This window comes from Pinus tabuliformis, chromosome 6 (assembly GCF_031772625.1).
Source record: "Pinus tabuliformis cultivar Carrire ecotype Pingquan chromosome 6, CPIR1, whole genome shotgun sequence".
Taxonomy (NCBI): Eukaryota; Viridiplantae; Streptophyta; class Pinopsida; order Pinales; family Pinaceae; genus Pinus; species Pinus tabuliformis.
This window is the reverse complement of record NC_142292.1, coordinates 1,364,374,438-1,364,446,526: the sequence shown is the minus strand read 5'-3', so window position 1 is coordinate 1,364,446,526 and position 72,089 is coordinate 1,364,374,438.

Here is a 72,089-nt window from a genome sequence, read left to right as displayed (position 1 = left end):
TAAGGAATGGGAAATCCCCACATCCATAAAGAATTTGCGATGATTTCTCGGGTTGATAGGTTATTATCGCAAGTTTGTTAAGAATTATGGGAAAATAGTAGCACCTATAACAACATTGTTGAATAAAGATGCATTTTCATGGACTCCAGAAGAAACAAGGCCTTCGAATATCTTAAAGAGGCAATGTGCCAAGCACCGGTCTTAGCTACACCAGAGTTCACAAAAACCTTTATTGTGGAATGTGATGCTTCCAGAAATGGAATTGGTGCTGTTTTAATGCAAGATAAAAGACCCATTAGTATCAAAAGTCGTCCAATCAAAGGAAAGTATTTACACAAAGGTATTTATGAGAAGGAAATTTTGGCAATACTACATGTACTTAAGAAATGGAAACCCTACCTAATGGGAAGACACTTCAAGGTAAAAACGGATCATGATATCCTTAAATACTTTTTAGAACAAATATTATCCCATGAAGAACAACAAAAATGGGTCACAAAGATGTCAGGTTATGACATTGAAATCATATACAAAAAAGGGAAGCAAAATGTTGTGGTAGATGCACTCTCAAGAAAGGATGAAGATGTGGAAGCATTGTTGTACGCCATTTCTACTATCCAACCAAATTGGATAAATGAAGCAAGGGAGGAATGGAAGAATGACGAAGAAGTGTGGGAACTTATTCGAAAGTTAGAAAAAGATTCCAGTACATCTGATACATTTAGCTAGAAAAATGATTCATTATGGTACAAAGATCGCTTATACCTCTGTAAGAATTCCCAACTCAAACAAAAGACTCTTTTGGAATTGCACACTTCTCCCTTAGGAGGGAACTCAGGATTTTTAAAAAATTAGCACAGGGTTAAGAAGGAAACTTTTTGGGATGGCCTTAAATTAGATATTGAAAAGTTTGTGGCAGAATTTTTGGTATGCCAACAAAATAAAGCTGAAACAATTAAGACACCGGGTCTATTACAACCTTTATCCATTCTAAGCCAACGTTGGGAGGAGGTTTCAATGGATTTTATCATAGGTTTACCCAAGTCCGAGGGAATGAGTGTCATCATGGTGGCAGTTGATAGACTTACCAAGTATGCACACTTTTGTGCATTATCACATCCATTTAAAGCTAGTACAGTTTCTACAGCATTTATGGAAACAATTCAGAAGCTACATGGAAACCCAAAGATTATTGTAAGTGACAGAGATCCCATTCTTACAGGAAATTTTTGGACAGAATTATTTTCTTGTCTTGGTACTCAGTTAGCTCATAGCTCATCTTATCATCCGCAATCTGATGGGAAAACGGAGATAGTAAACAAATGTTTGGAAGGATATCTTCGTTGCTTTGTATCTGATAAATAAACACAATGGGTGAAATGGTTGCCTCTGGCTGAATGGTGGTATAACACTTCCTTCCATACTGCAACAAAAATGACCCCATTTATGGCACTTTATGGATATCAGCCACCATCCATCACATCATATTTAAGAGAAAATTCTAAGGTTCAAGCAGTGGAACATCCCATCGAGCATCAACAACAAGTTCTCCAACTCTTAAAGGATAACCTTGTGTTGGCGCAGAATAGAATGAAACAACAGGCAGATCAACATTGTAGTGAAAGAAGTTTTGATGTAGGTAATTGGGTATTCCTATGGCTACAACCATATAAACAAATGTCCCTCAAGCAATCTAAGAAGGATAACAAATTTTCACCAAAGTATTATGGTCCGTACAAGGTGTTGCAAAAGATTGGTACTGTTGCATACAATTGTATCTTCCTTCAACCTCTCGAGTGCAACCATTTTTCCATGTGTCATGTTTAAAGAAGGTTATAGGTGACAAGCTCCTAGTTCAAACAATATTGCCAGAACTTGAAGAGGAAGGAAAAATTATATTAGAACTGGAAGCGGTCATAGAAACAAGAGCTCGACAACTACGAAATCGATCCATTTCAGAGTATCTCATCAAGTGGAAGAACTTATCCGCTAAAGATTCCACATGGGAGGATGAGAATTTTATACAAAAGCATCCAGAACTACTCAAGCATTGAGGACAACACTTTTTTGAAGGAGAGGGGCATGTTAGGTCCCAATAATACTAGTGATGCCCCCATTAATATTGTACTTGTATCCCTTATTAATGTTTTTGTGCCCATATCGTTATTACTGTGCCCCATATAATCTCTCTATTATTATTTTTGTGCCTTTATATTATTATTGTTAGGTCGACTTGGTTATATTGTGACCCCTTAGACTCATATATATAGAAAGGAGGTTTTGTCATTTGAATCATCCAAGAATTATTCATTTGTGTAACGTAAAGGAGGTTGCCCCCTCGAAGAGGTTGAATTATAAGGCATTCAACTGTCTTTTCTATCTTTTTGTCAGCTGGTTTCATAACAAGAAACATGTGAAGCAAGAAGGATGAAGGAAAACATAGAGATCAGTCTAGCAAAGGAGAATAAATAAATCTTCAGGATGAAATTAGATATCATATCCCTTAAAGTAAAAGCTAATGAATCAACATGAGTAAAGGAAGAAATTGAGAAACAACTACCTAGGAAAAATGATGACTATGGAAAAATGGAAGAAGAGCTTGTTTCACTAAGGAAAGAAGTTGAATTGCTAAAAGCAATCTTGAAAATTTCTCAAGCCTTGGATGGCATGCTCAGCCGTTAGAGATCTTCATTTGATAAAATATGGCTCGATTATATAGGTGAATACTCAAACAAAATTTAAGCAACTCTTATTGCTTGAAACAACAGAGTTGTGGAGAAACCTGGAAGAAATATTGTTGTCCTTAGTTCTAGCAAAGGAAAAGAAACACATCAAGATGACATTGGAAAAAACCCTGCTCCAAGAAGATGTGAAGATAGTTTCAAGACTGCAAGAGGTAATAAATATGATCAAAGGCTTCCAAGACAAAATAACTTTAGATAGTATCAAGGATGCAAGAAAAAATTGATATCATCAAAGAATTATGAGGAAGAATGATTTTAGAAGTGCATCAAGGCAATGATCATTTCCCAGGTACCAAAATTTATTTCATGGTTATTTCTATTCTTGTTAAAATTTTGGGCACACGGAAAAGGACTGTAGGGCATACCACAAGCGAAAATATAATCATCCCCGTCAGTGTCTTGGAAGTAATTTTGTACGAGGAAATTATTCTTCCTCATTTATGTACAAAACTTAATGCTACAAATGTCATAATATTGGCCATATGGCTCATATTGTAATTTTAATTGGGTCCCTAACTAAGCTCAAAGAATAACTACCAAGTGAGAAAATAAAGTAACACAAGTCTAGAGAAAGAAGAATACTGGATGAGAAATCCTCTTGAACACTCAAGCCAACAAAACATGTTTTAGATAAGATCAATATATCTTTGATGGATTTTGATGATGAGATTCTGCTAAGAAGAGACCATTCATACTATTAGGGGGAGCTTGTGTTGTTCTGCAAAATATATCTATGAAGAGTCATATGAGACAATTGATGAGTCCCATATGGATAATCATGCTATGAGGGATATCTCCTGAAAGCAACTCCATTGAATAAAATCATCCATTGATTGAAGATATCTTCCACTTGCAGAAATCTTTCTTGTCTGAAGAAAACAAAAGAGCTAGAGGAGTTTATGCAGGCAAGGGGAGTTGATTTATCATATACAACTAAATTCTAGACAGTCACTAGCATTGGAAAAATACGAGATATTAAGATTAGACTGATAGCAAAAGGTAGTAAATTCTTGATAAAAACGGAAAAATGAATTTGATCTCAAAATATTTTGAACAAAGCTGAAAATGGCATTTGTGGAAGCAGACAACAGTTGAATCATAAGGATATGAAAACGACTACAATTTATTCGAACAGGGATTTGAGTCTCTGCAAAGAATAATATACAACAAAATATTATAATACTTAACGGATGGAGTAAAACAAACCAAAATCAGTATAGCATCATTGCAGAACTGTAGAACAGAATGATAGAGGTGATAGTGTAGCATGATGATGATAGAAAAGGGAGAACAAGTTTGGGGGGTTGTACAAGAAACTGTTTAAGCAACGGTGGAAGAAGCAACATGATAAGAAAGAGCAGCAGGTCAAGGGAACACAAATATTGTTGAGATGTACTTCAAATAGATAGTAAAATTCATTAGTAAACTGTTGAGCTCCCCATTTTCCATTGATTCTAAAAGGGGAGAGAATACATAAAGGAGAGGATTTAGGAAACAGAGTATATTTCCATCAATGGTAAAGGGGAATATTGTTAGGATATCAATTTTGTCATTGATGACCATATCGATTTAATATAGCATAAGAGGTATATATATATATATATATATATATATATATATATATATATATATATATATATATATATATATATATATATATATATATAGATAGATAGATAGACAAAATCCAAAGAAGTGTTGGACCCAAGGAGCACTCCCAAGGAGTAAGATGAGCAGTACCAAACACAAAAGTGAGAAGTAGTTCAAAGAGAAGCCATCAGGAGACAAAGGAAAGCCATCGAAAGCCAAAAGCAGGAGCCAAGACAAGCTAAGGAGGAGTAGATCTAAGAGAAGACCGAATATGCCTAAGAGAAAGAGCCAAAAGGAAAAAAATAGTGTTATTCAAGTAATAGACATTGGAATACTTAATAATCCACTATCAGAATATATCACAATGCAAATAATAAAACTGTTATGAAACCAGCTCACAAAAAGATAGAAAAGATAGATCAATGCCTTAGAAATAAGCCTCTTCGAGGGGGCAACCTCCTTTACATTACACAAATGAACAATTCTTAGATGATACAAATGGCAAGACCTCCTTTCTATATACAGGAGTATAAGCACTCATAACATAATCAGAGCCGACATAACAATAATAATGTAAGGGCACAATAATAACAATAGTGGGCTTCTATGGGGCACAATAATAACAATATGGGGACTACATGGTCACAACAATATAATAAGGGGGGTGTACTAATAACAATAAGGGGTTACACTAGTAGTATAGGGACCTAACATGCTCCTCTCCTTAAAAAAGTGTTGTCCTCAACACTTGAGTAGTTCTTGATGCTTCTGTATAAAATTCTTGTCCTCCCATGTGGAATGTTCAACAGGTAAGTTCTTCCACTTGATGAGATACTCTGAAATTGATCGATTTCGTAGCTGTCAAGTTCTTGTTTTTGTGACTGTTGCAGGTTCTAATATGATTTTTCCTTCCTCGTCAAGTTTTGGTAATATTGTTTGAACTGGGATCGTCCACTTATTCGCCACACTTATTCGTCCTTCTTCCATTCATTTGTTGCTTCATTTATCCAATCTGGTTGGATAATATAAATAGCACAAAACAATGCTTCTACACCTTCATCCTTGAGAGTGCATATGCAACAACATTTTTCTTCCCTTTTTGTAGATGATTTCAAAGTCATAGCCCAACATATTTGTGACCCATTTTTTTTGTTCTTCTAAAGATAATATTTGTTATAGAAAGTATTTAAGACTATCATGATCCATTTTTACCTTGAAGTGTCTTCCCATTAGGTAAGGTCACCATTTCTTAACTGCATGTAGTATTGCCAACATTTCCTTCTCATAAATAGCTTGCTTTAGATGTAGACGTAAAAGTACCCAATCGCCTACATCAAAACTTCCTTCACTACACTGTTGATCTGCCTGTTGTCTCATTCGATTCTACACCAAAGTGGCATTATCCTTTAAAAGTTGGAGAACTTGTTGTTGATGCTTGATGTGATCTTTCAATTCTTGAATCTTTTTCTTCTTGATATGTCCTTCTATCTTGAAAGTTTGAGGAGTGGTAATTTCTTCCAATGCATTACAAGATATGGTCAGATTCATTTCTGGATGCTCAATGTGATCTTTCACTTCTTGAACATTTTTCTTCTTGATATGTCCTTCTATCTTGATAGTTTGAGGAGTGGTAATTTCGATCAACGCATTACAGGATATGGTCGAATTCATTTCTTCTTTCTTGATGTAGTATTTCAATTCTTGAATATTTTTCTTCTTGATATGTCCTTCTATCTTAAGAGACTGAGTAGCAATTCTTTCCAATGCTTTACAAGACATGGTCGGATTCATTTTTTCTTTCTCTAGAGTTGGTTCCTAGTGTATATACTCTTCTTTTGATGTTTTCTGATCCTTTTCTTCCTCCTCTCCACAATGAATGTAAAATAATTTCTTCTCGGCACACTTATGAACTTTAATGTATTTGTTATCACAATTGTAACAAAGCCCTTTTTCTCTTTGTTCTTCCAATTGTTGTGGTGTAACCCTTGTAGGTTGTGGAAGGCTAGGAGAAACAACACTTCCATATTTATAGTTGTGAGGGTAGACTTCTTTGTTGCCATAGTTTTTCTTTCCACTTTGTAACAAAGCCCTTTTGCTCTTTTTTCTTCAAATCGTTATGGTTTTTCTCTAGAGAAGGTGTTTCTCTTTATATCCTCATAATGTGCTATCATTTCCTCTGTGAAAATTGACCATGCAACAAGTTGTTTACGAGAATAAATCCCTTTATACCATAAAAATTGACCTGGTTCTAAATATGAAGATGCAATACATACCTTTTGTAATAGTGGTACACAATGTAGATCAAAATATTGCTCAATCTGTAGTATCCAATTTACTAGATCCTTGCCATCAAACTTCCTCATATTGCCTTTTCTTGATTTTAGGCGCTTGATCTTGAAACAAATGTAACTCTGTAATTTCATATCTCCAAGTTCTGAAATTTCTTCCTGTGGTATCTCTCTACGTTCTCTTTCTAATGCTGCAAGTCTGATCAAGGTTTGATTATCCAAGAAAGAGTTATGCCAAATCTTCCACGGTGATGAACTTGTATGATGTGCCACGTCTCACTATTTTGACCTTAGTACATGAAACTGATATATAAAAAACTACATGAATTCCTCTTTCTACAACTTCTTACGAAAATTCAATATGATGCTCAGAGATAAAGTTATGAAGATTTTCCCAAGGTGACCTATTTGGAATGTAATTCAGGAGTCTACAAAATAGCTAACCTCCTTAGATCATATTTCCAAAAATATAGCGAGAACATATCTAAAATTTAGACCCACGTCTCAGCGGGATTTAATCTCAAATGAGTTTTTTTTTGCTTCTGAAACATCGCAGAAATAAAGTTATAGTGAAAATTCCATGATGACCTGTATGGAGCAGCGGAGCCCTAGAATCCAAAGCTCTGATACCAAATTTTATGAAACCAGCTCACAAAAATATAGAAAAGATAGATCAAGACATTAGAAATAAGCCTCTTTGAGGGGGGAACCTCCTTTACATTACACAAATGAAAAATTCTAAGATGATACAAATGACAATACCTCCTTTCTATATATAGGAGTCTAATGGGTCATAATATAATCAGAGCCGACATAACAATAATAATGTAAGGGCACAATAATAACAATAGTGGGCTTCTATGGGGCACAATAATAAAAATATGGAGACTACATGGGCACAACAACATAATAAGGGGGTTGTACTAACAACAATAAGGGGTTACACTAGTAGTATAGGGACCTAACAAAAACTAAAATAGAGAAACATCGTATCAACATTTTTTTTATTATGTCACTACTCAAAACTCTGATCCCCGATCTTTGATAAGGCCCAAGATCCCATCTCTGATATCTAATCTCCGACTCTAATATCTGATATTCGATATACAATATGGACCTTCTGTTAGCACCTCAATCTGCCTTAGGCTGAAGGAAGGAAAAATTCAGGGTAACCACAAACCACGCTCAGTCTAGTAGCTAGCCCTACCAGAACAGGAGAGGGCTCTCTCCAAGTCATGCTCAGTGAATGGATAAACGAAATGGTCTGGGATGACTTACAGTGAAAAATTTATCTTAGGCTAGTAAGTGAATATGGATACAAGAACCAATTTTCATGAATGACCGAGCTTCTTGGATGGTATGGGACCAACGGTCAGCAAAGAACAAATAATTTAATACAAAGGCACGAATTACTTCGTGAGGCAAGGTGGGCGGAAAGTGTAGTAATTTAGTTTGAAATAACGCGGAATGGAGAGATTGTTTAGGAGAGTGAAAAGGGCATAGGAACATGAATCCTTTTCAACAGAAGAAGAACAGTGAAACATGAAATTTTCCCACAGGCAGAGCAATAAAATTGAATTCTACCTTATCTAACTCAGAAAATTTCACTGGAAATGAACATGAATTGAATTATGAAACATAACGAAATACATATGAAAACATAAGAGACACATTTGCTACACTCACAACCACATGAATCTCATGAAACAGAGCCGCTGCCTTTCATTAATTCTCTATCAAAAATATACAGTGAAGAAGCATAGTTTCTTTCCCACAGTCTCCCAGAAGTTACAAGCCAACCAACCCTTTGCAAATAACTTGCATACAATATATAGAATGTGCCATGAAGAGATAGAACATCCAAGGGTTGGGGAGTTACTCGAATCATTACAAAATGGAGATGAGGAGCCAACCATCAGCTACAGGTGCAGCGTTACAAACATGACAAATGGCTTGGGTGATTGTTTGCCTTCCATGGCCACTTGGATAGAAGCCAATCTGGGGAAAAAATACTTTAAATGCCACCTTAGGTGCCAAAAAAATGAAGTGTAGATGAGCAGGTCCACTTGGAGAAGTCGCGAATCGAAATTTCGCGAAACGGAAGCAAATTTGGCAATTTTTCCTCTGTGTGCCGCACCATTTTCTCTGTGCACCGCGCTACTTTGCGGCCTATTTTGGGGCACTTTCAGGAGTCCAAAATGTACCCAAGTGTACTTTTTCGAAATCGTATCCTGTCTACTTTCTAACCCAACTGGAATTTCTGAATTTGGTGCTCATTTGCCTCTCCAAATCTTCATTCTCCCAAGACTACTTCCTGTGAGTCAAAAAAGGGGCAGAGAGGCCATTTTTTGGGTGTTTTTTACCTCCTGGAGACTCAGATCTTGCCCAAATTTCTCTCCCAAGCACCAGTAGTCGTTATTTTTCATGATGAATCCAAAAATGCAAACCATTCTTAATTTGGAGCTCCCAATTTTTAGCGTCGCGCCACTGGGAGAAAAAACCTGTGTTTTGTTCAAAAATTTGTCCTGTGACCAAAATTTCCCCAAATTCCTTGAAATTTGGGTTGGAGGTTCTCGATGGGGTGCTATACTATGCCAAAGAATCCTCAACCAAGATTCAAAGATTATCTTGCTCTTTTTCCTCTTCTGCCTCTTTTGCCTCTTTTGTTGCTTTGCTCAATTTTGCTTTCAAGCTCCTTGTCCAAGCCCTTGCACTCATATTTCGTGTCCTGTAATGATAAGCCATGTGTCTCAGCAAAGCATGGTCCTGGTCGGCCTTGTCTAGCAACCTCTCCAAATGCATGTTCACTCTCTTGAGATGGGCCTCTCGGTCCTCATTGATCTCTTGCTCCAATGATGTGAGCTCAACTCTTCTTCTTTGTGCAGCTTGGCGATGCTCTCGAATGTTTTGTAGCTCCATGATCGTCTGTTGATCCTCTAGCTATTTGTTTCTCTGCTCCAGGTACTTCATGTTCCACTTAGCCCTCTCCAAGTCAAGGGATAAGGCCTCAATCACCGATTGCTGCTCCTGGATGATCTCTCTAAGCTATGCATTTGTCGGTTCTGTATCTGTCTCATCATCATGAAGGAGAATGAATTCGGTTTCTCTTTCACCTGATGGCCCTTCCTCCTACACTAGCTCCTTACCTTTTCCCTGCTCCTGTGATGCTGATGTCGGAAACGAGGCCCCTTCCACCCCGGGTGGAGATAACACTTGCTTTGCCGCTGCAAATAAATGTCTACTGCCTCTCTGATAGGTGATGAATACTGGCATAGTAGCAGTCTCATGGCACTCATACTGATGTGAAGGACCACCTATCTCATGCTCTGCCTCTGATACTATCTGTGGAGCGCTGAAGAAGTCATGAGAGATGAAGTCCTCGCAAGAAATGCCCTGCAATCCCAACTGATGATCCACCAAAATCCGGATAAGAACAAAGTGATAAACACTGTTGAGCTGCTACTGAGGGGTCTTATGCTGCATGTAATTTTTCATCCTCTCTATGTTCTCGCAAATGAAAAATGGGAGGTTCATCATCCACACCCTGGTAAAGTGCATGAGAAACCTGATGTGATAGGCATATAGGCGAGAAAATCTCCCCTCACAACTTAAGTACTTCATGATCAATTTCATGAGCGGAGCATACTCATCTTTCAAAAACATGAATGGGAAGACTCTTGTGATATGCCTCAAACAACTGGCTTTAATGTAAGGCTCATAATGATGCCTATACACCTTCTTCTTCTTACGCCACTGTTCTCCAACATTTGGTATGCCTCTTGCCACTGAGATAGTTTCGGGTGTCAATGTGAAGGTGACCCCAGCCAAGATAGACTGACCTCCATGCAGGTGAAGCACAAACAGACGGGCCAACTCATGATGAACTCTCACATTTGCCACCCTTTGACAAAATTCAAAACATGTTAGGTGCTGGAAACATGACATAGCAAGAGGGCATGCCTGTAATTCGGTGAGGGTGTTTGGCTCATCCCTAACATGTTTTCCACTCATGTGATGTCTCTGGGGAGCCTATTCTCCTGAAGTTGTATCACTGTGAGTTCTCCCCTCATATTCTAATGAACCCTCAGATGCCATGACTATTGTTTATAAACTGTATCTAGGCTGCCCCTTTGATGATGGTGAAGCTTGGTGTTGTTTGTGATATCTGCCACCAAGGGGACAATGAAACAAATGGGGGTTATAGGGAGAATTTTGTTTAGGGATTTCTAGGGATTTTGGGTATTTTGATAGGTTAGGGTTTGGGGTTTTAATAAGGTAGGGTTTGGGGTTTTTATTGAGAAATAGGAGGAGGGGAAAGGGAATATGAGTTTGGTAGTGTTACGGTAGTGATAATAGGAAAAATGACATAGGGGAATAAGGAACAGGGGTAGGGTAGGAAAAATAAAGCCTTGGTAGTAATAACACTGATACACAACCCTAGAAAAATGGTTTTTCTTTGGTGTCTTGTTGAGGTTAACTTTATGAAATTTTTTGCATTTAAACACAGGCACTAAACCACCATATCACTCATAAAAATTGATGAACAAGTGATGTTTCGAGCCTACCTTGCAATTAGAGGGGCCTCACAAAAATTTGAGGGAGTTTGGTGAATTTCTGGGCACTTTGTCTCTGTGTGCCACGTGCAAAGCCCAGTGCGCTGCGCTCTGGGTGTGCACCACGATGGTTAAAAATTTACGCTGCGGGTGGGCTCTATGTGCACCGCGCCCTGTGTGTGCGCTGCACCCCTGCCTGTGTGCGCTGCGCCCTGTGTGTGCGCCGCACCCCTGCCTGTGTGCACCGCGCCCCTCAAACTTCCTCCAACCTGCTCCAAACCACGCGTTTGCACACCCACGACTTTGCAACATTTCCTCTATGCCTTTGATTGCACAATGAGTTTGATTTTGGATGAAAACTTGTGTATAAAGACTTGGTGGTCATGATTTAAATTTTATTTTTCAAAAAACCCACTTTTCTAATGTCATGTTTGGCACTTTTTCACTGACTTTAAAACAACCCTGATTTTCACTTTTCCTCCGAAATTTTGGCTCAAACGATGAAATTTTCGACACTCTTTGCAGGGATTGCTGGACAAGACATTTGGCCATGGAAACCATGATTGCACCTGAACAAATAAACTGTTAATCTCTTCGAAAAATTTATCACCAATGATGTTGTTTGACTTTTCTTCAAAACATAGTTTTGAAGAACAGTCGAAGTTTATCAATATGACGATGAAGCTTTGTGAATCATTACTTTGCAAGGGCATCACTCTGCGTGCATGGCTTTACTGGAAATATTTAAAGATCAAACTGATAAATCCCTAGACCTAATGATTGAAAATTACCTTTGTCCATCAAAGGACCAGACCTTGACTGTCATGGACTTTTGTGATCATTGACCAAAGACCTAAGCCAGCAGGAGCCATACATGAGGGGAAATGACTAGCATGACCTTCTCCATTAGATCATGGCATGCCCCTAGTGGAATGTAGCTGAGTGAATGGAGCGGGACACCTAAAAATGAAATGCATAAAGAGTTTTGATCTCTGACGGAGGGCTGACCAGACCGACTCTAACATTGGCTCCAATGGGGGATGGTAGCTCCTTCGATGTGCAAAGAACAATAGATCTCTGGAGGAGCTAGACAGTTCCTTTTTCATCCATTGGGCTATGGAGTCATCATTTCAACAAACAACACAGGACTCTGACTCATTTATGAAACTAAAATGATGAAAAAATTGACTCAAACTTGACATTGAAATGAGTCAAAGAATAACTTGACAGACTGAAACCAAACTGAAACAAAAATGGTACTTAAAATGATAGTGGAAGCAAGGTTAATAACTCAGCAGTGGTACCGCTTGAGTATCCGACCATTGATCGGCCCTCCTGGACAATCTTCCCCATTCATTTCCTTTAAAAGAAAGGCATTCTGACCCCTATATGATGCTATCTTGAAAGGAACTTTCCAAAGATTCTCGAACTTTCCATGCTTACCTTTCTCTTCATTCCTTGCATCCCACTTCAGCACCACATCATCTAACTGAAATTTATTTGCCTTTGCTTTTCTGTCATAAATTTTCTTTATTTTCTCCTGCAATTTGGATGTGTTCTTGAAAACTTCTTCTCTTGTCTACTGTAAGTGGATCACTTGATTCAACCTTCTCTGCATGGGATCTTCTTCACTGCTAGCCTCCTGAAGAAGTTTGACTACCGGGGTAGCGAGAGAGGTGGGAAATACTATCTCAACTCCATAAACAAGCTCAAATGGTGACATACCAATGGATTTTTTCTGACTGATCCGATCTGCCCAAAGCGCGTGGACCAACCTCTTATTCCAGCTCTTTTTATTTATTTCCAGCAGCTTCTTGATGATGTTGATCAATGATTTATTCGAAGACTCTGCCAATCCATTGCCTTGCAGATGATAGGAAGTTGAATGACCCAAAATGGTGTGATATTTATGACAAAATTCTACCATCCTTTTTTATTTGAAAGCTGTTGCATTGTCGGTGATTAACTTATTCAGACAACCAAAGTGAGACAAGATGTTATTTTCAAGAAATGAAATGATTACCGCATCTATAGCTTGTCTGGTGGGAGTTGCCTCAATCCATTTTGTGAAATAATTTGTCGCTGTGAGGATCCATCTATACTGACCGGAAGAAGCGGGATGAATTTCACCAATGAAATCCAACCCCCACTGCTGGAAAGGAGCGCTCACCTCAATAGGCATTAAGTGGCAAAGGTTGTAACTTCTGTTTTCCTTCGAAAATCTGACATTTATGATAGTTCTTGACCATCTTATGTACATCAACAAATAATGTTGGCCAATAGTACCGTGCTCTCAGAATTTTAATTGTTGTTCACTTCCAAAAAAGGTGACCACCACACTCTCCTCCGTGGAAATCCTCCATGACTTTCTTTGCCTCTTCTTCCACCAAACAATTTAACAAAATGCCACCAGGATCTTTCCAATACAGTTCAGAATTAAGAATGCAAAACTTGGCAGCCTTCAACTTGAGTGTTCTTGCTTTGTTTCTAGCCATGCCGGGTGGTGGTGACAAATTTTTAAGCACATATATGATATATGAATACCATGGATAAAGAGCAAACATTCCAGATACCTGAATTTATGATGATTCTTCATTCTCATCGGACATAGCACTGATCAGGTTGATATCCAAGGCATGCAAGTTTGATTCAACCATTAGCTTTGCCAATCCCTGTCCTTTGACTAGCTTTGTGGGCTTTATTTCCACATCATATTCCAGCAAGGCTGCAATCCATTTGCCTCTTCTTCCTTCAGGATCGGTTTGCACTAAAACATCTTTTACAGTAGCATTAGGTACATAGGCCAGAATATGAGAATTTAGAATATATACCCGGAAATCTTTCAATGCCTTCACAAGTGCCAGGGCTTGTTTCTCAATGATGTTGTACTTTAAGGCTGCATCCCTTATAGCTCTGCTAAAGAATGCAATGGGTTTTTAATGATCATCTCTTTTTTGCAATAATACTGCTGCCATAGTTTGCTCCAAAGCAAATGAAAACAATATGAATTCCTGAGTGTAGTCCGGGCTGACTAGAACTGGAGCTAAAGAAACAGAAAATTTGACCAAATTGAAAGATTTTATAGCCTCCTCCATCCATTTCACTTGGCTGTCCTTCTTAAGCATGTTGGTAATTTCTCTTAGGTGCTCAGCAAGATTAGGTACAAAGCGACGTAGAAAATTCATCTTACCATTGAACGATTGTATCTCTTTTTTATTCCGGGGCAGATCAATTTGTTGAATTGCTTGCACATGTGCTGGGTCAATACAAATGCCATCCTTTGAGATAATATGCCCGAGTAATTTGCCTTCTTCCATGGCGAACAAGCTCTTCTTCGGATTCATCGATAAACCATATTTTCTGCACTTTTGAAAGACAATTTTTAGATGATGCATGTGCTCTTCATCAGATTTGGAAAACGCCGTCAAATCATCTAAGTACACTACCAAAAGCATATCTTTCTCATTCGAAAAAGCCAAGTCCATTGCACGCTGAAATGTGGCACCTGCAAAGTTTAAATCGAAAGGCATTTTGGCGTAATGAAAGGTTCCCCATGGAGTGGTGAATGTTGTTTTGTCCCGGTCATCTTCATGGATAGAAATTTGGTTATATCCGGAATACCCATCAAGTAGTGACATATGAGATGCCCCCACTACTTGCTGAAGTATATTGTCCATTTTAGGCAGTGGATAGTTGTCCTTCAATGAAACTTTATTGAGATTTCTGAAATCAATGCATAAGCAGATCTCACATGTCTTCTTTCATACGGGCACCAAGTTAGATATCCAATCTGAAAATCTGATGGGCACAATGATACCTGACTTGTACAACATGTTTACCTCCTTTTCAATAGATGGAAGAAAGTTTGGATTTATCCTTCTCAACTTCTATCTAAATGGTTTTTGATTGGGCTTGATGGGTATAGTGTGCTGAATTATAATGGTGCCATATGTCTTTAAATCCGAATAGTCCCAAGCAAACACATCTGCAAATGAAGCCAGCAAACTGATGTATTTGTCTTTGATCTTTGGTGGCAATGCTTTGGACAATTTTACCAACTTAGGATTAGCAGTTGTTCCAATGTTGACCTCTTCTACACCCTTCTCCGTTGGCTGCAATGTTGGCTTGCGGGCTACATCATATTGATCAAAAAGTTCTTCTAAAGGTATCAAGCCTTTAGGAATAACGTTATTCTTCAGCTGTAACACATCCATTTCATTGATCTGCACTTCATCTGTACCATTACCTTTACCATTTTCATTTTCTACGTCTATTGGGGTTTCTTTGAACTTGCCTTCGTTTGCAGAAAATCATTAATCTCCTCATCATCTTGAAACACTTGCCAATATCTATGATTGTCTGGAATGGTTGGACGATGCTTGACATGTATTTCAAATTTATTGCTAGAATTCATTGGTATTTTCAAACTACTTGTTGCCTTGGCAAGAGCGTCAGCAATACTATTTTGTATACGAGGTACACATGTCAAGGTGTATTCTGAAAATAATTTTAGAATGTCTAGAACTGCATTACGGTAGGCCCGCATCCTAGGATTCTTTGCTTGATACTCGCCTCTGACCTGCTTTATTACCAATTTGGAGTCGCCATATATCAAAATCCTCTTAGCATTCAACTTTCTTAGGATCTTCAGGCCAACAATCAGAGCTTCATATTCAACTTCATTGTTTGAACACTCAAAAGCCAACTTGTAAGAGAAAACCCTCATGCTACTAGGCACTTTGTTTGGGGAGGAGAAAGGACTACGTACCCAAATTCCAATTCCAGCGCCATCATTTCCCACTGCTCCATCAAAATCCATGGTCCACAAACCTTCTTCCTCATCTTGTAAGTGTTGGAAATCTATTTGTTGTGCCTTGTCTGCTTGTTGTCCATTACTTTCAGCTGATTGCTCAACATTGTTATGCTGTTCTTGTCCTCCTTTCTTTAAAATTTCTCTGAAATTTTATGTTATTTCCGGAATATCATCTGCTTCTACTACCTGACTATCTATATCATTTAAACTCTCTGAATACAAAACAAAAGACTCTAAATCTGTATGTACATAGTTAATTGGATGATTTATTGGTTTCTGCTTGCTTGTGATCATATATTTCATTTTTTGTTCCCGATACAATTTCCTCATTTGTCCAAACACCGGAATAGTTGCATAGGAGAAATCTAGCTATAGTGTCCCTTTCAATTTCGCTACCCAAGACCTGGAAAGAAGCATGCCAAACCTTGGAGGAATATCTGCTACCACAACATCCATCAAAACATTTTTCATGGGAAGCTGATCCAAACTCACAACCAAGTCTTTGATGAGTCCTATACATCTCACTCTGCTGGAATCAAATGAATAGAGATCATGGTATTGCCGGGTGATGTCCAGACCGAGCTTATCCATGATAGCCTTGGGTATGAGATTGTGAGAAGCTCCGGAATTGAACATGGCATTATGTAACACAAAATCATGCAATCTTAAACTGATGTAAAAGGGTGGCACATCACTATCATGAAACTCACCATTCGATGTTGGCCCAAAAATCATTTCAGGCTGATCGTCTTCAACATTTACCATGTCGGACATTGGGTCCAAATTCAACATCTTAGATATTTGTCCTCTATAACTGCTTTTCCTCATTATTTCAGTCAAGGGGATGGATACTTTTAATTTGGAAATCTCATTCTCTAAATTAAAAGCGGGGATCTTTTCTACCTCTTTGATTGGGATTTCTTTATTTTCCTTTTCTTTTGATGCAGCTTGCTGATGTGATTGTTCTGCTGATGGCAATTTTCTCCTCTCCGGACCAACCGCCTCTTTTCCTTTCCTTTGTGTAGCTGATGAATCATTATTTGGTGCTTCAACCTCCTTCCCTTTCTGAATTGGTTTGGTCAGCACATCTCTGTTTCTAAGTGAATATCGTTGATACTGTGCGAACAGAGCATTCATATATCCCCTTTGATACTCCTCTGATTCTTCTTGTAAAACAGTGTCACTTGCTAGAATGAAATCTTCATCTTTGTGTGCAGCTGAGCTCACCGCACACTCCTCTTTTTCGGTAATGTAAATAGGCAACTCATCTGGAGTAAAGAGGTAGTTTTCTTCACCTATTACATCTCCATCTTCATCTGACTCCGGTCCATGCACAAAATTTTGCTGCAAAGGTGTCTGTACTAGCTGTTGTGCTGTCTGCTCTTAGGCGCGCTGATCTCTTTGACTTATTCTATAATGTGGCTACTGCTGCTGGCCACGGAAGTTAGGATTTCTAACTTATGGTTCAGGTTTTTCGAGCTTCACCCTTTCAAGCATCTGCTCTACCTTTTTGAGTAATTGATCCATTGAAGAAGACTCTCCTTAACAATGACTTTCTTTTATGCTTTCGCTCTAGCTCTTCTGGACAGCAGATTCGCTTCAACGCTGACCGTGATTTTCTGCATGTCTTCCATTGTGGCCGGTTCTCTCTCTCTCAATTGGTAGGCCATATCAGCATCAAAACCATCCAGAAATTTCATCATAGGCAGTCCCATAGGTGGCTTTAGATGATCTGGAATTTCATTATAAACTGAATTGAATCTAACACAATAGTCTTGGACCGACTCACCAGCGTTTTGTTTGATTTGCTCATGTTCAGCCAGAATTTGAAGAGGATTCTTTTTCACTTCCCGTCGATTTAAAAATTATCTTTGTAGTTCAGCCAAGGTAGTGATACTTGCCCCCAGCAAACCTCTGAACCATTTCCTTACATCACCTGCAAACGTCTGTACAAAGAGTCTCATTGCCACATTCTTCACATTGATCTCATGAAGTTCATAGAAGTCTGCCATTTTGTCCACATGTTGTTGGGCAGTAATGCTGTTAGGAGGACCATCAAAAAATGGGATTTTGCTTTGATAATCTATGGGCATGTCATCTAGAACTTGAGGCAGAACCAGGGGTGCAAAACGGGCAGCCATCATTCTTGATGGATTTGGCCTCGGAGGTGTTGTAGGAGTTTTCACAATTTGTAAGGAGCTAGCAATTGGAGTTTGAGGCTGTGTCACAATATAATTATCAATTAGCCGATTAGCTCTTTTGGTTTCTAGATCTACAAGAAATTGTGGATTGGGGACAGTATTGTCAACAGGCCTTTTGGATTTAGACTCAAACAATGATATTTCAAACCGCTCGTCAAACTCAAGCTCTTCAAGATACTCAAAAATGTCAGGACATGAATGGGATTTGAACATGGGAGTTATGGTGCTCTCTTGATGAAGGAGTCTCGGAATCAAATTGGGGTTTCCGTAGATATGAGGAGGATCCAGGTTTGGATTAGCTCTGGTATATCATCTCGAAGCCAGCGTGCTATTGAGAAAAATCACAGGACACAACCAACTTACTCAGCCTATCCAATCCTAAACTCATCACCCGGAAGCTTAGAATTATTAAGAAATAAGAGGATCTGATTTTAGTTGAGTCCCCAGTGGAGTCGCCACTATGTTAGCACCTAAATCTGCCTTAGGCTGAAGGAAGGCAAAATTCAGGGTAACCACAAACCATGCTCAATCTGGTATCTAGCCCTACCAGAACAGGAGAGGGCTCTCTCCGAGGCACGCTTAGTGAATGGATAAACGAAATGGTCTGAGATGACTTACAGTGAAATATTTATCTTACGCTAGTAAGTGAATACGGATACAAGAAACAAGTTTCATGAATGACCGAGCTTCTGGGATGGTATGGGATCAATGGTTAGCAAAGAACGGAGAATTTAATACAAAGGCATAGATTTCTTCGTGAGGCAAGGTAGGCGAAAAGTGTAGAAATTTAGTTTGAAATAATGTAAAATGGAGAGATTGTTTAGGAGAGTGAAAAGGGCATAGGAACATGAATCCTTTTCAATAGAAGAAGAACACTGAAACATGAAATTTTCCCACAGGCAGAGCAATAAAATTAAATTCTACCTTATCTAACTCAGAAAATTTCGCTGGAAATGAACATGAATTGAATTATGAAACATAACGAAATACATATGAAAACATAAGAGACACATTTGCTACAGTCACAACCACATGAATCTCATGAAACAGAGCCGCTACCTTTCATTAATTCTTTGTTAAAAATATACAGTGAAGAACCAGAGTTTCTTTCCTAGAGTCTCCCAGAAGTTACAAGCCAACCAACCCTTTGTAAATAACTTGCATACAATATATAGAATGTGCCATGAAGAGATAGAATGCCCAAGGGTTGGGGAGTTACTCAAATCATTACAAAATGGAGATGAAGAGCCAACCATCAGCTATAGGTGCAGCGTTACAAACATGACAAATGGGTTGGGTGACCGTTTGCCTTCATTCGCCACTTGGATAGAAGCCAATCTGGGGAAAAAATACTTTAAATTCCACCTTAGGTGCCAAAAAACGAAGTGTAGATGAGCGGGTGCACTTGGAGAAGTCGCAAATCGAAATTTCGCGAAACGGAAGCAAATTTGGCAATTTTTCCTCTGTGCACCACACCATTTTCTCTGTGCCCTGCACTACTTTAGGGCCTATTTTGGGGCACGTGCAGGTGTCCAAAATGTGCCCAAGTGTGCTTTTTGGAAATCCCGTCCTGTCTGCTTTCTAACCCAACTAGAATCTCTGAATTTGGTGCTCATTTACCCCTCCAAATCTTCATTCTCCCAAGATTGTTTCCTCTGAGTCAAAAAAGGGGCAGAGAGGCCATTTTTTCGGTGTTTTTGACCTCCTGGAGACGCAGATCTTGCCCAAATTTCTTGTCCAAGCACCAATAGTCATGATTTTTCATGCTGAATTGAAAAATGCAAACGATTCTTCATTTGGAGCTCCCAATTTTTAGCGTCGTGCCAGTGGCACGACGCACAGGCAGAAAAAACCTGTGTTTTGCCCAAAAATTTGTCATGTGACCAAAATTTCCCCAAATTCCTTGAAATTTGGGCTGGAGGTTCTCTATGGCGTTCTATGTTGTGCCAAAGAAGCCTCAGCCAAGATTCGAAGCCGATCTTTCTCTTTTTGCCTCTTTTTCCTCTTTTGTTGCTTTGCTCAATTTTGCCTTCAAGCTCCTTATCCGGGCCCTTGCACTCATATTTCGTGTCCCGTAATGATAAGCCATGTGTCTTAAAAAAGCATGGTCCTGGTCTGCCTTGTCTAGCAGCCTCTCCAAGTCCATGTTCACGCTCTCGAGATGGGCCTCCTGGTCCTCATTGATCTCTTGCTCCAATGATGTGAGCTCAACTCTTCTTCTTTGTGCAGCTTGGCGATGCTCTCGAATGTTTTGTAGCTCCATGATCATCCGCTAATACTCTAGCTATTTGTTTCTATGCTCCAGGTACTTCATGTTCCACTTAGCCCTCTCCAAGTCAAGGGATAAGGCCTCAATCACCGATTGTTGCTCCTGGATGATCTCTCTAAGCTCTGCATTTGTCGGTTCTGTATCTGTCTCATCATCATGAAGGAGAACGAATTCGGTTTCTCGTTCACCTGATTGCCCTTCCTCCTGCACTGGCTCCTTACCTCTACCCTACTCATGTGATTCTGATGTCAGAAACGAGGCCCCTTCCACCCCGGGTGGAGATAACACTCACTTTGCCACTATAAATAAATGTCTATTGCCTCTCTGATAGGTGATGAATACTGGCATAGTAGTAGTCTCATGGCACTCATACTGATGTCAAGGACCACCTATCTCATGCTCTGCCTCTGATACTACCTGTGGAGCACTGAAGAAGTCACAGGAGATGAAGTCCTCCCAGGAAATGCCCTGCAATCCCAACTGATGATCCACCAAAATGCGGATAAGAGCAAAGTCATAAACACTGTTGAGCTGCTGCTGAGGGGTCTTATGCTGCATGAAATTTTTCATCCTCTTTATGTTCTCGCAAATGAAAAATGGGAGGTTCATCATCCGTACCATGGTAAAGTGCATGAGCAATCTGATGTGATAGGCATATAGGCGATAAAACCTCCCCTCACAACTGAAGTACTTCATGATCAATTTCATGAGCAGAGCATACTCATCTTTCAAAAATCTAAATGGGAAGACTCTTGTGAGATGTGTCAAACAACTGGCCTTAATGTAAGGCTCATAATGATGCCTATCCACCTTCTTCTTCTTATGCCACTGTTCTCCAACATTTGGTATGCCTGTTTCCACTGAGATAGTTTTGGGTGTCAATGTGAAGGTGACCCTGGCCAAGATAGACTAACCTCCATGTAGGTGAAGCATAAACAGATGGGCTAACTCATGATGAACTCTCACATTTGCCAACCTTTGACAAAATTCAAAACATGCTAGGTGCTGGAAACATGACATAGCAAGAGGGCATGCCTGCAATTCGGTGAGGGTGTTTTGCTCATCCGTAACATTTTTTCCACTCCTGTGATGTCTCAGGGGATCCTGTTCTCCTGAAGCTGTATCACTGTGAGTTTCCCCCTCATATTCTGATGAACCCTCAAATGCCATGACTGTTGTTTATAAAATGTATCTAGGCTGCCCCTTTGGTGATGGTGAAGCTAGGTGTTGTTTGTGATATCTGCCACCAAGGGGGACAATGAAATAATGGAGTATTAGGAGGGGAGTAATGTAATGGGAATAGGGGTCATAGGGAGAATTTCGTTTAGGGATTTCTATGGATTTTGGGTATTTTGATACGTTAGGGTTTGCGGTTTTAATAAGGTAGGGTTTGGTGTTTTTATTGAGCAATATGAGGAGGGGAAAGGGAATATGAGTTTGGTAGTGTTAGGGTAGTGATAATAGGGAAAATGACATAGGGGAATAAGGAACACAGGTAGGGTAGGAAAAATAAAGCCTTGGCAGTAATAACACTGTTACACAACCCTAGCAAAATGGTTTTTCTTTGGTGTCTTCTTGAGGTTAACTTTATGAAACTTTTTGCATTTAAACACAAGAACTAAACCACCATATCACTCATAAAAATTGATGAACAAGTGATGTTTCAAGCCTACCTTGCAATTAGAGGGGCCTCACAAAAATTTGAGGGAGTTTGGTGAATTTCTGGGCACTTTGTCTCTGTGCGCCGCACGCAAAGCCCAGCGCACCGTGCTCTGGGTGTGCGTCGCGCTAGTTAAAAATTTACACAGGAGGCAGGCTCTATGTCCGCCGCGCCTTGTGTGTGTGCCGCGCCCCTGCCTGTGTGCACCGCGCCCTTGAAACTTCCTCCAACTTGCTCCAAACCACGCGTTTGCACACCCACGACTTTGCAACGTTTCCTCTATGCCTTTGATTGCACAATGAGTTTGATTTTGGATGAAAACTTGTGTATAAAGAATTGGTGGTCATGATTTAAATTTGCTTTTTCAAAAAACCCACTTTTCTAATGTCATGTTTGGCACTTTTTCACTGACTTTTAAACAACCCTGATTTTCGCTTTTCCTCTGAAATTTTGGCTCAAACAATGAAATTTTCGACACTCTTTGCAGGGATTGCTTGACAGGACATTTGGCCATGGAAACCATGATTGCACCTGAAGAAATCAATTGTCGATCTCTTTGAAAAATTTATCACCAATGACGTTGTTTGACTTTTCTTCAAAACAGAATTTTGAAGAACAGTTGAAGTTTATCAATATGACGATGAAACTTTGTGAATCATTACTTTGCAAGGGCATCACTCTGGCCTGCATGGCTTTACTAGACATATTTAAAGACCAAACTGATAAGTCCCTAGACCTAATGATCGAAAATGACCTTTGTCCATCAAAGGACCAGACCTTGACTGTCATGGAGTTTTGTGATCATTGACCAAAGACCTAAGCCAACAGGAGCCATACATGAGGGGAAATGACTAGCATGACCTTCTCCGTTAGATCATGGCATGCCCCTAGCAGAATGAAGCTGAGTGAATGGAGCGTGACACCTAAAATGAAATGCATAAAGAGTTTTGATCTTTGACGCAAGGCTGATCAGACTGAGTCTAACACCTTCGGTCTCTCATGTGCAATATGGACCTTCAATGACATATGGATCTCTGATCTCCAATATGTGATATCGAGCTCTGATCTCTGATGCGATATGGCACCTCCGATAAGACCCTCCAATTATCAATTTTTGGTATGGTTGTGGACCTGATTAGCTTTATCATAACGTGTCTAATATAATATTGTGTCTGCCTCGCTGAAACATTTCTATATCACAAGTCTTAGAGGCCATGTCTTGTTAAAGCTTTCGATACAAACCTCCAATATCCATGTGGTGTTGATGTACGAGAGTAAAGTGATGACATGGCATGTGGGACCTCCTGGCATCCTTTATAATATGGTTTCACATTATTCACTTGAATAAAATCTATGGCCTCTCCTATATTTCTACCATAACATGGTTTCCATAACAATGAAACTAGGTTTTATTTGGCTGATTATTAACAAAGACCCCTTTCGACGAATATTTAATATATTTTCAATCTGCCACCTCATGCACAAGTTGGCTCTCCTCTATTGAACATGTCTTTTCGTTTATTGGAAAAACTCCTATAAATCCATGTTTACATCTTCATTTCAACTTATTGATTTGGTGAATATCTATGACAAAGACACATTATAGTTCACAACTCGTGAACAAGGAACAAAGAGAAGGAATTAAAGAATTAAATTGTTTGGGGATATCTATTCTAGAGCTCGAAAATTGGATTTGTAGAAGACCATTGGCTTGAATTAAGAAACATTTTTGTTTTGGTAAAGTCCATATCTATGGGAAATTTCAGTTTGGTGGAGTGCAGATTTGTGGGTAGTACAGTCCTGGTGGAGCCCAGATCTTAATATAAAATTATTGTAATCTCTTAACACTACCGGAGGAGGCTTAGTGATAGAAAGGGTTAAATAATATTCAGACTATATATGGAGGGATCGGACATGCAAACAATAATCAACTTGGGAAAAATCAGACCTGTGATTTCAGAGTGGTGATATAATCTTCAAACCTGTGTTTATTGGGAGCTCGAACTATACTACAGTGAAAAGAGAGCTCGGACTTGTGGAGACCCTGGACTAGTAAATAATTTGAGAAACTCATATTATAGTAACAACATTTAGAAATATCTTATTGTTGAAGCATTGTGAATACTTCCTTGGAAAGTTTTTCAAGAATCCCTTGAAGATGCTTAGAGAAGTTGCAAAACTTGGGTTGCATATTGAAGATATATTAAAGGTCTTGGAGATATTATTGGAGACTATGATGCTTTGAAGCAATCATGAGCTAACTTTGGAGATATTTGTTTGGGTGATATGAAGTGATTTGGAGGAGGCATAACTAAAGATAGACAGGGCAGATTGCAAATCATATTGGGAGCCATAAAGAATCATCAAACTAATATTCTCAAATTGCAGTTGAGGGTTGGAGCCCTAGAGGTAGAAGCTTCATAGAGGCAAGGGGTCCAGACTTGGTCCAAATATTTTAAAAATAGTGTTTTACTCCCTGTACACTACTTTTCCCTGTGTCAAAATCGTGTACACGTGAGTCAGTCAATACCAAACCCGCTTATATGTGTTAAAACACTTAAAAAAATTAGATCTCCTTAACTATGGGCGGAGTTCACACGTTTTACCTATTGATTACCCCTTAGTGCCCGTGGCCCAACTATTCCCAAATGTTTCCCCAACTAAAATACTAATTGGGTGAAGTATAAAAATACTGCTATAGGAAAGCCTTAAGGAGGGGAGAAGAGATAGAATTACTATACTAAGATTATCCCCTGATCAAGTTTGAAGTATCTCTATGCTTCAAGCACTTCCCCAAGTTTAGGAAACCCTTGTTTCCTTGAGTGTTCATATTCTCCCACTTGCTTGAGATATCATGGTATTGGTTATGGAAGGAGCTTTTTGAAGACTGGGACTGTACGGACCTAGAGGACGGTTCCGCTTGGAGTCGGAAGAGGAAGACTCAAGTGAACTCTTTCCATGTTTATTATAGTTTTCTACAATAAGAAGAAACATTGTCTTGTTCCTAATATCAACTTTTTTTATGCATTGGATGTTATTGTTATGGTTTATATATTAATGACTATTTTGATGTATAACTAACCATTTACTTATATGATATAAATTTTATTTCACTAAAATGCTTTATCTATATGCTAGTATGTGTATTCGAATTGGTTGATGTGTAGATTCGAAGATCATTAGGATTTGCAGAGGGTTTGAACCCTGGCTGGAACTACCCAAACTAAGGATATTTGGGTATGTTCATCCTCGCATAGATTGTTTATTTAAACATGTTTCCTGAGTTAAATTCTTGTTTCTTTCTATAGATTACTCCTGCTTTGTTGGGGTTCTGACCCAAAACCCTAGGGGATTTATTCCCTTCACAATAGAGACAAGGTTGGTGCCTTAGAAAGATAGGTTTGGAGCCCTAGAGGTTAGATCCTCATGAATTCCAAGTCGGTGCATGGTAAAATACAGGTTGAAGTAGTGGGTTGGAGCCCTATAGGATAGGAGTCCTCAAGAAGACCAGGTTGGAGCATATACCAAAGATAGGGTTGGAGCCCTAGAGTTTGGTGCCTCAAAGTGGCAAGGTTAGAGCCTTGGGAAGTCTAAGTCAGTGCTTGGGAAACTACAGGTTGGATCCTGGGGGATTGAGGATTGGTGTCTTCATCAATGGTTAGATCCCTACACATTATTGTATTAGATTTATTGTAAATAGGATTGGAGTCCTCACCATTGATTAATAAAATTATTATTTTATCATTGTTCATTTTGTATTCTAATTATAAGTGATCTTAACTAGTAAAAAATAACAATCGAAAATAAATATAGATTCACCACCCTCTCAGTATATCCAACATCTATTACCAAAAAATTCAATATAAAGCATCAAATTCCCACCCCATACCATCCTCAAAAAAATGGATAGGTGGAATTTACAAATAAGGTTTTGGAAGTTATCCTAACAAAGACAATTCAGTAGCATCATAAAGATTGGGCTGAAAATCGTCTAGATGCCTTGTGGGATTATAGGGTTAATTGTAAATATGCTACCAGATTTACAACTTATGAGTTAGTGTATGGAAGGAAAGTTGTCCTTCCTATTAGATTTGATGTAGAAAATTCCTTGTAAGTTAGAATGGACCTCTCAGAAGTACAAAAGCTCAGTTGGACCAATTAAATGAACTTGACAAAATATGCCAAGAATTTTTCAACAAATAAAAGGAAACAATTCAAAGAAGGTGACTAGGTCCTTTTATTCGAATCAAGACATTAAAGGGAAATTTCACACATGATGGTTAGGGACTTATGACATTAATATTGTATTTGACAATGGGTCAGTGAGATTACATAAATTGATGATACACAAATTTTTTTGATGGCCAATGGAAATTTACTAATACTATACCGGAAACCTAAATCTAAGGAGGAATTTGTTGAAGAATTAAAGCATAAAAATGATATTTAAATAGTAGAAAGATTGGTTATACCACACTTTTCTACAAATCGAGAATTGTTAGTCCAGCAGTGAAAACCTGGTCTCGGGCACCTCCAACACCTAGTTGCATTGGAAAAACAAGTTTTGGTCATGCTACTAGGGAAAGAGAACTTTCCTATTATGAAAAAAAAAAATTGGAGGCATGGTGGGACAATATCTCACTGAAAACTAAGTGATACTAGCGAGTAGAGTCTAAATAAAAAAATGGAAAAATTAGAAAGAAAAAAGATAAGGAAAGAGAGAGAGAGAAAAACATATATAAATAAAGATCTTCTACAAGTATGGATACTTAGTTTTGAGACAAAACCTGATGATATGAAGGTTATTTTTCTTTTAAGAAAGATGGTAGGGTTTCTTTTATCAGTATGAGCATAAGAATTAGCGCAACAACAATTTTATTGCAATTCTGAAAACCATGAGGAGTCTTCTTTTCAATCTCTTGGTTTTTATTTTTAAGCAAGAAGTCTAAGGTTTCTTTTGTAAATATTGAATGTATATCTGAAATCCTAGATGCCCCCCCATGCTTGCTTGAAACTTTAAACCTTACACTTTTATGAAAATTCTCAAGGTTAGCCATTTTATCATTCCTAATTACCCCTTGTGTTTAAAATAAAATCTATTTCCCCTATCTTTAACTATGCACAAAAGGCCTTAATTAAACCCCCTATATGCCATTTTGACCCACCTATATAAATATATCGCCTTTTAACTCAATTGTATACCTAATCCATGACCTACCCTATTGTTCCTGTCATTACACATATTTTTTTGTTGTGAACCCATGAATATTAACCTATACATATATGTGTGTGTGTGTGTGTGTGTGTGTGTGTGTGTGTGTGTGCATGTCACCCATAGACATTTATAAAAAGTGTATTATTGTTTTAAATTAGCTATCAAAGGGTGACACATTATTACTCCACTTAAGCCTATGACATCCATGGTTGGTTGAAGGGACAAATGATATTATGACTCGTTAATTCATAGCATTCCATAGCCAGTGCAGAATCATGGCTTCATAGCTCAAGAAATTCGAAAGGATTCAGCTCAATATAAACTTAATTACAAAATTATTTGAATAAGAGTCAATTGTAAGGGTTGAAATAAGGATAACAGTGAAGTTCTAGATAAGGTTAGTAGTGATGGTTTGAATAGTGATGGTTTTAAAGAACGCCCCCAGAAGCTTGAACAATGATATTTGTAGAGGGTTTGGAGAGTGGCAACTGAGAAAAAAGGGGTTTAAGGAAGAAAATATGTGCACTTTTGTGAATAGGGAAGAGCCCAATAACATTCGTAATATTCAGATCAAGCCCGAAGTCTAGAGTATCTTTTAAAATGCAGGTTGGACTAAATTTTTGATGTAGTTTAAGATTCATGACTGGCTAATTGCACTCGATTTTGCAGATACTTTTAACGGAACCAAGGTCATATTAAAGAAACTTGCCATTGAAGTTAGTGAGAGGATGATTTCATAGGTTACTAGGCTATCCCAAGAGGGAGAGGCTTGGTCTAAAAATTTCAAAATTGATAGTTCCTATTCGGTTTCATTTTTCTGTGGCCCATCCCCACTCCTATATTTAAAGAAATCGAGAAATGAAGAGTCCTTACCTCATCTCTAGAAGGATGTAGTCTTGACTTTTATGAAATTCCTCTCTTGTGAATGGTGGTTCATTATGGTGTACCATTACCTTGTTCAAATTTTAGTGCATTTATCTAGTTATAGGTCACCCAACAAGGCTCGCTTCCTTTTAAATTATCTAGCGAAGATGGCCACCTTAGTGCAAAGTAAGAAGGACCCTGAATGAAGTTTTGACCAATAGGTGTTGATTAAGATGCTCGTAATGCTAAAACTTCATAGGATGAATATTTAATGGGATGATTTCCTCGAAGGGCTTAAGAAGAAACCCCAAGCTATGGTTTCAATTAAGAAATAACCTCCCAAATATGCAACTCATTCAGTTTTTAATCGATGGTCTTCTTCTCAACCTTCACAGAAGAAGAACTAATGCCAGCCCAGTAAATATTCCCAGACTTCTTAGAAATACGTTTAGCACAGAATCAAAGGAACACACAACCCAAAGGCTAGAAACCTAGTTGTGCCATCAAAATTAATAACTGAAGTTAACAAAATGGTTAAGTAACCAATGAACTAGGGCCAAGTTGCAGATTAAACTCTACAAGTCTCAAGGCTAACCTTCAAAAACATCTTGCCAAAATTAGAATCTAGAAGTTAACGAAAAACCCAATGTGGTTGTAAGGTCAAATATAACATGAGGACAAACCCTTACATGGAGTAGATAGACTGTACTTGTGAATTTCAATAGAATCAAGGTTAGGAAACTCTAAAGGAGAAACCCTTAATCTCAACCAATGCAAGATAGAAATAATTGTAGAGTAAGACCTTACCTGAACTGATGAGCGCAGTGAATGGGATCATGTCACGATTTTATGGGTGGAAAATTAGTAAGATGTCATGTAAATGCAATAAAGAGAGAGATAGAGAAAACTTATACATAAGGAATTTTTAATAGAAATTACCTCAGGCGCCCAGGTTCTAGAAGATGCACTCATTAATCATAACATGTCGTAAGAAAATAAAAGACCCTGGACATGAAGTCAAGTAATGAAAATTATTATATATAGGATACAACACAGAAATGGCACACAAGGGATGTTTCCAAAGAAATACATGTAAAGTTACACCACCACATAAATATGGAGGTAGGTTCGTGGGGTTGCAGAGCTTGTCTTCGTAGCTACGCCATTGCAAATGACCAGACTCATGTTGAGTGTAACACACTCCTCAAACATTTTTCCAAGCTAACTGGTCCATAAGGATAAACATGTGATGAAGAGTTACTATGATATGATTCAACTCCCTAATTGCATTTAAGGGAGTAGAACCAACTAACCAACACTTCGCAGACCTCCCTCAAGTGCTACAGAACCCCCAGGAGTTGTCCACCACTCAAGGAGCCCAACCCCTGGGTTAATCTAGCCTTTTCACTGAAAAACCCCCATTTGCTTCCATGACATGGCCATGCATATGAGTGGGACCCTCTGGTCACTCCCACAATGCTTGCAAGGGAGATACTATAGTCTTTTTCAACCATTTCTATGTTAGAGACTAGATGATTTAAGGCACCTTTTCAGAGTTATTCTCCGAAACACTAACCGAAACTTGATGAGTCTTTCCAAGAAAATACATGACACCAATACAAAGCCTCTAACATAAAACTTAATCAAGGACTTGATCTAACAAAGCACAACCATGATATGCATTTCATCAAACATGTCACAAATATGCATTCTATAGGTCATAACAATATATCTAAGCATAGGGGTCTCATAATTATATGAGAATCACTAAGAAGGATTTATGCCTTCTCACATTAATTGCATTATCATTATTAGATCACATATTCATTATTCATTCATTTACAAATCAAACATGATGAGATCCATACATCATAACTATCATAAAACATGCTCATAACCAACATATAACAAACATAAATAATAAGGATATAAGATCCATAAAAACCACATATAAATGAGTACATTTACCCATCAGATACAAAAGGAAAAAAATTCTTATTAACATATGAAAAATTCAACCAGGTCTGGGACTTGCACCTACCACCTGACCATAGACTAGTCTGAATGAAATCTCGCTTTCAGACAGTCAACCCCATGCCATATTCCAAACATGAATGTGGGATCTCATAAAACAAATCAATCAAAACCATCCAGGGCTTCTAGAGGCCAAACCACCTCAACCCTTAACCAGTGATTCCACCTCACAGTCAAAAATCACTAACCATCACTAGATTCGTCTCTGCCGAAGTTGTCCAAATCTTGAGAGAATTTTTTCCGGCCAAGGCTTCCAGGACTAGTAACTCAACCCACAATGGTCACCGAGCTTCTAAAGCATTTTTCCAATGAGGGCCTCCAGGACTAGTAACTCAACCTAATTTGTTACAGTGCTTCTAGAGCGTTTTTCCACCCAAGGCTTCTAGGACTAGTAACTCAATCCAAGTTGTTATATGGATTCCAGAGAATTCATCCAACCAAGGTTTCTAGGAACTAATAACTCAACCCGCAACGTAAGGCACAAGAAAACCAACCATAAAACAAAAGTAAAACCCACAACACCATGGTTATCCAGGAAATGGAAAGGCTAGGAAAACCAATATAAATACAAGTAATCCTATATGCCAATGATAGATCATGGCCAATAAAGCACATCCATGTACCATGTATGGCAAATGTATTAACGAAATCATACATGCAACTTGGTACCTGCGAGGAAACCAACTTGTATTTGATGATCCCATTGCCCCCTTATGCTTTCCTTATCTTCCTTTTCCTTCTTTATCCTATCCAATGTATACCACACTCCTCCAAGAGTGCTCCAAGAAAAATATAAGTGTCCAAGAGTATGAGAGAGAGATATTAGAGAGAGACCTCTAAGCTAAAACTGAAAAAAGTCCCTAAAGTGATCCTCAATAGCCTTTTATCAATGAGGCCTCTTTTTTTTTCCATTTCCATTATTTTCCTTCATTTTCCTCCTCACATGAAACATGTGACCTTTCACCTTCCTTTTCTCCTAATTTCCATTATTTTCATAAATAAATTCCAAATAATATCTCATGCCTTTCCAAATCCTTTTTTATTTTCTTTGTCAATTTCCATAGCCATTAGTAAACTGAAGTGACGCCCCATTAGGATGTTTTACCTGCCATTTAACTTGGAATATGTGTCCCATGACCTTGGTCTTATATATTTTTACATGGATTTTAACCATGGTTGTTACAAAACCCTCCCCCTCGGCGGAACACCATCCTTAGTTTTTAATGACACCTACAACCAACAAGAATACTAAAAACCAAAATATATTGCCCATGGATCTTTATAACACAACTCGTTGTAGTATCTACAATGACATCCTACTAAAAACATGACAACCGTAACTGGAGCTTTATAGCACAACTCATTATGGTATTTACAATAAAAACCATATATATTGTTTTACACATTTTATTCAACCATAAAATAATCATAATATCTATAGAGATTTATAAATACAACTCGATATAATATATAGAATAATATACAAATTTACTCATATGCACATTTACTCAAGCAACAAATAAAGGATACAATATGCATATCGGCAATAAGGGAATCTAGATGATCACACCTCCATCCTCAAAGTAATACGAGAATTCACCTCCTTCCCAGGAAGTTCAGAATCCACTATCAAATTCAAATATACATCCAATTTCTTGCACTACAATCATGTTCCACTTCCCCTCTAAGCGAATAGTTATTAGCTCATTATTCTAGGGTGCACCCCCAATCTACATCTAATTCCATCTGGCAATGATAATGACAAAAAAAATTACATCACTGACCTTCTCTTTTCTTCTACAAAGTCCCTGTGAAAATTTAATCAACCCATTTCGTTCAGTCACACACCTTTCAAGTTCCGTTGGCACCCCCATCCCGGATAGTCCATCCATTGACAAGGTTTCCTCGCATTGAAAGGTCCAAAACCAAGCCATATCCCTACCTTAAAACTATCATACTAGTCATAGCATGCTCATGGAAATCAATGGAGACTATTGGGTAACAGTGTCCCATAATGGCCCTGCTCCTGAAGTGCTTTACTGTCATACTGTTAGAGTCGGTCTGGTCAGCCCTCCATCAGAGATCAAAACTCTTTATGCATTTCATTTTTAGGTGTCCCACTCCATTCACTCAGTTGCATTCCGCTAGGGGCATGCCATGATCTGACGGAGAAGGTCATGCTAGTCATTTCCCCTCATGTCTAGCTCCTTCTGGCTTAGGTCTTTGGTCAATGATCACAAAAGTCCATGACAGTCAAGGTTGGGTCCTTTTATGGAAAAATGTCATTTTCGATCATTAGGTCTAAGGATTTATCAGTTTGGTCTTTAAATATGTCTAGTAAAGCCATGCAGGCCAGAGTGATGCCCTTGCAAAGTAATGATTCACAAAGTTTCATCGTCATATTGACAAACTTCGACTGTTCTTCAAAACTCTGTTTTGAAGAAAAGTCAAACAACGTCATTGGTGATAGATTTTTCAAAGAGATCGACAGTTTATTTCTTCAGGTGCAATCATGGTTTCCATGGCCAAATGTCTTGTCAAGCAATCCCTGCAAAGAGTGTTGAAAATTTCATCATTTGAGCCAAAATTTCAGAGGAAAAGTGAAAATCAGGGTTGTTTTAAAGTCAGTGAAAAAGTCCCAAACATGACATTAGAAAAGTGGGTTTTTTGAAAAAGAAAATTTAAATCATGACCACCAAGTCTTTGTACACAAGTTTTCATCCAAAATCAAACTCATTGTGCAATCAAAGGCATAGAGGAAAAGTTGCAAAGTTGTGGGTGTGCAAACGCGTGGTTTGGAGCAAGTTGGAGGAAGTTTCAGGGGCACGACGCACACAGGCAGGGGCGCGGCGCACACACAGGGCACGATTCACATAGAGCCCACCCGCAGTGTAACTTTTTAACCAGCACGATGCACTGGGCTTTGCGCGTGGCGCATAGAGAGAAAGTGCCCAGAAATTCACCAAACTCCCTCAAATTTTTGTGAGGCCCCTCTAATTGCAAGGTAGGCTCGAAACATCACTTTTTCATCAATTTTTATGAGTGATATGGTGGTTTAGTGCCTGTGTTTAAATGCAAAAAATTTCATAAAGTTCACCTCAAGAAGACACCAAAGAAAAACCATTTTGGTAGGGTTGTGTAACAATGTTATTACTTCCAAGGCTTTTTTTTCCTACCCTACCCCTATTCCTTATTCCTCTATGTCCTTTTTCCTATTATCACTACCCTAACACTACCAAACTCATATTCCCATTCCCCTCCTCCTGTTGCTCAATAAAAACCCAAAACCCTACCTTATTAAAACCAGAAACCCTAACCTATCAAAATGCCCAAAGTCCCTAGAAATATCTAAACAAAATTCTCCCTATAACCCCTATTCCCATTACATTACTCCCCTCCTAATACTCCCTTTTTTCATTGTCCCCCTTGGTGGCAGATATCACAAACAACACCCAACTTCACCATCATCAAAGGCGCAGCCTAAATACAGTTTATAAAAAACAGCCATGGCATCTGAGGGTTCATGACAATATGAGGGGGAAACTCACAGTGATATAGCTTCAGGAGGACAGGCTCCCCGGAGACACCACATGAGTGGAAAACATGCTAGGGATGAGCCAAACACCCTCACCGAATTGCAGGCATGCCCTCTTGCTATGTCATGTTTCCAGCACCTAGCATGTTTTGAATTTTGTCAAAGGGTGGCAAATGTCAGAGTTCATCATGAGTTGGCCCATGTGTTTGTGCTTCACCTACATGAAGGTCAGTCTATCTTGGCTGGGGTCACCTTCACATTGGCACCAGAAACTATCTCATTGGCAACAGGCATACCAAATGTTGGAGAACAGTGGCATAAGAAGAAGAAGGTGGATAGGCAACACTATGAGCCTGACATTAAGACTGGATTCCTGAGTCAGCTCACAAGAGTCTTTCCATTCATATATTTGAAAGATGAGTATTCTCCACTCATGAAATTGATCATGAAGTACTTTATTTATGAGGTATGAGTGCAAAGGCCCAGATAAGGAGCTTAAAGGCAAAATTGAGCAAAGCAAAAAAAGAGGAAAAAGAGGCAAAAGAGCAAGATCGGCTTTGAATCTTGGCTAAAGTTTCCTTGGCATAGCATAGCACTCCATAAAATACCTCCAGCCCAAATTTCAAGGAATTTGGGGAAATTTTGGCCACATGAAAAATTTTGCTAAACACAGGTTTTTTCTCCCAGTGGCGAAACGCTAAAAGTTGGGAGCTCAAAATGAAGAATGGTTTGCATTTTTGGATTCAGCATGGAAAATCACGACTACTGGTGCTTGGACAAGAAATTTGGGCAAGATCTGAGTCTCCAGGAGGTCACAACACCCAAAAAATGGCCTCTCTGCCCCTTTTTTGATACACAGGAAGCAGTCTTGGGAGAATGAAGATTTGGAGGGGAAAATGAGCAGCAAATTCAGAAATTCCAGTTGGGTTAGAAAGTAGATAGGATAGGCTTTCCAAAAAGCACACTTGGGCACATTTTGGACACGTGAAAGTGCCTCAAATCAGGCTCCAAAGTAGCACAACACAAAAAGAAAATGGCGCGGCGCACATAGGAAAAATTGCCAAATTTGGTTCCGTTTCGCGAAATTTCGATTCGCGACTTCTCCGAGTGGGCCCGCTCATCTACATTTCGGCTTTTTGGCACCTATGGTGGAATTTAAAGTATTTTCTCTCCAGATTCTCTTCTATGCAAGTGGCGAAGGAAGGCAAACGGTCACCCAAGCCATTTGTAATGTTTGTAACGCTGCACCTGTAGCTGATGGCTGGCTCTTCACCTCCATTTTGTAATGATTCGAGTAACTCCCCAACCCTTGGGTGTTCTATCTCTTCATGGAACATTCTATATATTGTATGCAAGCTATTTGCAAAGGGTTGGTTGGCATTTCTGGGAACTGTGGGAGAGAAACCTAGTCACTCACTGTACATTTTGACAGAGAATTAATGAAAGATTCCAGCTCTGGTTCATGAGATTCTTGTGACGTGAGTTTAGAAAATGTATCTTCTTTATGTTTCATATGTATTTCATTATGTTTCATATGTTCATTCACATTCATTTCTAGTGAAAGCTTTCTAAGTAAAAAAGGTAGAATTCAGTGCACTGCTCTGCCTTGGGATAGTTTTCATGTTCTATGTTTTCTTTTGTTGAAAAGGATCCATGTATTTATACCCTTTTGACACTCTCAAACAATCTCTCCACCTCACATTTTTTCAACTCTAATTGCTAGAATTTCTGCCTGTCTTGCCTCACGAAATAACCTGCGTCTTTGAGTTAAATTCTCTGCTCATGTTGTTCCTTGGCCCCCACACATCCCAGAAAACTGAGTCATTTTTCAAAATACCTTTGTCATATTTATTTACCTAGCCTAAAATCAGTATTCATTTTTGAGTCATCTCAGACCCTATTGTTTATTTTCCTGAGTGTGACCTGGAGAGAGCCCTCTCCTATTCTGGTAGGGCTAGCTACCAGACTGAGCGTGGTTTGTGGTTACCTTGAATTTTGCCTTCCTTCAGCCAAAGGAAAATTTAGGTGCTAACATAGTGGCGACTCCACTGGGGACTCAACTAAAATCAAATACTCTTATTTCTTAATAATTCTAAGCTTCCGGATGATGAGTTTAGGATTGGATAGGCTGAGTAAGTTGGTTGTGTCCTGTCATTATTCTCAATAGCACGCTGGCTTCGAGACGATATACCACAGCTAATCTAGACCTAGATCCTGCTCATATCTATGAAAACCCCAATCTGATTCCGAGACTCCTTCGTCAAGAGAGCACCATAACTCTCGTGTTCAAATCCCATTCATGTCCTGACATTTTTGAGTATCTTGAAGAGCTTTAGTTTGACGAGCGATTTGAAATATCATTGTTTGAGTCTAAATCTGAAAGGGTTGTTGACTATACTGTCCCTAATCTGAAATTTCTTGTAGATCTAGAAACCGAACGAGCTAATTGGCTAATTGATAATTATATTACGACACAGCCTCAAACTCCAATTTCTAGCCCCTTACAAACTGTGCAAACTCCTCCAACACCTCCGAGGCCAAATCCACCGAGAATGATGGCTGCCCGTTTTGCACCCTTAGTTCTACCTCAAGTTGTAGATGACATGCCCATAGATTATCAAAGCAAAATCTCATTTTTTGATGGAACTCCTAACATCATTACTTCCTAGCAACATGTGGACAAAATCACAGACTTCTATTAACTTCATGAGATCGATGCAGAGAATGTGGCAATGAGACTCTTTGTACAGATGTTTGCAAGTGATGTAAGGAAATGGTTCAGACGTTTGCCGGTGGCAAGTATCACTACCTTGGCCGAACTACAAAGGCAATTTTTAAATCGATGGAAAGTGAAAAGAATCCTCTTCAAATTCTGGTTGAATATGAGCAAATCAAACGAAACGCTGGTGAGTCGGGATAAGACTATTGTGTTAGATTCAATTCAGTTTATAACGAAATTCCAGATCATCTAAAGCCACCTGTGGGACTGGCTATGATGAAATTTTCAGATGGTTTTGATGCTGATATGGCCTACCAATTAAGAGAGAGAGAACCGGCCACAATGGAAGACATGCAAAAAATCGTGGTCAACGTTGAAGCGAATCTGCTGTCCAAAAGAGCTAGAGAAAAAGCAAAAAAGAAAGTCATTGTTAAGGAAGAGTCTTCTTTAATGGATCAATTACTCAAAAAGGTAGAGAAGATGCTTGAAAGGGTGAAGCTTGACAAACCTAAACCACAAGTTAGAAATCCTAACTTCCGTGGCCAGCAGTAGCAGCCACAATATAGAAAAAGACAAAGAGATCAGTGCGCCCAAGAGCAGATAGCACAACAGCTAGTACAGAGACCTTTGTAGCAAAATTTTGTGCATGGACCAGAGTCAGATGAGGATGGAAATGTAATACGTGAAGAAAACCACCTCTCTACTCTAGATGAGCTGCCTACTTGCATTACCAAAGAAGAGGAGTGTGCGGTGAGCTCAGCTGCACACAAAGATGTAGATTTCATTCTAGCAAGTGACGCTATTTTAGAAGAAGAATCAGAGGAGTATCAAAGGGGATATATGAATGCCCTGTCCATACAGCAGCAACAATATTCACTTAGAAACAGAGATGTGTCGGCCAAACCAATTCAGAAAAGGAAGGAGGTTGAAGGATCAAAGAATGATTCATCAGCTACACAAAGGAAAGGAAAAGAGGCGGTTGGTCCTGAGAGCAGCAAATCACCATCAATAGAACAATCACATCAATAAGCTGCATCAAAAGAAAAGGAAAAGAAAGAAATCCCAGTCAAAGAGGTAGAAAATATTCCGGCTTTTAATTTAGAGAATGAAATTTCCAAATTAAAAGTATCCATCCCCTTGTCTTAAATAATGAAGAACAGCAGTTATAGAGGACAAATATCTAAGATGTTGAATTTGGACCCAATGTCCGACATGGTAAATGTTGAAGACGATCAGCCTGAAATGATTTTTGGGCCAGCATCGAATGGTGAGTCTCCTAATAGTGATGTGCCACCCTTTTACATCAGTTTAAGATTGCATGATTTTGTGTTACATAATGCCATGTTCGATTCCATAGCTTCTCACAATCTCATGCCCAAGGCTATCATGGATAAGCTTGGTCTGGACATCACCCGGAAATACCATGATCTTTATTTATTTGATTCCAGCAGAGTGAGATGTATAGGACTCATCAAAGACTTGGTTGTGAGTTTGGATCAACTTCCAATGAAAAATGTTTTGATGGATGTTGTGGTAGCAGCTCCAAGGTTTGGCATGCTTCTTTCCAGGTCTTGGGTAGCGAAATTGAAAGGGACACTATAGCTAGATTTCTCCTATGCAACTATTCTGGTGTTTGGACAAATGAGGAAATTGTATCGGGAACAAAAAATGAAATATATGATCACAAGCAGAAACCAATAAATCATCCAATTAACTATGTACATACAGATTTAGAGTCTTTTGTTTTGTATTCAAATAGTTTAAATGATATAGATAGTTAGGTAGTAGAAGCAGATGATATTCAGCAAATAACAGAAAATTTCAGAGAAATTTTAAAGAAAGAAGGACAAGAACAGCAGAACAATGTTGAGCAATCGGCTGAAAGTAATGGAAAGCAAGCAGACAAAGCACAGCAAACAGATTTCCAGCACTTACAAGATGAGGAAGAAGGTTTGTGGACCATGGATTTTGATGGAGCAGTGGGAAATGATGGCGCTGGAATTGGAATTTGGGTACGCAATCCTTTCTTCGCCCCAAACAAAGTGCCTAGTAGCGTGAGGGTGTGCTCTTACAAGTTGGCTTTTGAGTGTTCAAACAATGAAGCTGAATATGAAGCTCTAATTGCTGGCCTGAAGATCCTAAGAAAGTTGAATGCTAAGAGGATTTCGGTATATGGCGACTCCGAATTGGTAATAAAGCAGGTCAGAGGCGAGTATCAAGCAAAGCATCCTAGGATGCGGGCCTACCGTAATGCAATTCTAGACATTCTAAAATTATTTTCAGAATACACCTTGACATGTGTGCCTCGTATACAAAATAATATTGCTGACGCTCTTGCTAAGGTAGCAAGTAGTTTGAAAATCCCAATGAATTCTAGCAATAAGTCTGAAATACATGTCAATCATCGTCTAGCCATTCCAGAAAATCAGAGATATTGGCAAGTGTTTCAAGATGAAGAGGAGATTAATGATTTTCTGCAAAACAAAGGCAAGTTTAAAGAAACCTCAATAGATGTAGAAAATTACAATGGTAAAGATAATGGTACAGATGAAGTGCAGATCAATGAAATGGACGTGTTACAGCTAAAGAATAACATTATTCCTACAGGCTTGATACCTTTAGAAGAACTTTTTGATCAAGATGATGTAGCCCGCAAGCCAACATTTCAGCCAACAAAGAAGGGTGTAGAAGAGGTCAACATTGGAACAGCTGCTAATCCTAAGTTGGTAAAATTGTCCAAAGCATTGCGGCCAAAGATCAAGGACAAATACATCAGTTTGCTGGCTACATTTGCAGATGTGTTTGCTTGGGACTATTTGGATTTAATGACATATGACACCAATAAAATTCAGCACACTATACCCATCAAGCCCAATCAAAAACCATTTAGACAGAAGTTGAGAACGATAAATCCAATGTTGCTGCCATCTATTGAAAAGGAGGTAAACAGGTTGTACAAGTCAGGTATCATTGCGCCCATCATATTTTCGGGTTGGATCCGCTTATGCATTGATTTCAGAAATCTAAATAATGTTTCATTGAAGCATAACTATCCACTACCCAAAATGGACCATATACTTCAGCGAGTAGTGGGAGCATCTCGTATGTCACTACTTGATGGCTATTCCGGATATAACCAAATTATTTCCATGAAGATGACCAAGACAAAACAACATTCACCACTCCATGGGGAACCTTTCATTACGCCAAAATGCCTTTCGGTTTAAAGAATGCAGGTGCCACATTTCAGAGTGCAATGGACTTGGCTTTTGTGAATGAGAAAGATGTGTTTTTGGTGGTGTACCTGGATGATTTGATGGTGTTTTCCAAATTTGATGAAGAGCACATGCATCATCTAAAAATTGTCTTTCAAAAGGGCAGAAAATATGGTTTATCGCTGAATCCGAAGAAGAGCTTCTTCGCCATGGAAGAAGGAAAATTACCTAGGCATATTATCTCAAATGATGGCATTTGTATTGACCCAGCACGTGTGCAAGAAATTTAGCAAATCGATCTGCCCCCGAATAAAAAAGAGATACAATTGTTCAATGGTAAGATGAATTTTCTACGTCGCTTTGTACCTAATCTTGCTGAGCACCTAAGAGAAATGACAAACATGGTTAAGAAGGACAGCCAAGTCAAATGGACGGAGGAGGCTATAAAATCTTTCAATTTGGTCAAATTGCCTCTTTCTTCAGCTCCAGTTCTAGTTAGCCTGGACTACACTTAGGATTTTATATTGTTTTCATTTACTTCAGCGCACAATGGTAGCAGTATTGTTGTAGAAAAGAGATGATCATGAAAGACCCATTGCATTCTTCAGTAGAGCTATAAGGGATGCAGCCTTAAAGTACAACATCATTGAGAAACAAGCCCTGGAACTTGTGAAGGCATTGAAAGATTTCTAGTTATATATTCTACATTCTAATATTCTGGCCTATGTACCTAACGCTGCTGTAAAAGATGTTTTAGTGCAGACCAATACTGAAGGAAGAAGAGGCAAATGGATTGCAGACTTGCTGGAATATGATGTGGAAATAAAGCCCACAAATCTGGTCAAAGGACAGGGATTGGCAAAGCTAATGACTAAATCAAACTTGCATGCCTTGGATATAAACCTGATCATTGCTATGTCTGATGAGAATGAAGAATCATCATCAATTCAGGTATCTGAAATGTTTGCTCTTTCTCCATGGTATTCAAATATCATATATGTGCTTAAAAATTTGTCACCACCGCCCGGCATGACTAGAAACAAAGCAAGAACACTCAAGTTGAAGGCTGCCAAGTTTTGCATTCTTAATTCTGCGCGGTATTGGAAAGATCCTAGTGGCATTTTTTTAATTTTTTTGGTGGAAGAAGAGGCAAAGAAAGTCATGGAGGATTTCCAAGGAGGAGAGTGTGGTGTTCACCTTTTTCGGAAGTCAACAGCAAACAAAATTCTGAGAGCAGGGTACTATTGGCCGACATTATTTGCTGATGTACATAAGATGGTCAAGCGTTGTCATAAATGTCAGATTTTCGAAGGAAAACAGAAGTTACAACCTTTCCACTTAAGCCTATTGAGGTGAGCGCTCCTTTCCAGCAATGGGGGTTCAATTTCATTGGTGAAATTCATCCCGCTTCTTCCAGTCAGCATAAATGGATCCTCACAGCGACAGATTATTTCACAAAATGGATTGAGGCAACTCCCACCAGACAAGCTACAGATGCGGTAATCATTTCATTTCTTGAAAATAACATCTTGTCTCGCTTTGTTTGTCTGAATAAGTTAATCACCGACAATGCAACAACTTTCAAATAAAAAAGAATGGTGGAATTTTTTCATAAATATCACATCATTTTGGGTCATTCAACTGCCTATCATCTGCAAGGCAATGGATTGGTGGAGTCTTCGAATAAATCATTGATCAACATCATCAAGAAGCAGCTGGGAATAAACAAAAAGAGTTGGAATAAGAGGTTGGTCCACGTGCTTTGGGCAGATCGGATCAGTCAAAAAAAATCCATTGGTATGTTTGAGCTTCTTTATGGAGTTAACATAGTATTTCCGACCTCTCTCACTGCCCCGGTAGTCAAAATTCTTCAGGAGGCCGGCAATGAAGAAGATCCATGCAGAGAAGGTTGAATCAAATGATCCACTTGTAGCAGACAAGAGAAGAAGTTTTCAAGAACACATCCAAATTGCAGGAGAAAATAAAGAAAATTTATGACAGAAAAGCAAGGGAAGATAAATTTCAGTTAGATGATGTGGTGCTAAAGTGGGATGCAAGGAATGAATAGAAAGGTAAGCACGAAAATTTCGATTTGGAAAGGTCCTTTCAAGATTTCAGCATATAGGGGTCAGAATGCCTTTCTTTTGAAGCAAATGAACGGGGAAGATTGTCCAGGAGGGCCGATCAATGGTCGGCTGCTCAAGTGGTACCACTATTGAGTTATTAACGCTGCCTCCACTATCATTGTAAATACAATCTTTATTTCATTTTGGTTTCAGTCTATCAAGTTATTCATTGAGTCATTTCAATGTCAAGTTTGAGTCAATTTTTTGGACATTTTAGTTTCATAAATGAGTCAGAGTTCTGTGTTGTTCGTCGAAATGATGACTTCACAGCCCAGTGGATGAAAAAGGCATTGTCTAGCTCCTCCAAATATCTACTATTCTTGGCACCTCCAAGGAGCTACCATCCCCCATTGGAGCCAATGTTAGAGTCAGTCTAGTCAGCCCTCCATCAGAGATCAAAACTCTTTATGCATTTCATTTTTAGGTGTCCCGCTCCATTCACTCAGCTACATTCCGTTAGGGGCATGCCATGATCTGACGGAGAAGGTCATGCTAGTCATTTCCCCTCATGTCTGGATCCTGATGGCTTAGGTCTTTGGTCAATGATCACAAAAGTCCATGACAGTGAAGGTCTTGTCCTTTGATGGACAAAGGTCATTTTCGATCATTAGGTCTAGGGATTTATCAGTTTGGTCTTAAAATATGTCCAGTAAAGCCATGCAGGCCAGAGTGATGCCCTTGCAAAGTAATGATTCACAAATTTTCATCGTCATATTGATAAACTTCTACTGTTCTTCAAAACTCTGTTTTGAAGAAAAGTCAAACAACGTCATTGGTGATAAATTTTTCAAAGAGATCGACAGTAGATTTATTCAGGTGCAATCATGGTTTCCATTGCCAAATGTTCTGTCAAGCAATCCCTGCAAAGAGTGTCGAAAATTTCATCGTTTGAGCCAAAATTTCAGAGGAAAAGTGAAAATCACAGTTGTTTTAAAGTCAGTGAAAAAGTGCCAAACATGACATTAGAAATGTGGGTTTTTTGAAAAAGAAAATTTAAATCATGACCACCAAGTCTTTATACACAAGTTTTCATCCAAAATCAAACTCATTGTGCAATCAAAGGCATAGAGCAAATGTTGCAAAGTCGTGGGTGTGCAAACGCGTGGTTTGGAGCAAGTTGGAGGAAGTTTCAGGGGCGCGGCGGACACAGGCAGGGGCGCAGCGCACACACAGGGCATGGCGCACACAGAGCCCACCTGCAGTGTAAATTTTAAACCAGCGTGGCGCACTAGGCCTTGCGCGTGGCGCACAGAGACAAAGCGCCCAAAAATTCACCAAACTCCCTCAATTTTTTTTGAGCCCCCTCTAATTGTAAGGTAGGCTCGAAACATCACTTGTTCATAAATTTTTATGAGTGATATGGTGGTTTAGTGCTTGTGTTTAAATGCAAAAAATTTCATAAAGTCAACCTCAATAAGACACCAAAGAAAAACCATTTTTCTAGGGTTGTGTAACAATGTTATTACTGCCAAGGCTTTATTTTTCCTACCCTACCCCTGTTCCTTATTCCCCTATGTCATTTTCCCTATTATCACTACCCTAACACTACCAAACTCATATTCGCTTTCCCCTCCTCCTATTGCTCAATAAAAACGCCAAACCCTACCTTATTAAAACCCCAAACCGTAACCTATCAAAATACCCAAAATCCCTAGAAATCCATAAGAAAAATTCTCCCTATAACCCCTATTCCCATTACATTACTCCCCTCCTAATACTCCCTTGTTTCATTCTCCCCCTTGGTGGCAGATATCACAAACAACACCCAACTTCACCATCATCAAAGGGGCAGCCTAAATACAGCTTATAAACAACAATCATGGCATCTGAGGGTTCATCAGAATATGAGGGGGAAACTCACATTGATACCGCTTCAGGAGAACAGGCTCCCCAGAGACATCACAAGAGTGGAAAACATGTTAGGGATGAGCCAAACACCCTCACCGAATTGCAGGCATGCCCTCTTGCTATGGCATGTTTCCAGCACCTAGCATGTTTTGAATTTTATCAAAGGGTGGCAAATGTCAGAGTTCATCATGAGTTGGCCCGTTTGTTTGTGCTTCACCTACATGGAGGTCAGTCTATCTTGGCCGGGGTCACCTTCACATTGGCACCCGAAACTATCTCAACGGCAACAGGCATACCAAATGTTGGAGAACAGTGGCATAAGAAGAAGAAGGTGGATAGGCAACATTATGAGCCTTACATTAATGCCAGATTCTTGAGGCAGCTCACAAGAGTCTTTCCATTCAGATATTTGAAAGATGAGTATGCTCCACTCATGAAATTGATCATGAAGTAGTTCATATGTGAGGTATGAGTGCAAAGGCCCGGATAAGGAGCTTAAAGGAAAAATTAAGCAAAGCAACAAAAGAGGCAAAAGAGGCAAAAGAGTAAGATCTGCTTCAAATCTTGGTTGAAGCTTACTTAGCACATCATAGCACTTCATAGAGGACCTCCAGCCCAAATTTCAAGGAATTTGGGGAAATTTTGGTCACATGACAAATTTTTGGGCAAAACACAAGTTTTTTCTCCCCAGTGGCGCGACGCTAAAAATTGGGAGCTCCAAAATCAGGACTACTAGTGCTTGGACAAGAAATTTGGGCAAGATCTGAGTCTCCATGAGGTCAAAAACACCCAAAAGATGGCCTCCATGCCCCTTTTTTGACACATTGGAAGTAGTCTTGGGAGAATGAAGATTTGGAGGGGAAAATGAGCACCAAATTTAGAAATTCTAGTTGGGTTAGAAAGTAGACAGGACATGCTTTCCAACAAGCACACTTGCGTACATTTTGGACACCTGAAAGTGCCTCAAATCAGGCTCCAAAGTAGCGCGGCACACAGAGAAAATGGTGTGGCGCACACACGAAAAATTGCCAAATTTGCTTCCGTTTCACGAAATTTTGATTCGCGACTTCTCCTAGTGGGCCCACTCATCTACACTTCGGTTTTTTGGCACCTATGGTGGAATTTAAAGTATTTTCTCTCCATGTTGATGGTTGTCTCTTCACCTCCATTTTGTAATGATTCGAGTAACTCCCCAACCCTTGGGCGTTCTATCTCTTCATGGCACATTCTATATATTTTATGCAAGCTATTTGCAAAGGGTTGGTTGGCATTTCTGGGAACTGTTGGAGAGAAACCCAGTCATTCACTGTACATTTTGACAGAGAATTAATGACAGATTGCAGCTTTGGTTCATGAGATTCCTGTGGCGTGAGTTTAGCAAATGTATCTTCTTTATGTTTCATATGTATTTCATTATGTTTCATATGTTCATTCACATTCATTTCCAGTGAAAGCTTTCTAAGTAAAAAAGATAGAATTCAGTGCACTTCTCTTCCTTGGGATAGTTTTCATGTTCTATGTTTTCTTCTGTTGAAAAGGATCCATGTATTTATGCCCTTTTCACACTCTCAAACAATCTCTCCACCTCACATTTTTTCAACTCTAATTGCTAGACTTTCTGCCTGTCTTGCCTCACAAAATAACCTGCGTCTTTGAGTTAAATTCTTTGCTCATGCTGTTCCTTGGCCCCCACACATCCCAGAAAACTGAGTCATTTTTCAAAATACCTTTGTCATATTTATTTACCTAGCCTAAAATCAATATTCATTTTTGAGTCATCTCAGACCCTATTGTTTATTTTCCTGAGTGTGACCTGGAGAGAGCCCTCTCCTGTTCTAGTAGGGCTAGCTACTAGACTAAGTGTGGTTTGTGGTTACCCTGAATTTTTCCTTCCTTCAACCTAAGGCAAATTTAGGTGCTAACACATACTATTGCATATTTCAATTACTTTCACTGATGTTACTAATTCTTGCAATCAATTTCAACCACCCTACTAGGCATTTTCATGCATTCTTGTACTAAGCACATAATTTCCATTAGACTCAAAACAAATTGAAATAAATCCAAATCATACCTCATTGGTGGCCTGTCAATAAGGTACACTTGCACTTATGTTTACTTCGTCTCGGAACAATTGAAGCTATCTATTTGATCAAATCATCATGAATAAATAAATCACATTAGGTTAACTCAAAACACAACCATCATAGATGAAAATCATGAATCGCATGCAATCATCATAATTCATAATCATAAATCACATGTAACCATCATAAGTCAGAATCATAGATGATGTGCATAATAAAATTGAAATAAAATACTAATACATATCCTTTAATCATCCTTCCCTTCTACCTTTATCCTTTGTCTTTTTTGTACACTCACCGGATTGGTTTCCACAACCGACAAGCACCTAGTACCTTCTCTCCTAATCCATCATGTACATATACACATGATATACATCACAACTCATACACCTACATCTAGTGTACAAAACAACACAATACATGCACCTACACTCAGCGTAGAACATAATACATATACCCACACCCTGTTTACAACACAACACAATACATACACCTGCACTCAACATAGAACACAATACATATCCCTACATCTAGTGTAAAACACAATGAATAAACATGTCATGGAACCACAACTACACAATGCACATACATAGTATTACATGCCCACAACACAACATGTATGACATGCACACATACCACATGTACAACATGTACATAGTACCACTTGTACAAAACACCACCTTAACAATGTGTGCACAATATCACATGTACACAGCACCATCTGCACAAGGTGTACACAACATCACATGTACACTCCACCAACTATAGAATGTCTACACAATACCACATGTACATAGCACCACATGCATGATATGTTCATGACACCACATGTACATAGTTCGACATGTACGCCATGCACACAATAGCACCTGCACACAGCATCACGTGTACAACATATGCATATTACCACATGCACACAACACCACATGTACAATCATGCACACAACACCATATCTACATAGCGCCACATGTAGAACATGCACACAACATCATATGTACATAACACTACATATTCAACATGTAAATATCACCATATGTACACAACAACTCATATCCAACGTACACACAACACCATATGCAAACAACACCACATATTCATCATGCACATAGTACAATACGTACACAACACTGCATATCCAACATGTACATAGCACCACCTATACCCAGCAGTGCATAAGCAATATGAAAACAACACATATATATAACAGGCACACAAAATCATATGTACACAATTCTACCTATGTTACATGTACATATCACCATAGGTACAATCACTGAATATACAACATGCACAACATATACACAAAAGTAGCACTGCATATACAAAACCATACTATCTCTACCAAGCAACCTTACTTCCAATATCCCTTTTTCATGCATGCTTACCCTATCATGCTGCAGATCACATTGTTTTCATTACACCAATGTATCTCCCAGCATTACCTGTCTCGAACATAGGCATAATATAATCACATAATATCAATTCATAACCACATGATATTGACCTCGTATATTTTCCAAGACTACTCTTCCCACTTGATTCCCGATAAGACGAGGAACCTCTTCATGTCATTCACCTTCATAAACAATAACTCCTCTACAGAATGACTCCTAATTACCCTTTCAAACAACAACATACATACATACATATATATATATACATATGAACATTAGCATAAAATAAGCATGATCCCTGATAACCCTACGACAAAACAACATACATACATACATATACATGTATACACATAAACATTAGCATAATAATGATCACAACATAATTACCATATATCATAAGGTTAATGTTAAGATAACTCCATTTATCCATGCACATCATGCACAACATTTATAAAAATAGTTCCCAACATTTCTAAGGCATTTGACGAAACTATCTACCACCATCCATTTACACCAATTGACCCAACTAACCCAACTAGTTGTCATACTCTTTCCTTCAACTTCCTTTACACATGCACGAGGATTCATTGAGGTCTCACATTACTTGTTGGGTTTCATTCAACACTCTCGAGCTCCATTAACTTTCCTCTTTCCCAAACCAATTCCCAAGACCTCGAAAAACAAAAAAGGAAAGAAAAACAAAAAATAATAATAATACCATGAAAAACCAATAACAATACTACACCACAAAGAAAGTGGTATGGCCATACAATAGACACAAACAAAACTTCAAGTCAAGCACAAGCCAATCACAAAACACTGAAAGCAAAAGACTAGCAACAAACACCATCACTCAATCCCATGGTTCCAAATGCTTACAAGGGAAAGTTCAACTTGAGTCTTCTTCAATATTTCATGGTTAGACTCTTTTCCATGCAGGGAAAATTTTAAGAACCCCCCCTAAATTTATATATATAATAAATGGGCGAATCTCCATGGTATATAGGAAAAATGGAAGGCGATTTTATCAATAATATAATATGTATATATATTTTTGGCGAATCTCTCACCAGGCATGGCGAATATTTTACTCAATTATAAAATCTTGTGTTTATTGAATATACAAATGAAATCATTACATTTCTTTAAAACATCTTTTGAAATCAAAATTACCGGAATTGCATATTGATAACCTAGCGGGTGTAGGATAAAATTCACCCGTGTCATTCACAGAAAGCATGAGAAAAAACCTAATACTATATATAAAACCAAGAAAAATTCAAATTCATCACTTCTAGGGACCTCGTAACCACCTTGGATAAAATTCACCTGTGTCATTCACAGAAAGCATGAGAAAAAAACTAATACTATATATAAAACCAAGAAAAATTCAAATTCATCACTTCTAGGGACCTCGTAACCACCCTGCCAATACACAAGTATGTTGCTATTTGTAGTAGAAAAATTACCCAAATTACAATCTGTTTACAAGGATGACTAGTGCAATCAATCCATTCCTTTTAACCCTGGATTTATTTCAGTTTAAAACAGAAGTATACAAATATACTTGTCCAATGTCTATGCTTTAACCATTCACCTTAAGATGTTTTTACAATATAATTTCCTAAGTCTATTTAATATCTTCATTACCATAAAAACCAACCTATATCCATCTTAACTCCACATTTACCACTCTTATGGGGATGAAATCTATTTATCCCTATGAGCACTTGGTAGACCCAGAATTAAGATGGATCTAAGATGATAGAATTTCCTCTTTAAATAGTCTATGCTCACATGAATACCATGGTATTACCATGCGTCAATACCATGGGTTATCATAAACCTGGAGCTTAAAAATTACTATTAGTAATTTATAAAAATTAAAAAAATTAATAGTTGATTTTTATTTTATTTTTTATTTTAACCAAGCCCCGAGAGGGATCAAATACTTTTTCACTCTATGCTAGTTTGCATATCACGATATTTGATACCTCTCGGGGGTTATGATACCTCTCGGGGGTTAGTATATCCAGAGTAAAGATGGATATATACTGGTTTAATTTCCCCATTTAAATAGGGGGCATTCCAGGTGAATACCATGGGTCAATACCATGTGCCATTTTGGTGAATACCATGGTTCAATACAATGTGCCATCTTTATTTTTATTAATAATAATGTTTTTTTGCATGGTATTAATAACAATATGGTCCATGGTATTTGTCCCATAGAATTTTTCCCATAGGTTTCACCTAAATATAACGCATTTTTTGAATGTTTGTAAATATAAGGTGATTTATGGAGTAAATATAAAAAAATGTTTTATTTGTTTACCATACCTCTCGTTTATTTATATTTTTATTAATTTACCATACCTCTTTTACAAATATGGTATTTGGCCCATAGGATTCACTTAAATAAAATCTCTTTCTTGAGCCTTCATAAATAGAACGAGGGTTATGGACTAAATATAAAAAGAGGTTTTATTTATTTACCATACGTCTAGTTTATTTATATTTTTATTTATTTACCATACCTTTTGAGTAAGTATAAAAAAACATTTTATTTATTTACCCTACCTCCACTTTACTTATATTTTTATTTGTTTACACCCTTGCATATATATAAGATGACTTATGGAGTAAATATAAAAATGTTTTATTTATTTACCATACCTCTCATTTATTTATATTTTTATAAATTTACCATACCTCTTTTATAAATATGGTATTTGGGCCTTTGGCCCATAGGTTTCACTTAAATAAAACCTATTCTTGAAAATGGGTGAATGGAAGGTTGTAACTCCTAATTTCAAGGGCTAAATTTACCTTTTTTACCCTCTCCCTTAAAATAAGGTGGGCTATTTGAGGTGATTTGTAAAAATGTACTATGATACAAAATATTTGCCCACTAAAAATTTAAAACCCCTTAATTTCGCCAAAGGGCGAACATTCGCCCCTAAAATTATCCTTGTTTCCATGTAATCCCGTTCATCATACTTCCATAAACACATAAATTTCGGTGTATAAATAGATGTACAATATACTGGTTATCTTACCCTGTTGCACCAAGCACGTTGCCTTGTAGCTGAGCACATCCATGCCATATCTCAAGGGACTCTAATTCCTTGAGGAATCCCATCATAGCTGAAACCCAACATAGTATATCTATCAAATACATATTTAGGAATATAACATATAAACATATAATATCATACAAAATATAGGTTAACAAGACTTCCTGTATTCAAAGCATTCAATCGTTTGGAATTGTAGTTTCCAAACATAGTTAAAGGAATTCTCACCCAATTCCTTTCTTTTACCTTTCTCCTCTTTGCAATCAAGTCTTACTATGTATCGTCAAAAGACCCAATGGATTGTTATATAAAAAATTCAACTATTACCTTGTCATGCTAATACCAAGCATGTTGCCCTGCGACTATTTACACATGTCTGCCACATGTTTCAATTATCAAGACATCATATATATTAATTTGAAATCAATATTTATAGCAACCTTGTCATAATCCACAATCAAATCACATTCATCGGTCATAATACATAATGTTACAACTATCACCTTATTACATTCGAGTACATATCAGTTGTCTCAATACATAATGTGCCAACACAACCATCTTAAGTTGAGATCATTTCCTCATGTAATATTATAGAAACGTACTCATGTCATGAAATTAATCAAACATTCAAATAATAGATAGATGACATAATTGACACCAAACACTCAAACACCAATAGATGACATAATCAAACATTCAAGCACCAAGTAATTGACATAAGAAAACATGTTCCTTAATGTATTATAGGGGAGTCTATCTTGTTTGCACAATCAATCTAGATTAGCACGATATAACTTCACAACATATCAACTCAAACATAAATAAGATCATGATATCCATAACAATAACTAACTAACATGTTGAGACCATAAGCTCATAAGAAAATTTCATTCATGCATCACAACCACATATGCATAGTTAACCTAGATTAGTACAACACACTATCACCAATATATTAACTCATACTTGAATGTCATGACCATAATCATCTCCATTGGTCAGTCAAAATTAACACAAAACATAACAACATCAAGGTCTCAGTTGCAATGACCACAACCATCATGCATATTACCACAATGCATATAACAAGAAGTTGCTATCATTCATGAAAATTAAACACATGTTCATATGACCACACTGATTCACTAGAATCTACCATGCATGTAACCACAACAACAATAAAATGACAAACATGTGTATAACCCTAATTCTTATAAAAACCATTAACCATGTACCTGCATGCCGAATATACAAACCTATATGAGGATATGTTCTCACCCTGAATTACAGTTCTACAACCTGACTCAGACGATCTACATTACCTGCTTTATCTCAACCAGCACATTAGCATCATCACATACTAATAGCATCATGATGACCCAATTGCATATAATGACCTCACAATGCATGTTTGAACTACTATACATGCATAAACATAACCATGAAATTGCATGCATAACAACATAAAGGAATTGACATGCATAAAAAATGCATATACAAATGATATGCATTCATGACAAACACATCCAAAAAACAACAACATCATCAACTCCTACATGGCGACTCAACTTCAACAATGACTATCACCGTACATGCACACCAAGCACATAGACCACAAGCACATATACATCCTACATGGATGCATGACAATAACATTCTTCCAAGGAGAACGAAAACCAGACATATCCAAAGGAAAGCATAACCATGCTCTGATACCACTTGGTGTTATCAAATATCACACAAACATAACAGAAACTAGACACCACCTAAAAAGAACAAAATCCGCTCTCATACCACTCTGTAATACCCTCCTCCTACATTTACCCAATATAATAGGTCCACTAGGGTAAACATGTGAAGAAGAATTACTATGATATGATTAAAATCCCTAAGTGCAATTAAGTAAGTGGAATCGATGAACCAACACTTCATAGACCTCCCTTAGGTGCTACAGGATCCCCAAGAGCTATCCACCACTCCAGGAGCCCAACCCCTGAGTTAACCTAGCCTTTTCACTGAAAAACCATGAGTAACTCCCATGACATTGGCAAGCAAGTGATTGGGACCCTCCAGTCCCTCCCACAATGCTCGCATGGTGTTGCGTTGTGTCATATTCTTTCCATGCCTAGCCCACTTAGTTAACCAGGGGTTAGAGGGGGAGGGTCACATGGGGTTTGAGGTGTACCTATAACCCCACTTTATGGGGTCCGGGGCATCGACCCTGAAAATTTTGGTTTTGGACCCTATGTTAGGTTGGGCGGACCCACCTATGGTTTTGTGCATGATTTTCGCACATGTTTTTGGACGCGATGGTTTTTGATCCATGGTATTGGATGCAATGGTTTTTGGTCCATGGTATTGGATGCTTTGACATGTATAAATATTCGTTATAACATTGAAAGGAACAGAATGAAAAATCAAGCTGGTAGTCTCGGTTTTGGGATCAAGGGGAAAATCTCTATGTATATGTGTTTTATGTGTTCTTCTCTCACACTGTTTATTTTCTATGTTTTAGAATTCATATGCAGGTAATTTCTATATGGGGTTAAAACCTACATTTGGTATCAGAGCAGTTTTGGCTTCAAGGGGACGCCTTTTTTGCTAAGGGGTTTTGCTCGAGCCTGTGGTAGACCTTGATCAGTGGGAGATCTGAGAGATCGATTCTGGTGGTGAAAGAAGATGGCGAGCAATGGAAAGATAGAGATCGAGAAATTTAATGGTTAGAGTTTTGAGTTGTGGAAACTCAAGATAGAGGATTTGTTGGTGGATAAAGATCAGTGGATCGCGGTGGATCCGGGTACTAAAACAATGGGAGTGTCCGATGAAGAATGGAAGAAGTTGGATGAGAAAGCAAAGAGAACAATACGATTGTTTGTTTCAAATTTAGTATTGCTGAATGTATTAGGGGAAGCTACGGCAAAGGCTTTGTGGGATAAGTTAGAGACTTTGTACCAATCTAAGTCTCTAGTGAATCAACTATTCTTGAGGAAAAAGCTATATAGCCTGAAGATGAAAGATGGAGAGTCAGTGACAGAGCATCTGAATGCATTTAATACTGCAGTAAGTAAGATAGCATCTGTTGACATTAAAATTTTAGATGAAGATAAGTGCATTAGTTTGTTGTGTTCTCTACTAGATTCGTGGGATAGTTTGGTCATTGCAATAGGTAGCAATGCAACTGCCTTGCATTTCGATGAAATAGTCTCATCATTGCTGACGGAGGGGATGAGACGGAAAAATATGGAGAGCCAGAATGGTGATGCCTTGTCTGTATGGGGACTGTCCCATAACAGAAACAAAAACAAGTCATCAAGTGGGAGATCTAAATATAGAGGGAGATCTAAATCTCCAAGAAAACCTGTAAAGGCAGTGTGCTGGAAATGCAGAAAGGAAGGGTACTTCAAAAGGGACTGTATATCTAAAGCTCCTGAAAAAGGAAAGGGATCTGATGATGCTCCTTCTGCAGAGGCAAAAACCACCATAGATGAAGGTGGGGATGTGTACTTGGCTTCTTCAAGTATACATGTAGATCATTAGGCATGGTTGATTGGCTCAGGTTCATCCTTTCACTTCACTCCCCATAGAGAGTGGTTCTGCGAGTATGATAAATATGATGGTGGTGGTGTCTTCTTAGGGGATGATAGGAAAGCTAGAATCGTTGGTCTCAAAAAAGTAAAGTTGAAGTTGCAAGGTGGAATGGTTAGAACGCTTCCAAGTGTTCTACATATTCCTGCATTAGCGAGAAATCTGATTTTTGTAATTAATCTGGATGATGCAAGTGTAAAAACACTATTCGAGAAGGATGCTTGAAAAATGATTCTGGGAGCATGGTATTGACACGGGGAGCTTGAATTGGAACTCTATGCAAGCTGCAAGGTACCACTATTATTGGGTGCAACAATTCTGTGGTTCCTGAAAGTGGAGCAGAAAATCTAGTGGTCTCTAGAGAGTGTTATAGACTTTTTTGGGCACTCCAACCCCAATCATATATTTCCATAAACCAAGGGCTCCTAAGTCCCTAAAAGTGTTGTTCCATACCCTAAAAAAATAAGGTCAACTGATTACAACATCTCCCAGAAGTTCTCCACAGGAAACTGCTTAGAACTGGTCAAAACTAGACCATACAGGTTGCTCATTGCTAAGGGTGTGATGCATCCCATCTGCCCAGTGTAAAGGGTGTGATGCATACTGAAAATCCCTTCTGTAGGGTGCAATTGGAGAGAGTGGACAAATGGCAGAGACAGTTTGTGAGGTGGATGATCATAGAATCTTCCAGAAACTTATCCTATGACACTTGCCTCTCTGAATTCGCCCAGGGATGAGTAGGAGATCATCAATCTCCAAGTGGAATCAAGAACTATTAGAGAGAGGACACTAATCAAAATCCCAGAAGCTGACTCACCACCCTGCAATCATCTATATATGGATCCCTCATCCCAGAGATCCGGAGGCTGGAATTTTGTATCTTGTAAGGAAGTGTTGTTGGTTTCCTAGTGGAATATCATAGTGTTGGGTGATCTAAGCTTTTCATGAGGTGAAAGAAGGGCTTTCATGCTGGAGGATGACGTTGGGTCAGAACAATTGGTTGTAATCCTCTTTTTCTATTCTTGATATTAATAAAGCTATTCAAGTTTTCCTCCAAACTCTTGTATGTTTGATGATATATGCATTTGTGTGGTCAATATATATCTGGTCCTATATTGTTTATGATTGTAGATCTCTGTTCTTTGATAGTATTATGCTGCTTTGATTCCACAGGTGCTCTTTGAAGCTGGGTAGACGAAGAAGAAGTGGCAAGGACCTGTCAGATGGGAAAGGAACCAAGCAAGGAACCAAGCGCAAGACTGAGGTTGGTGTCCTTCATTCCCTTCTTATCTGCTTCTCATAAAGGAAAACAGTAGTGCCTTTAGTTTGTTTGTTTCTAACATAGCTACCAGTCTTAGTGGGACTAGTAGCTCCGAGTGAACACTAGATTTCCCGATAACAAAATGGCGACTCCACTGGGGAGCGAATAGATTATTTGTTTGTCTATATTTGTTTGTTTTATAAACTTATAGACGGAGCCTGAAGTCAAGCCAGCTAGCCTTCGAACTGCATTTTCTATGCAAGTGCAAAGTAGGTCAATGATGCTTCAGTCTATCTTCGGGTTTTGTTTATAAACTAAACAATCGATTTGAAAACCTTCTAATTTCCCTAGTGGTGGCTCTAGTAACCTAATTAGATCAACCCCTATGATTTCTATTTACTGTACATCACTTGCTCGGCCTAAATCCCTGAACTGAGCTGCAAACTGTGACCCAGAACCCAGTTGAAGTCTTGTCCCTAGACCATCGCACCTTCTCCTCTTGGGAATCTAGATGCATTGCACCTCTCGTGTGCAGTAGGTGTGCTGCATCGCACTTTCCCTGTGTTACAGGTGCGTTGATCAGACAAGACCTCTTCTTCTCTCAGTTTTTGGTTTCTGTGTTCACTCTCTTCAGCTCTATTCAGGAGTTTTGTTGTCTGTGATCAGTATACCACTGTGGAAACCCCCTTCCATTCCATCATTCCACCTCAATTCTGCAAAGAACTGTGAATTTTTTTATGTATTGTGGGCCATTTTCAGTTCTCTTTTACAAAGAAGTAGCATAATCAAACTGTCTTCTTTTGATTTGAAAGTGTTGCAAGTGTCATTTTCTGTCAAAGAAAAGAATTCTATTGTTCTTGATGGTCGATTATACAGTTACTCTTGTATTTGATTTGAATTATTAGTTTTTCAAGTGTCGAAAGCAGTTTTCAATTCAAAATAGCAAAGTTTCATCATTATCTTCCTTTCATTTTTGAAGAGAAATTTGTTAGTACTATCGCTTTGAAAAGATAATTCAGATTTGTACTTAGCATTCTTCTTGTCATTCACACATTAAGAAAGTTGAAAACAAATACATGCATGTGCATTTTCATTTAGACTACTTGTTGGTTTGATTTAAGATAGTGCATCTAGTGTGTGCTCTCTACTCTATGTTGAAAGAATATCATCTCTCTTTCTTTAGTAGCTAGGATTTTCATTGCGAAAAGAAGATTAAATGATTGTTTATCATCTTAGATTGCATTTTAGGAATTATATTGACATATCGCGGTGAACCTGAAAGGAAAATTTCTTCAGAAAGATCAACTGTAAAATAAATTTAATGAACCTAAAAACGCTTTGGAACCTAACGCACAACATCTAGAAGTCTAGGCTAGAGACGTATTCCGGCATCGTAAAGCCTGGTAACTGTCGCTTTCATTGTTGGTTGGGTGATTCCTCCTCTTTGAGATGACAAGTGCCAGTACGGACTTGTGCTCCCACGTACCGTCGAGTATATATTGGGAGACCAAAATAGGCTATATCCTTTCTCCATAGGAAGCCGTGTCTGCCACCCTATCGATTGCAATTCACTGAACACAGCATTCGGGAAGATTGACTACCGTACCGTAAAAAGTATTCTGCAGTATTGCGACTGGTTTGGTAATCCCTCTGTCTAGATTTCCAGAGTAGTCTCTTTCGTTCCTTTTCAGACTCCTTAAAGGAAAAGGTCCATCTAAGCACTTGTCATTTCAGGCTCATTAAAAATCGAAGGCGACTAGAGTCATCTTTTGTTTTTTTCTCGACTCTTAAAAATTGAAAAAACAAGTTGTGTCAAAGCCTCTAAAATTCATTTAATTCGAAAACATTTTCCCCTTTATTTTTAGTTGATCGAGTAATCCGCAATCGTGAAAGAAAGTCAATTGAAACCTCATCGTTTGCAGAGGATTACGAGTCAACCGTCTTTGTCTCCAGAATCAAAACTATTTTGGACAAAGTGAACTCATTTAACCGACTCAAAGTCCCCTGGTCGGGCTGGAACAAGTGTTCTGACACCCTCGGAGACTCTAGTTACTCCAAAAATTTCTGTTACCCCTGCCTTTGCAGAAGAAGTTTTGCATCCACTGGAGGACAATAGAACTGATCCTAGTATACCTAAACCGGCTCAATCTATAGCTGATTCGGAAGGTGTTGTTCCCCAAACATCAGTCGCTGCAGAATCTATACCTTCTTCGGCACCAGAAATATTTTACGGACCTGACGGTCTACCTCTTCCACCTGGTTTGATTGCTATAGAAGAGATTGTGGAGGATCCACCATCTAGTACTCCATCGCAATTTGGAGTTGGGATCACTCTATATCCTTCTTCATCAGAAATTAGTCTACCGTTATTAGAAGTTCCTGTAGAATCGCTAGGAAACCTTTTGGATAGACTAGATATGTCTGAACAACCGTCGACATCTAGGACTGTGTCATTTGACACAACAGCGGTAGAACTCCCTGCTACCACTCTGACAATGTTCGCCGGCGTACCATCTGTCACAACTAGTTCTCAATCGATGGATGGAATCCATCCAGAGGTTGTTTCGACAATATGGTATGTTCCCATTTGTTCGTCTGGAATAATATCTGGAATCTCTTATGTTGAGTCCCAGCAAATTGATCCTTCGCATTGTCAATTTGGGTAGTCCGCTCTTCAAAGGCAAATCATTCCATTAAGCACCAGACTACCGCCATATGGGGGGCAATACGCCCTTTCATTGTCTCTTCCGGGAGGTCAAACATATGAGGGTTCGCAACAGAATTCAAGGTATGTTGGAATTACATACAGTGGTTAGATACCAATACTGCCTCAACAACCAAGATTTGTATACTCAATGAAACAAAGTATGCATATGTCAAATATCCCCACTACACCGGCTATTGTGACGGTGTCGCAAGTACAAGCGTTACCTGTTGTATGCCAACCTCAAGTCTCTCAGGTCACAATCCAACAGCCCCTTGTCCCTGTGATGCCACCACAATCATCGATTAGTGGCTCCTTAAATGTAGTGACCCAGGCTCAAACGGGTACCATTACCCCTCATCTTGTATAAATAACTAGTATTGGACAACAACACATGGTCTCACAACCATGGCTGGTGCAATATCAACAACCACAATTCCAACAAGTTTACCAAGGATTTGAGCACCAAGTTTTTGCAAGTAATGGGCAGCTGTATATTCAAAACAGACAACATCAACCATTTCATAATGGTTATGCCCATCAACCTTATCAAAGTTATCAGCCTCAAATGCTCTATGCTGGTATGCAAAGACCCACTACTCAGGCAATCCCATCTTATCTTGGGTATGCTTCACTGAACCTGAATCAACAGTTGCCCTTTGTGGCAACTTTAGAGTTACCAGATCTAAACCGGCTAACAAACAATCCAATCGCTTATGCCCCTTGGTGGCCAGCGATTCCTCACAAACTTCCATCAAATATTCCTAAATTTAATGGAAATCTGGGTGAAGATTCGTCGAATCATGTGATGACCTTTCATCTATGGTGTTCATCTAACACTCTAAACGATGATTCGATCAGGCTTCGCCTTTTTCAGCAAACGTTAACTGGTCTGGAAGCAAAATGGTATATCGAATTGCCTAGAGCTTAGTTTGATAACTTCAGTACCCTAGCCACAACCTTTTTAACCCATTTTCAGTTACCCATAAGGTACGAAACAGGAAGAGAGCTTCTTACCAATTTCAAGCAAACGACGACCACTCACATATCCGATCATATTCATGAGTGGTGACGTCATCGTAGAATGGCAAAAACATATGTTCCTAATCAGATGTTGGCTGAATGGTTTATTAAGTTGTTGTTACCTTCTATCACGGAACATGTGGAAAAGGGAGGAGTCGTCACTGAAGAGCAAGTAATTGCTCGTGCGCAATATTTAGACTTGATTTATACTCAGTCTAGCATGCTCTACGATAAAATCCCTGATGGTCCTAGACCGGAATTTTCTGTTCCTCCCTCTCCTAAATCAAAGAAAGACTCATGCTGGGGATGGCGTGATAGGAACGACCAGCACGAAAACTGTAAAGGCTAAGTTGAAGAAGGCCCGTACAGTTTCAGGTCAAAATGCAAATGAAGAACTTCTCGCCTTGGAAGTAAATGTCGTATCAACTGACAAAGGCAAAGAAACCAAGAAACCAGGAGGCAAGAAGAAAAAGAAAGGGAAGAAGAAGAAATAGGAGGAGTCGTCCCCTGAAAAACCTTCTGCAAACCCTTCTGGAGATAGGAAACCAAATCGTCCATGCCTAATATGTGATGACGATCATTGTACAAGAGAGTGTCCATATAAAGCTGAGCTTAGAAAATTCTTCAAGAATTCAAAAACCTCGACACTATTGACTGATCCATTTCAAAATCCAGGAACAAATCTGGTTACTAGTGACAATGCTTCCCCGTCCCAAGTGCTAATGTTGTCAGTTTCGAAGCAGCAAAATGATGCTTTGATATCAACAAGGAATAAAGACTACGGGAATCCACGACTGTCGGACAACAAGCCCAATGATCAACCCAGTAGTTCGACAACAACTTCGACCGAAGTTGTGCCACCCATCATTCCTGAACTAACGATGAACCCGCCATATGGAGTAGTACATAAATCAACATTTAATCCTCGTGCCAGAGTAGCACAACATTATAATATAGTGGAGGATCTGGCCCAATCGCCATCCGCTATGTCGACACTTGAGGTACTGCAAAATTGCCCCTCTCAAAAGCAGGCTTTATTATCAACAATAGGTGGGATTGACCCAATGGATTCCAATCTTGTGTCCTTTAATCACAAAGGATATGAACCTTAGTTACCAACTCAACTAGCTTTCCTTATTCAAGTGAAAGCCCTCAACAAAACTGTTCATTGAACAATTATTGATGAGGGGGCATCTACATGTATTATGTCGATGAGTTGCTAGAAAACTTTAGGATCTCCACCCTTGTCGCGATCTTCAACAACATTAAAAGCATTTGATGGACAAACATACACCCCATATGGGATTTCAAGTAACTTGCAAGTTTAACTAGGGGGAAAAACAGTAGAAATAGATGTTGAAGTAATTGACGGAAACCTCAATTACAACATCCTACTGGGAAGGCCCTGGATATATGTTATGGCAGCTGTTGTGTTGACCTACTTCAGGAAGATTTCATTTCCCTTTCAAGGAGGAATTACAATCATCGACCAACAGACATTTCTCCCCAACAGTTCACAAGTTACGGGAAGCATTCCGATGATCCACGAAAGCCCTTATTCGCTTCAACATATCAGAGTAGGCCTACTAAAAGACCCTATATTAATGGGGACTTTTTCCCTACCACCTCCAATCAATATGGCGGAAGTGGCAATGGTGGGAACCTGCAATATGATATCTTCTATTAAGAAGATCTCTGAAAATGATATTAACATGGATCATCTGCAGGTATTGCCTCCAAGCCCAATGGAAATCTTGTAGCAATCAATGTTTTCGGCATGGGAGGAAAACCCAAATCAACGCTCATCAAGCATTTGGATAGATAGGTCTAAAGAATATGGTACCCCTTCAGATCCTTGTTTACAAGTACATTATATAGACGGAGGAATTGTTCAGTTAACGATGATTGACGGGGCACCATGGGAAGATTACCACCATCGTTCCCATCTTCTAGATTATAAAGACGATACTCGTAGTGACCTTCATCATCCCTCAGTTTTTTATTTTCTATCAAATACTGTAAACACGGTGGATTCCAAGCGAAACTTGCCCAATATTGAAGAGACTATCGCCATAAATATCTCGACCAAAACATATGTTGTAGAGAATATTCATGTCGGAAAATCTTGTTCTCCTTCAGACCAAGAAATATATAACACTCTTTTTTGTGAATTCAGAGATGTCTTTGCTTGGTCGTATGATGAAATGCCAGGCACTGACTCGAGCATAGTTGAACATGAAATTAAGATGTATCCAGAGGTCAAACTGGTAAGACAACGGCTATGGCAGGTGCACCCCAAGAAAGCCGCTGCCATCAAGGAAGAAGTTGAAAAACTTCTCCATGCTGGTTTTATTTACCCAGTTCCTCTAACCGATTGGGTATCGAATATTGTTCCTGTAATGAAAAAAAAAGGAATGATTAGAGTGTGCGTCGATTATAGGGATGTAAATCAAGCTTGTCTGAAAGGCAACTACCCTACACCCTTAATTGACCAAATAATTGATGAATGCATCGGATGTGAAATCTTTTCATTTATGGATGGATTTTCCGGGTATAATCAAATAAATATCCACCCACAAGACCAGTCAAAGACTGCATTTATTTGTCCATGGGGCACATTTTCATATCGCAAGCTACCCTATGGTTTAAAGAACACAGGGGCAACATTTCAAAGGGCAATGAATTATGCCTTCCATGACATGGAAAACATCATTCAACCATATCTCGACGATCTTCAGACTCATTCACGAAAGCAGATCAATCATCCGCAGCATTTGAGAGCGATATTTCTACTTTGCCGACACTACAAGATACAACTCTATCCACACAAATGTGTGTTATGTGTCATATCTGGTTGTTTACATGGCTTTATGGTCTCAAAGGATAGGATTCATCTCGACCCATGTAAGGTTCAGGAGATCATTAATTTGCCTCCACCTTCAAATTTGCTTTAGATTCAGAAACTCCAAGGGAAAGCAAACTTTCTAAGGAGGTTCATTCCAAATTACGCTGAACTTGCTAAAGGTTATGCTTTTTTGTTGAAAAAAGAAGTACCCTTCATCTGGGATCAGGTCGTGCAAGCTTCCTTTGATGCTTTAAATGAATCCCTAATAAGACCATCATTAATGTACGCTCCTGATTATCAAAAAGACTTTAACCTGTATCTGGCTGTAGCGGATACGACCATCGCAATGGTTTTAGTTCAGGAAGACAATGGAATTGAACATCCTATATATTATTTGAGTAGAAACTTAAATGATATAAAAATCAAGTATTCCTGCGTTGAAAAGCTAGCTCTCACAGTTTTTCAAGCAATACAGAGATTTCGACAGTATGTCCTCTTTCGAAAAACTACCATTCTGTCATATTGCAACCCCATGACTTATATATTGTCGTGACAATTGTTGCGGCGAAAATATTCAAAATGGATAGAAATTCTACAAGAGTTTGATCGGGAATTTATAAAATCCAAATCGAAGAAATCCCTGGTTTTCGCGGAGTTATTATGCGATCTCCCATCGTCGTTCAATGATGCAACATCAGAAGAAGCAATCGTGGACGAATCTTTGTTTCTGATATCATTAAGCAATCCATGGTATGGAGACATAATAATCTATCTCCAAACCTAAACATATAGGTCTAATACCTCCCGCTTGAAACAACGACGCATTCGATACCAAGTAAAAGACTACATGATCGTCGGCGATGCACTTTACCGTCGTGGTGTTGATACAGTTCTGAGGAGGTGCCTCACCCACGAGGAGGCTGAAAAAGTCTTGAATGATTGCCATTCAAGTGTGTGTGGGGGGCATCAATCTGGTTACGCTATTGCGCAAAAGATTTTACGAGTAGGATACTTCTAGCCAACAATGTTCAAATATTGCATAACCGCAGTCAGAAGTTGCCATGCATGTCAAATCTTTGATCGAAAAACCAGAATACCACCCGCACCTCTGCAACCAGTAGTTGCAGTTGGGCCATTTTCCAAATGGGGCATAGATTTCATGACATGTAACCCCACCTCGTCCAGGGGGCATGGGTATATCATAGTCGCAGTAGACTATCTTACCAAATGGGCTGAGGCGATGCCTACATTAAAAAACAATGGCTAAATGGCTGCCCTCTTATTTTTCAATCATGTAGTCTCCAGATTCGGCATTCCATAGGACATACTCACAGATCATGGATCACACTTTTGCAATCACGTGATGGTTGAATTGGCTGCCAAATTAGGGCTGTCCCATGACAGCTCTACTCCATATTATCCACAGGCCAACGGACAAGTTGAGGCAATCAACAAGGTCCTCAAGTAGATGCTACAAAGGATGATTGGAGTCCACAAAAGGAGTTGGCACCTGATCCAATACTCAGCCTTGTGGGCATACCGAACATTGGTGAGGAATGCAATCGGGTTTACACCCTTTCAATTGGTGTATGGCCTGGAAGCAATCCTACCAGTTCAGTGTGAAATCTTGTCCCTCAAACTCGTGGTCGACCTTCTCCCTGGAACTTCAAAAGAGGAGGCTCATTTCTTGGAACTAATCCAATTGGATGAAACCCATAATGATGCCGATTTGGCTAACGAAGCCCATAAGAAATGAGTCAAGGCGCAGTTCGACAAGAATTTCAAACCTCGTGTCTTCTCAGAAGGTGACCTGATCTTACTTTACAACTAGAATCCGACAAATTGGGAGCAGGTAAGTTCAAGTCCTTATGGATGGGTCCCTATATTGTTTGATATGTATAGAAAAAGGAGCCTATGAGTTAGTAGATTACAATGGGATTCCACTGGCGCAACCTCGTAACGGGTTGTACCTTAAGCGTTACTATGCTTGACTCAAGATAGTAACCCCTATGCTTTTGTTACATTTTTGTTTTCACTAAGGGTAATTGTTTTGGTTAAGTGATCCGATTTTACGTTGTTGTAGATGTTGGACCTATTGGAATCATTTGTTGGATATGCCGACGAAGCGAGTCGTAGTTCGCAGAACCTATCTTCTGCGGCCTGGGCCATCTTCGATCAAAGCGGCGAGTTAGTAAGTTTCAGAGGGGTATGTATTGGTCAGTCAACGAACAATCTTGCTGAATACAACACGTTGATAGAGATCCTCTCTGATGCCATTACGCGTGGCATATGTCGACTCATCAAGCTAGACTCACAACTTGTCATCCTATAGCTCACTAGTATGTACTCTGTACGGAATCCAGCTACCTATCGCATGTTCCTAAGGGTCAAGATTTTGGAAAGGCAGTTTGATTCTATTCAATATCAGCATATTTCCAGAAACTCAAACACATTAACAGACTTATTGGAAAATTATGTGTTAGATAGACATTCACAACATTTATAAAAGAAGAATTTCATCAATATTTGCATCAAGATCACGTAACTCGACCAAAATAAAGCTCCGAAAATCAAAAATATATATATAACTGTTTATGGTTTATACATAATGTTCTATAACCAATACAAAATCAGTCAAATGACCAAAAACTCAAAATGCTAGGGGGCACCCTAGTCTAATGATGCTGGTGATAACAAGTCATCGCCTGTGCAATCATGTGTAAAATCCTAGTCCATCGACTCGGCACGCCAGTAGTATGTCACTGCAACCTTAAAGGCAGCTCGTCGGTCCTCACGTCCAGAATACCAAGAGTGAGGCCCTTGACCTGATCCTGCAATGCTAAAAGAGTCTCAGCCACATCAAGGTCACGAAGGATAGCCCTCCCCACAACCTCTCCTGCTGTAGCGGCAGCTAGTACTCTCAGATGTACTACTGGCCGAAATAGTCCAATATCTACATGAGCACATGATTTTTGATTAGTCCTAATAGAAGAAAGCATAAGAACATTATAAAAAGAAACGATAAACAAAGATATTGTCAGAGAATTTACCGATAGCACCCCACTGCTCACCAGTCGGAAACACCAAATCCGGGTCACCCGAAAAATCCATACCAGCATATTGATATTTCGAAAAAACCATCTCCTGATGGTTGAACCACTCAAAGAAGGTATCAGAAAAGGAAACCTAGGACTGACCAGCATGTCGGGCCATAAGGTCGACCCATCTCTGCATCCGTGGCTCAGTTGGTGGAGGTAAGCCAAGTGAAATGTACTGCGACTGCATCAGTGGGATATTTTCCAAGGCGAAAGTAGTAAAAATAGAACCATAGCCAAAGTTCTTGGATTTTCCGCTTTTTACCTTGGTCAGTTGTTCTTTCATCACAGGAAGTATTCTGTCACACCAGTTGAACACCTTTGGTTCAAGGCATTCCAAGGAGTACTAGGCATTCCAAGGAGTACTACATATAGGACCTATTAGCCATGTGAAGAGCTGAACTACCAGCCAATATAGAAAAGTGAACAGAATGGTCCTCAAGGACTGGACGTTGACATCTCGGATGTTGATATTTCCGTCCCTACTCGGCTGAGATCCCTCTCTGCAATACCGGTGAATATAATCTCTCACGGATTCGCCCCCGTGGGCGGAACCTGATAATGAGAGGGGGGCACCACGCCTCGATAAACCGGTCAAAAAATAGATGTCCACGACAGTCAAGGGGATAGATTTTCCTCTGATCGGAAACACCTAGTTGGTAGGATCCCATGCATCGAGAAGATATTGCAACAAGTTGATTTGTTGCCTCATGCTAGAGATGAGGAAAATCTTGAACAGGCCACAGTTCCGCAGTACAATTACCATAACCGGATCATGTAAAGAAAGCATGTACTCTTCTTCATGCTCGCATTCTCACCATGTAACAACCATTTTGCTCTAATGAATCTCTGCAAAACAATCAAGGGAAGAGTCAGGGTCTTGATTTGGCAAAAAACAGGTAAAACTTCCATGAGAAAACAGTGCAAAAATTTCCCTTCTCGGGCCCATCGCACCCCCAGCAATGTACTGGGTGAGATGCATACTGACTGGTCAATGGCCAAGCTAGTATGCATCCCACCTTTCGATATAGGAACAGTGAGATGGAGCCAGGGAAAATTTTTCAAACCCCAGAGGCTCAGAAAAACAGGGAAACATGCACAGAATTCAAAAAGGAAGGAATGCAACTGAAGAGCTTAGGTTTAGCTCCTACCTGGTCCAGATGGCGCCAAGAATTGTCCGCAGAATCTCCTAGAATTAGTTGGTGAAAATCAAGGGGGAAAAGAACCTCCGAGCTCCAACAAACCAAAGTTCAAATGAAATGGTAAAATGAGGGGTAAAAACCACTTTTAAATTAATTTTCACGTAATTCAAGTAAAATATTAGTGTTTAAACTCATTTTAGAAACATACATTGTTCATTTCTAATCGGTTTGATGAAGCAATTGAACAAGCAGTACAAACTTTGAAGGAACAAAGTGATTAGCAGTGAAATTAAATCAATGACAATTATCACGAGCAGTTTTTATGTGGAGTTCAAGCTCGTTAAAAATTAAACATAAGCAATGAGCAAACATTCCCCCAGAGTTTAAGCTCATTAAAAAATGAACCAATTTCCAGTAAATAACCATTGTGAATGCATTATCATCAGCTTTTGAGCCTTGGTCGTGTTCTCATCATCACCTCCACTCTGTTTTAGTCGATCTTTCACCTCCATTTGATTGTTTACCCCTTTAGAGGAACAGTTGCGAAGAGTGATCTTGTTAGCCATCCTTGTGACACTGCCATGATTGGAAAATTCCAAACATTACATGGAATCAGATGCTACTCGAAATTATCACTTGTTCCTAAAAAATGAGACTCCTTTAAGCTCTTTTCACCTGACTCGTAAAATATGAAAAGATTGTCGCACGATTGGCCTCTCCAACTCGTTAAAGCAACTGGAAGTGCTATCCCTCCTCTAGATTTTAATCTTTTTGGACCTAAGGGATTATTACACAAAAAGATCGAGCGCTTGTTTTGTTTGGCTCGTTAAAATTAATGAGAATTCATCCCTTTCGTATTATTTTATATTTTTTCAGACTTAAGGGATTATATGACGAAAAATGATTATTGGAGTTTCCTTTACGACCCTTTCAGACTCTCTAAAATTGAAAAGGCCCGATTTATCTTTGTTGTTAAACTCGTTAAAACCGAATAGCGACAAACTTGTCCATACGGAAAATTATAGAACAAGCATATGTTATCCTCCTCAAGCTTGATAAAAATAAAGAGGTACTGGTTAGCACTGACTGAGGAAAAATTGGGAAGAAAACTTGAAGAAACTTTATTGGTAGCAAGTCGCTCTTGAACATGACACTTTCACTCCACATCCGAGTCGGGTTGGTTGTTCCATTCACTGGTCATATCACCATTGGTCCACTACAGCATCCATATTTGGGGTTAACGCTACCAATCCATATCATTTTCGCCGGTATGTTCAAGAGAAGTCACTCACAGAATTCACCTGTGTCTCATCCACTGCAATACATTCACGCTCCATTTTTTCATGACCGCCACCCTGAACCCTATATCATCAGATCGTTTTCACCTCGAAAAATCATTTACTCCGTTCCGTGTCGTAGATGTGGGATTCATTAAGGCCTTCCTACGACGGGTCACTTCTCATCGACATCAGCTCATTATCCGAGAAGTCAACTTAGGAACGACCCTTTCAGTACTTTGAAGCTTACATGCCTCAATGGCAAGTTTCTCACTTCCGGTGACAGGTTTACATCAATGGCCTTTGATCGAAATATTTTGCGTGGTGTTCGACACCAAGTCCTTTTTCACACCATGTGAATTATATTGTAGTACCTTGAGGGTCATCATCATTATCGGTGATTCCTCTCGCGGTTGTTAACAGCTTACATCATTGGCTGGTAATCAGGCGATGTCTTTCCATGTTCGACTCCAGCACATCTTTCACATGGATCGACTTGTACTCTGAGTGAAGATTGAATGAGTTTGAAGACCCTAGATCTAGTTTCATCCATCCGGGCTACGATATATTCAGGAAAATAAAGACATCAAATGTACATTGTTGCTACACAGATGATCATCCAAATCAAAGGATGATGACTCTATCAGAATCATCAGTCTCCCGCACAGACGGTTGTTTATCTTATGTACATGAAAATGAATTTATAAAGTTGAGCATGGGAATGCCCACCTTAGCTAGATCATGAAAAATATTATGAAGATAATATATTGTATTGTATCTTATTACAGGTTGCCTTCCATCTCGAAAAAACCTCGGATCCTCATGATAAAGCATTTCACCTGACACCAAAAGATTAACGACCTCATGCTTTAGGGGCCAGCTGTTATAGACATTTTTGGGCACTGCAACCCCAATCATATATGTCCATAAACCAAGGGCTCCTAAGTCCCTAAAAGTGTTGTTCCATACCCTAAAAGAACAAGGTCAACTGATTACATCATCTCCCTGAAGTTCTCCATAGGAAACTGCGCAAAACTGGTCAAAACTGGACCATACAAGTTGCTCAGTGCTGAGGGTGCGATGCATCCCACCTGCCCAGTGTAAAGGGTGTGATGCGTACTAAAAATCCCTTCTGTAGGGTGCACTGGGCAAGAGTGGACAAATGGCAGAGACAGTTTGCGAGGTGGATGATCATAGAATCTTCCAGAAACTTCTCCTATGACACTTGCGTCTCTAAATTCGCCCAAGGATGAGTAGGAGATCCTCAATCTCCAAGTGGAATCAAGAAATATCAGAGAAAGGACACTAATAAAAATCCTAGAAGCTAACTCACCCCCTTGCAATCATCTATATATGGATCCCTCATCCCAGAGATCGAGAGGTTGGAATTCTGTATCTTGTAAGGAAGTGTTGTTGGTTTCCTGGTGGAATATCATAGTGTTGGGTGATCTAAGCTTTTCATGAGGTGAAAGAATGGCTTTCATGCTGGAGGATGATGCTGGGTCAGAACAAGTGGTTGTAATCCTCTTTTGCTATTCTTGATATTAATAAAGCTATTCAAGTTTTCCTTCACATTCTTGTATTTTTGATGATATATGCATTTGTGTGGTCAATATATATATGGTCCTATATTGTTTATGATTGTAGATCTCTGTTCTTCGATAGTATTATGCTGCTTTGATTCCACAGGTGCTCTTTGAAGCTGGGTAGACGAAGAAGAAGCGGTAAGGATCTGTCAGAAGGGAGAGGAAACGAGCAAGGAACCAAGCGCAAGACTGAGGTTGGTGTCCTTCATTCCTCTCTTATCTGCTTCTCATAAAGGAAAACAGTAGTGGCTTTAGTTTGTTTATTTCTAAGATAGCTACCAGTCTTAGTGGGACTAGCAGCTCCGAGTGGACACTAGATTTCCCGATAACAGAGAGAAGACCATGTTGTGACATCAAAGGCTTGGACATATTAGAGAGAAGGGCCTTCAAATACTTTGTGGTAAAGGTATGGTAAGAGGTATGAGTAATATCCCTTTGGATTTTGATTTCTGTGAAAATTGTGTATATGGGAAGTAGAATCGGGTGAGCTTCCCCTCTGGTAGTAAGAGGATGAAACAGATATTAGAACTTGTGCACAGAGATGTGTTTGGACCTGTGAAGGTTCCATCACTGGATAAGTCTGTGTACTATGTATCATTTATAGATGACTTCTCAAGGAATACATGTATATATTTCCTTAAGAAGAAATCTGAAGCCTTTGACAGGTTTAAGGAATTTAAGGCTCTCCTGGAAAATCAGACAGACAAGAAAATAAAGGTGCTAAGGACAGATAATGGTGGAAAGTTTTGTAGCAAGGAATTTGAAGAATTTTGTAAGAAGTATGGTATAGCACGATAGAAGACTACTCCATATACACCTCAACAAAATGGAGTTACAGAAAGAATGAATAAGACGTTGATGGAAAGGGAAAGAAGCATGCTCAGTGGTGCTAGGTTAGGACAAGAATTTTGTGCAGAGGCGGTGGATACTGCAGGTCACTGGGTCAACAGGTCACCTTCATCAGCGTTGGAGGATAAGACTCCTCAAGAGGTATGGACTAGTAAGAATCCCTCTCTTTCACATCTGAGGGTATTTGGATGTGATGCATATGTACATGTTCCAAGGGATAAATGAACCAAGTTAGATAGTAAATTTGAAAAGTGCATCTTTATTGGGTATAAGTATGGTTTAAAGGGTTATAAGCTTTGGAACCTAGTAACAAGAAGGTTGTGTACAACCAAGATGTGGTGTTCAGAGAGGTGAAAGATGTTATTAAACATGAAGTCCAACCAAAGGAACCTGAGAAGATAGAGTTTGAGAAAAAGGAGGAAGAATCAGACTCTACAATAGAGGAGGAATCAGAAGATGAAGAGCCACAAACTCCCGCTGTGAGAAAATCAGTTCGAGAAAGAAGGCAGCTAGAAAGGTATAGTCCATCTACTTTCTGTTCAAATTTTGCTAGGTCTGTTATTGATGATGATCCCAAAACTGCGAATGAAGCAGTGGATTTCGAGGATGGAAAACTCTGGAAAGAGGCCATGGTTGATGAAATGGCATCTTTGCACAAAAATGAGGCTTGGGATCTAGTGGAGTTTCCGGCTAGAAGGAAACCCATTGGGAGCAAATGGGTGTTCAAAAAGAAGACAAATACAGAAGGAAAAGTGGAGAAATACAAAGCTCGGTTGGTAGCAAAAGGTTATTCCCAGGTGCCGGGAATTGATTTTGGTGATATTTTTTTCTCTTATTTCCAAGGTAACTTCTATTAGATTACTTTGATCTGTTGCTGCTGCTTTTGATTTTGAGGTAGAACAGATGGATGTGAAGACAAAATTTCTTCACATGGATCTGGAAGAGGAAATCTACATGAAGCAACCTGAAGGCTTTGCAGTGAAGGGTAAGAAAGAACTGGCATGCAAGTTAAAGAAACCTCTGTATGGGTTAAAATAATCACCAAGGATGTGGTATCAGAAATTTGATACATTTATATGGGGACTTGGCTTCACCCGAAGCAAAGCAGATCACTATGTGTATTTTAAATTAATTGGTGATTGTGTTATTTATCTGGTCTTGTATGTGAATGATATGTTGCTGGTTGGAAAGGACAAAGAAATTATCCAGGATTTTAAGACCCAATTGCCCTCCAAATTTGACATGAAATATCTTGGTGTTGCAAACTATATTTTGGGCATGGAAATTGAAAGAGATAGGGCAAAGAGGAAGCTCTAGTTAAACCAGAGGAAGTATGTCGAGAAAATATTGTAGAGGTTTAATATGAAGGATACTAAACACGTGAAGGTTCCTATTCCTTAGGTGTGAGGTTATTTGTTGAACAGTGTCCCAAGAAACAAGAAGATGAAGAGGACATGTCCCTTGTTCCATATGCAAGTGCAGTCGGTAGCCTGATGTATGCAATGGTCTGTACTAGAGCAGACATTGCACATGCAGTGGGAGTATTGAGCAGGTTTATGCCAAAACTAGGAAAGGAGCATTAGACAGCAGTGAAGCGAGTTTTCAGGTATTTGCGTGGCACTAGTGATTATGGTTTGTGATACCAAGGAAGACCAAGATTTGACAGAATGTTGGATATTCATGGCTTTTTTGATGTAGACTGGATAGGAGATCTGGATCAGAGAAGATCTACAAGTGCGTATGTGTTTAACCTATTTGGAGGTGCAGTCAGTTGGATGAGTAAGAAACAATCTCCAGTGGCACTATCAACTACAGAGGTAGAATACATGGCAGCCACTCATGCAAGCAAGGAAGTAGTTTGGTTGCACAGATTGTGTTCAAGTATGGGGTTAGTACAGGAAGCTGTAAGGATAGAGTGTGACAGCCAAAGTGCAATTTTCTTGGCAAAGAACCCTGCATATCATTCAAAGACAAAGCACATTGATATTTAGTATCATTTTATGAGGGATATGATAGAAGACAAAATGATGTTGGTGGTAAAGGTGGAGCCTTTGAAGAATACTGTAGATGCATTGACAAAATCTGTGAGCTCTGAGAAGTTCTCTTGGTGTAGAGAGACAATGAGCATTTCAGGGCTGGAAAAATAATTAAGCTCTCTTGTGGCCCCCTGTGGAAAGAAAACAACAAGTGGGATAATGTTGGGTTGTGTTATATTCTTTCCGCGACTAGCCCACTTAGTTAACCAGGGGTTAGAGGGGGAGGGTCTCATGGGGTTTGAGGTGTACCCATAACCCCACTTTATAGGGTCCGTGGTAGCGCCCCAGAAAATTTTGGTTTTGGACCCTATGTTAGGTTGGGCGGGCCCACCTATGGTTTTGTCCATGATTTTTCGCACATGTTTTTGTATGCGATGGTTTTCGGTCCATGTTATTGGATGCTTCGGAATGTATAAATATGTATTATAACATTGAAAAGAACATAATGAA